Source organism: Lactuca virosa, chromosome 3 (assembly GCF_052849685.1).
Source record: "Lactuca virosa cultivar CGN04683 chromosome 3, Lactuca_virosa_CGN04683_v6, whole genome shotgun sequence".
Classification (NCBI taxonomy): Eukaryota; Viridiplantae; Streptophyta; class Magnoliopsida; order Asterales; family Asteraceae; genus Lactuca; species Lactuca virosa.
In genome coordinates this window covers 429269037-429341125 of record NC_136428.1, presented here as the reverse complement: position 1 = coordinate 429341125, position 72089 = coordinate 429269037, and the positions used below count along the sequence as shown (strand labels likewise).

The following is a 72089-nucleotide window of genomic DNA, read 5'->3' as shown; positions in this document are numbered from 1 at the left end:
ATGTTTTTCTGGGAACAAATTCCGCAAAATTTTTATTAAAAGAAGTACTCTGATTTTTATAAAGCATAAACAAAATCGGTCTTTTCTGGCCGTGAAAATTGGGGATGTCACATCTTAAGAAATGTTTATAACACTTATCAAATGTAGAGTAAAATGTTTTCTACTCTTGTACATTTGAAATTGGTAAGTTGTGATGTTTTGGATAAAACAAAGACCAACTAAGACCAATTGTGTAAAGTGTTTGTCTTGATAAGAATCCGCACTGACTCTTGAATATTTGTTTGTCAAGGAATGGTTCTTGACAAGAGAGTATTATATGTCAAGAGGTCAATGGGAGTCTTAAAGATCTTGAAAGTTTCAAGAACTAATAAAGAATAAAACCTATCGTTTATCACTAGCACACGACCTGAGGTTTGTAACATATCGTGTTGACATATTCCTTTTCTGTGCCCATTCCAGTTAAATTTGACTATGCATGTGAGTTCTATGAGTGCTCAATTGTTTGAATAACAACATGGAAGTTGTTTGATAAGGTGTCTATGTCCATAACTATATTTGGTATGTACTTGACCCGAGAGTGGCATGGTCCATTTGGGTTGCATCGCACCAGAACAATCTGAAGGATGGACATTTGAGAAGAGGTTATTTATGATTTATTAATATATTATAAGTTCTAATGTATTAATATGAAATCACATTATTTAATTAGTATTGGTCAAGAATTAATTTGGAATTAATTTAGTGCTCAAAAGAGACTAATTAAATATATGGGGATTGATTGTGTAAATCATTGATTCTTATAATGTGAACCAATGATCCATAATTCTTTAGGTTGGGCTAAACCAATGTGACAACCCATGGATGCTCCATGGAGGTTTAAACCCATCGATCCTAAGGAATATGGAAGGTCATGCACATTAGGGTTTGCATGGTGTAACCCTAATTTTGCCACACTATATACGAAGACCCTGGGCTACTAAAATCGGCACCCTAGTGATCTTTGGAAGAGCATAGCCGATTTTTGTGTGCAAGATATTCTCTCTCAAGTCCTCCATAGTAGGTGGTGTTGTGTGAAGCATTTGAGGCATCACATATGGGGTGCTATGCTCTTAAAGGTCCAAGGAATCAAGCTACAAGAAAGGTATGTTATCTAACTAGTTTTTTTGTTATACAAGTACCCATGTTTTGTATGCTAGTTAGGATAATGCTTTGGAAAAAAAATTGCATGTATAATTAGAGAAAACATAGATCCAAAGCATTTAGGGTTGTATGTGCACCTTAAGGTTGTTAGGATGCTCAAAATCCATCAGTGGTATCAGAGCCTAGGATTGTTTTCTAATATACTTGATGTATTATTGGTTTTCAAAGTTGAAAAATCGAATTTCTGCATTCTGTTCAGTGAACTCACTGAGTCCACTGGGTGACTCGCCGAGTTCACTCATAAAATGGCCAACTCGACGAGTCCAGTTCATGTACTCGCCGAGTTGGTGCTCCAATGGGCAGATTTTCAACTTTTAGCCACAAATTGGATTAGGATCACTACCCCAAATTGTTTTTTAAACCATGAAATCTGTTTTTCATAAGGTAATGATCATGCTTGTCCAATTAAAAGATAATTGTCATAATTTCAAGATTTGTATTAGTTTATATGATTAGGCTAATTCTTGAAGATTGATGATATGAATTATCTTATGCTTATGAGTTTAACTAGATCATGTATGAATTTTTGATTATTGTGTTAATTAAATTAATGATCTTAATGGTTTGAATGGACTCCATAACTTGTCCTCAAGTTATGGAAAACCAAAAGTATTTTCTTTAAAAAGTCATTAAACTCATAAGTTAAGAAAATGAAAAGTTTTGAATAGTGTCAAAAGTTGTCCTCAAGTTTTGGAATTTGTAAAGTCACACTTAAGAATACTTTAATTCCAAAACCTAGAATTTTAAAAGTTTAAAATTCAACCATTATACTATTATTATATTATAAGTTTAATAATTATGTATATGTATAAGACAAGTCAGTCTTACCGTTAGTAGGCCTCATTCACGAAGCCGGTCTATAAGGGGGGTATAAGGTTACTGCCTATAAAATGACAGTTTAATGGGTGTCCACTCTCACCCACCGCCTCCTTGACTGGTGGAGGGTCATTAGCCGAACGGGTAGGATAGGAAACTAATCCTCATTAAAACTATAATGACAATTATAAAGTAACTAAAATTTTATTAAATTCTCAATCTTAGTTACTTTAGGAAAATGTGAATTTGATGCTAATCCATGAAATTGCACTTTGCACCTTACCAAGTCGTTAGTGGAGCGTGTGTGGTTAACCGGCACACTAACATGGACTAGTAAGGGTGGAAAAGGGTAGCTTGGTGTTTGTTATAGATCGGTGGAGCGTGTGTGGGTAACCGGCACATCGATTAGGTGATAAATGGCATCGAGTGTACCAAGTTAATTTGCATGGTTATTCACACCTTGTTTGTGATCCTCGGTATCCCAGTCACAAACTTGAAGGGCATAATCGAGATTTAAACATGCCATTGAAAAGTTCAATTAATCTCAAAAGAATTTGGGAATTTCAATTCAATTAAAACTTAATAATCAATTTCGTTTTTCATGGTGAAAATTGGTAAATCATCATTTACCTACCTTCAAATATTTTGCAACTTGGATTACGACATCCCTCTTCTAATTTGTAAAATATTGTGTTGGGTCCTAGCCTTAATATTTCCCTTGGGTGTTATATTAATGACTCTTATCTAATCTAAAATTTGTTCTCATCTTTTTCAGATGTCTTCCAACACTGCTTCTGGCTCAAACCCTACTGGATCCTTCTCTCTCATGAACCTTTGTGGGAGAGTCATATTTGATGGCACTAATTTCAATGATTGGATTAAGAACATCAGGATGGTCACTCGCTATGAGGACAAGGAATATGTCCTCGATAAGGAGCTAAAGGAAATCGATGTGTCTTATACTACTCTTCAGGAGATTGCTGAATTTAGGGCACATGAGAAGGATGCCACTAAGGTAGCTTGTATCATGTTTGCCACTATGTCAGCTGAACTCCAAAAGTCCTATGAGGACTTCTACCCTTTTGAGATGCACCAGGACCTAATGGAAATATACCATCAGAGTGCTCGTCAAGAGAGGTATGAAATCATCTGCTCCATGATTACAACAAAGATGAAGGATGGTGAACCCATTACGGCCCACTTGCAGAAAATACAAAGGTTTATGGACCGTTTGCTCAAATTGAATGTTAACTTTGATGAAGAGTTGGCCATAAATATCATTCTACACTCACTACCTCCCTGTTATGATCAGTTTCGTATGACTTATCATATGAACAAGGAGGATGTCACTCTGAGCAAACTTCAAGGCCTTTTGAGGACTGCTGAAAGTTGTATCAAAGGAAAATCTGTTGTAACCACTCCTACAGCTACTGCCCCTGTTCTGGCAATTGGACAAGGGAAAGGGAAGAAGAGGAAGGCTCCCTCCAAGAGCCACAAGGGAAAGTCTCTTGATGGATCCTCTTCAAGTGGGACCAAGGCTGGTTATGCTGCTCCGTCTTCCATTCCTAAGGAAGCAGAGTGTTTCTACTATCATGATAAAGGGCACTGGAAGCGAAGCTACCCCAAATACTTGCAAGATGTCAAAGATGGGAAGGTTAAACCCACCCATGCAGGTATTTATACTATTCTATCTAATAACTCATCACATTCTTGTTCTTGGGTCCTTGATACAGGTTGTGGAATTCACATTTGTTCTGATTTGCAGGGACTAAAAAGAAGTAAGGATGTGGAGCACGGGAAGATGAACTTGATCATGGGGAATAGGAAGGTTTCACTTGTCACAATATTGGAGTTTATTCTTTATTGCTGAGTAGTGGGTTAGAATTAGATTTGAATAATTGTTGCTGCTCGTCTGAAATGGCGAGAAATGTTATTTCCTTTCATGGTTTGTATAAACAAGGTTTTAGTTTTTCATTTGATAATGAATGTGGTGCTATTAATGCTTTTTATAATGGTGTCTTTTATTTTAAAGCATTACCTTGTAATGGTGTATATGAAACTGTGATGGTTGTAGACAACTTAGGAAATAATGTGTTGCATATTTATTCTTCCAATGAATTGGATAAGGCATGCTTGTGGCGTTGTTGTCTTGGACATGTCAGCAAGAAGCGCATAGGCCAACTCCAAAAGGCTGGGGTTTTCGAGTCATTCGATTTAAGGTTTGATGACACTTGCGAATCTTGCTTACTTGGAAAGATGACCAAGTCACCCTTCATTGGTACTTGTGAAAGGGGTGAAGGTTTGTTGAATCTCATACACAACGATGTGTGTGGGCCCTTCAGAACCACCACAAGGGATGCTAACCGCTTCAATGTGAATTTTACTGATGATTACAGTAGATATGGCTATGTCTACTTAATCAATCATAAGTCAGAAACCTTTGAGAAATTCAAATAGTTTAATCAAGAAGTGGACAATCAGCTGGGCAGGAAGATAAAGATGCTCCGATCCGATCGGGGTGGTGAGTATCTTAGTATCGAGTTCCTAGACTATCTTAAGGAATGTGGGATTATTTCACAATTGACGCCACCTAGGACACTACAGCTTAATGGTGTGGCTGAGAGGCGCAATCGAACCTTGTTGGACATGGTTCGTTCCATGATGAGTCGAGCTTCGTTACCTATCTCATTATGGGGGTATGCCTTAGAGACTGCCGTCCATATCCTTAATCTAGTCCCAATTAAGAGGTTGCCAAAACACCTCACGAGATGTGGACATGGAAGGTTCCCTCGTTAGCACACATCAAGGTTTGGGGTTGCGAGGCTTTCGTAAGGCGTGAGACTCACGATAAGCTCGAACCTTATAGTGAGAGGTGTATTTTCATCGGCTACCCACATAAATCCTTTGGTTATCTCTTCTACAGACCGAGGGACAATGTTGTCTTCGTTGCGAGGAGATGAGTCTTTCGCGAGAGAGAGCTCATAGGCCAAGGAGACAGTGGGAGGCAAATTGACCTAGAAGAACTTCAAGAGTCAAGTGGTGATGGGACCTCAAACACTAGCAATCAACCTGAGGAAGAAACTCCAGTTGATCCAATTGACGAGTCCTTACCTCTGAGGCGTTCCAGTAGAGTTAGAAATACACCTGAGTTTTATGGTTTCCATATTACTACTGAAGGTGATACATTTATCAGTGATAGCACACTGGTAAATTTGGATGAACCTAACAACTACAAGGAAGCCATGGCAGGCCCCGAGTCTGCTAAATGGAAAGAGGTGATGGACAGCGAGATTCAATCCATGTATGACAATCAAGTTTGGAACTTGGTTGACAATGTACCGGTTCGTAAGACAGTCGGGTGCAAATGGATTTTCAAGAAGAAGACCGACATGGATGGAAAGGTACACACTTATAAGGCGCGACTGGTTGCGAAGGGATTTACTCAAACTCCGGGAGTTGACTATGATGAGACCTTCTCACCAGTAGCGAAAATGAAGTCTATTAGGGTTATGCTAGCCATAGCTGCATTTCATGACCATGAAATATGGCAAATGGATGTCAAAATCGCTTTCCTTAATGGAAAGTTGGCTGAGGAAGTTTACATGAGTCAACCAGAGGGTTTTGCCGATGCAAAGTACCCTAATAGAGTGTGTAAGCTTGAGAAATCCATTTATGGATTTAAACAAGCATCTCGCAGATGGAATCTTTGTTTCGATGATAAAGTCAAAGAGTTTGGCTTTTCGAGAAGTGAGGATGAGTCCTGTGTATATGTCAAGGCTAGTGGGAAGTGTTTCGCAATGACATCCCAACCTTACAGGAGGTTAAGTCCTGGGTTGGGAAGTGTTTCGCAATGAAGGACCTTGGAGAAGCTGCCTATATTCTGGGGATAAGGATATTGAGAGACAGGAGTAAGAGACTAATTGGACTTAGTCAAAGTACCTACTTAGAAAAGTTGTCGAAAAGATTTAGCATGATGGATTCCAAGAAAGGTGACCTACCGATCCAGAGCAATGCCAAACTGAGTAAAACTCAGAGTCCGAGTACAGAGGCTGAGATAGCTGAGATGAGTCGAATACCGTATGCTTCCGCGGTTGGATTGATCATGTATACTATGACTTGTACTCGCCCTGATGTGGCCTTTGCTTTGAGCATGGTCAGCAGATATCAAGGGAATCCTGGAATGGCTCATTGGACTGAGGTTAAGAACATTCTCAAGTACCTATGGAGGACTAAGGACTGGGTCCTTACCCTCGGTGGGAGTGATGACTTGAGAGTGGTGGGGTATAGTGACGCCAACTTTCAGACCGACATAGATAATTTCCGATCTCATTCGGGTTGGGTCTTTACCTTGAATGGAGGAGCAATGACTTGGAAAAGTTCCAAGTAGGAGACTGTAGCTGATTCAACGTGCGAATCAGAGTACATAGCAGCAAGCGAGATGGCGAAGGAGGCAATATGGCTGAAGAACTCCATCGGAGACCTTGGAGTTGTACCAGCTATAAAGGAGCCTATGGAGATTTTCTGTGATAACGAGAGTGTAGTTGCCTTAGCCAAGGAGCCAAGGGATCATGGCAGATCCAGGCACATTGACAAAAAATATCACTTCATAAGACATCGAATAGAAGAAGGACTCCTCGTAGCAAAGAGGGTATTGTCAGAGGAGAACCCAGCAGATCCCCTCGCGAAGGGACTGAGTAGGGTTAAGCACTTACAACATGTGAGGCGCATCGGGTTGAAGGACGATATTAGCTTTAATGATTAGATAGTTTTGAAACTGGTAATAGTTGAAATGTAATTGACATTGGATGATTAAATAAAAGGTGTTTTTTTATTTATAAGTAATGTTGCTATCTTGTGTCAGTCATTTACTATTGTTTCACTTTGCATGTTTTGACTTCCAGAATAATTATATTATTCAAACTGTCCACAGTCGATCATACTTTGGAAGTAGGTATTGTGGCAAGACTGTCATGAATTTGGCTTGTAGATTGTCTGAAGTGTATTAGACATAGCAAAGTTTGCTACAACATTCATGAGTGCTCATAAGGTCTGAGTATTGGATTAAACCCACGCTCACCAGTATTACTTCATGGAATTTATCTCGAGTGATCGTATAAGTCTTCAAACCAAGATATATGAGTTTTTGACTATGAGTTGGTTGTACATTGATAGTGCGAAAACGTATTAGTAACCTGATGTTATAAAACGCAATGTTGTGTATGATTTAACAAGTAGTTAGTACAAGCATATACTGTCGAAGTTTATCTGTTCCTTTTATTCCTTGGAGGATTAAAAGCGATATCTTGGGCCCCTCGATGATTTTGTTTTGACTTATGTGTCGGGCCCGGTCAGAACTAAATTGATGTGTTCGATTAAGTTCTATGTCAAACAAATCGGAAATCGAGAAACAAACTGTTGGACAATAAGTATGACATTGTTCCATGTATTTGTCCGGCTGATATCTTGAGAATAGAGGATTATATGATCACTTATATAAAATGGCGCATCACGGTTCGACAGAGGCTTTTAAGAGATAGGATTGCTAGTCGGTGTTTGAGGTCATACTTGCAACTATAGTTATTAGACTTATCCAAGTGGGAGACTTTTGGATAAGGTGTCTAAGTCCATAACTATATTTGGTATGTACTTGACCCGAGAGTAGCATGGTCCATTTGGGTTGCATGACACTAGAACAATCTGAAGGATGGACATTTGAGAAGAGGTTATTTATGATTTATTAATATATTATAAGTTCTAATATATTAATATGAAATCATATTATTTAATTAGTATTGGTCAAGAATTAATTTGGAATCAATTTAGTTCTCAAAAGAGACTAATTAAATATATGGGGATTGATTGTGTAAATCATTGATTCTTATAATGTGGGCCAATGATCGATAATTCTTTAGGTTGGGCTAAACCAATATGACAACCCATGGATGCTCCATGGAGGTTTAAACCCATCGATCCTAAGGAATATGGAAGATCATGCACATTAGGGTTTGCATGGTGTAACCCTAATTTTGCCACACTATATAAGAAGACCCTAGGCTACTGAAATCGGAACCCTAGTGATCTTTGGAAGAGCATAGCCGATTTTTGTGTGCAATATATTCTCTCTCAAGTTCTCCATTGTTGGTGGTTTTGTGTGAAGCATTTGAGGCATCACATTTGGGGTGCTAGGCTCTTAAAGGTCGAAGGAATCAAGCTACAAGAAAGGTATGTTATCTAACTAGTTTTTTTGTTATACAAGTACCCATGTTTTGTATGCTAGTTAGGATAATGATTTGGAAAAACAATTGTATGTATAATTAGAGAAAACATAGATCCAAAGCATTTAGGGTTGTATGTGCACCTTAAGGTTGTTAGGATGCTCAAAACCCATCTGAAGCAATGGTAGGCCCTTGTGCTGCCAGGTGGCAAGAAATTAAGATTGAACAAGTTCAGTCCATATGAGTTTGGATTTGTCACTAACCTTGTCTTGTGATTATGGTTATGACAAATTCACATGGATAGGAACACATACACCATAAAAATCTAAGTGTCATAAGGTTTCTCTCCAATTCATGAAAATGATTGTGAGGAAACTCTTTCACTAAGTAGATTTTAAGGAGATAGCAATTGTGTTATTTGCATTCTCAAATTCGATTATGATTACGGCATCACTCTTCATAGTTTGAATTGTGAGAAATGGCAAAAGGTCTAAACATTTGAGACTTATTGCTGTAAGTTCTAAAATTGTTTAGACACACATGTGAGCTATCTAAGGAAAGGTGTATGAGTTTGAGAAGCTGTGACACCCCCCTCTGGCACGTATCACAATATTGTCCGTTTTGGGCCACTCGGCACGAGGACTTCCCAAGGGGTCACCCATCCCGGTACTACTCCCACCCAAGCACGCTTAACTGCAGAGTTCTTATGGGATATGTTGCCTTCACGGCTTTAAAACGCGTTGTGACAAGGAAGGTATCAACATCCCTTATAAGGAGTATTTAGTTCTCCTTCCAAGCCGATGTGGGATCAGGTGCAACCCACCTTCACCCCCCATTATAGGGTTTGACGTCCCTATCGAACACATCGAACTGTGCCCTAGCTCTGATACCATTTCGGCTTGGAAGGAGAACTAAATACTCCTTATAAGGGGTGTGGATACCTTCCTTGTCACAACGCGTTTTAAAGCCGTGAGGGCAACAGATCCCATAAGAACTCTGCAGTTAAGCGTGCTCGGGTGGGAGTAGTACCGAGATGGTTGACCCCCTGGGAAGTCCTCGTGCCGAGTGGCCCAAAGCGGAAAATATTGTGATACGTGCCAGAGGGGGGGTGTCAGAAGCCTAGATAAAATTTTATCAAAGCCATCTTGTATCAGAAATCTAAACTTTGGTAAGAAAGTCAACAAGTATTGATTTCTAGAAGTCCAGCTGATTTCTGGGTACATGTCAAAACTAGTGGGAGCATAAGTGTTATGCTAATAAGAATGTAATTATTATGCTAGTGGGAGCACAATTATTACGCTAAGTGTTGCAAGATAACAATGTTAATTATAGAAAACAAAAGTTTCAATTCGCAAAGTTGTAGGGTTTGAAAAGTTGTTTTGTTATAATTAAGGTAGAGGAATTTATACTTCATTTCAAATCTAAAAGCTTAGATTGAGATTTTTTTAATCAAATTTAGTCAAGGATATACATGAATGCTATGTTGGAATGGTTCAACATAAGGAAATTCTCTCTCTCTCTCTCTCTCTCTCGCTATATATATATATATATATATATATATATATATATATATATATATATATATATGGAAATGTTAATTGCGTTCTCAAATTCGATTATGATTACAACATCACTCTTCATAGTTCGAATTGTGAGAACATGGAAAATAGAAATATTATTGCAAAAGACTGATCAAGTCTCATGTCTATATGTAGGACATTATGAATCGTGTCCCATATGCTTCGAGTATAGGATCGATTGCATATGCTATAATTGTCACACCCCCAAACCGAAACGGCAGAAACGTTCGGGGGCGGAGGACGTCATGTACAGTATCACAACAATGCATAATAGTAAAACAAGCAACAACTTCAGCCATTGCATTAATAATATAATTTAATACAAGTGTGTTCAGTATAGTTTATAAGACATCAAAAATATGAATCAAAATAAGAGATGAGTCTTGAATGTGCTCCATCTTCTCAAAACCTGGTCATCAGTACCTGTCTACTGGTGACCTGAGAATACAAGTTATTTTGAACGCGTAGATCAGCATTAAAGCTGGTGAGTTAATAAGTATTTTAGTGTCATTGTTTGTATAAGTTTGAAGAAAGTGTTTGTAAATGTTTGATGTAAATAGTCGTAAACTTCCTAGAAAATCCTATATTTTCTACTAAAGTAGCCTTGTACCAAGACCCAACTATTCTTTATGTTTGTTCTTTTGTAATACTGTGTGTTTTCCCAAAGTATTACTATCATTACCGAAATATAGTTTTCATTACCGTTTGTGTGAGAAGATCACAATGTGAATGATATGGGAAAAATAAAGATGTACTGTAGTTTTATTTAGGTAACTACCAATGTACTAACTACCATAAACATGTTTGTTAATTAAGGTAAAATGTGATATGATTGTAACCATACTTGATTGACTAGTAAAACACGACGATCAAATACATCGAAATGGTATGACATTCGTCACCCGTAGACCTGCAGGTCCCACTGTAGCTAGCAGCAAGGTGTAGGACAGTCAGTCCCGTATAGATCTATACACAAATTCACGCTCTCCCTCCAGGAGACTCTGGTTACAAAATATGACACAACAATAGATTGTCATTCCATGAAGTAGTGGCTCACATTACCGTTATAGTATTTTAGTGTTTGTATAGTATGTTCTAGTGTATTGTATGTTCTCTCTGTTCTAGTGTATAGTATGTTCTCTTTGTATAGTGTAGTGTATGTTCTCTTAGTTTCTCATCATAGTATGTTCTTTATGTTTCTCATAATAGTAATTTTGTATTGACTCATGAATGAACTGACTCTTGTATGTTTCATTGTACTATAAATAGTGAGTACTAAACCTCTAAACTATACCTATTATAGTTTACTAGTAATATTGTTTGAATGATTGAGTATGTTTGTACACCTTTGCTACCCAAAGGTGTTGAACTGATGTAAGAACTTTTATATCTATACAGATATACATAATATATAACTAAGATTCAAACGACACTCGGACAAATAACCGGATACCCTAAGTCCACAACCAAACAAGGAACAGGAAATAAAGTGAGTTATCAGTCCTAAGTCCTTTCAACCTTACTTATATAACTATATCTATATAGACATGATTTTTGTCAATATATAAGTTTAAAAGAGTTTAATAAAGAGTTTAGCATATAAAAAAGGTTTTAACCATTTGAATGGTTATTGATGATTTCATGTCAGTCTATAAAGTGTTTTGAAATAGTTTACTTGATAAAACAGTTTGAAGTATAAGAAAATCCACTTGTTTGATAGTTATTAATCACATGTGATTGATATAATAACTATAATAGTTCTACTTGTATTCCCCCCCCCCATAAAAGCATTTAAAATCATTTAAAAGATAAGTTAAGGGGTATGAACTCACCTGTAGTGAGTGATACGAATGAAAGACCGATTTAGGATGTTAAGTGTCAAGTGAAGCCTCGAGCACAAACGGATCCTAATAAGCATATAATGATACATATATGGATATAATTAGTGTATAAGCAACTAATCATGATAGAGATTCACCTTAGGAACTACGAAACACTTATATTGAAGTGTTACAATCACAAAGGATTGCATCTAAGGGGTTCACGGCCACACAATGGAGTTTACGGCCATTGTGTTTACGGCCTAAGGGAGTATACGGCCCTAGAGTGTACGGTCAAGGAGTTTACGGCCGTACACTCATGGGAGGACTTGCAAACGAGGTGTTTTATGGTCCTATCAAGCATTCAAGAAGTGCTTTCGATTCTAGGCTCGAATATAAGGGAGTTTAAGGGCCAAAACATCCATCAACACAAGATTTTACAGCCATGCAAGGGTTTACGGTCGTAAACCCTTGATGTTCATGTATTTTATGATGATCTAAGGCTAGCATCAAGAGTTTAACAAGCCTAACTAGGAGATAGAAGATATACTCACGTTTTTGAAGCTTGGGAGGGGGTTCACGGTCCAAGAACTAGTGAGTGTTCTTGGTGAAAGTGTGAATACTTGAAGATCTAACCAAAAAGAATGATTCCATGGATGAAAACATGAATCTTCACTAGATATAGAAGAATATCAACTTGAAAATGGAAAGATTACTTACAAGATTGAAGATCAAGATGAAATTTCTTGATGATACTTGAGCGAAAATCGAGTTCTTGAGATGGAAGTGTGAGAAAAAGGTGAAAAATGAAGGAATATCTCATGTGAAGGGAAGAGTTCACGGCCAAGGAGGTGTTTACGACCGTAAACTCTAGTTTACGACCGTAAACTCCTTATGGTGGAGTTTCCGGCTTGTATGCTGCACACTGAACTCTATACGATACTTCCTAACACTTTATCCTTTAAGGTACTAGGCTTAAAACACCCAAACAGACCTTTAACAGGGCTAAAAGATAGCCAAAAACAAGTCTGACTTTATTTGAATTGAATAGTTGTACAAGATAGAAATTTCGGGTTGTCACAATAATATTCTCGTGTTCTAATTTTTCCAAATGCATAGGGAATTAAGAGGGAAAAAGGAATAGGATCGGATATGACTAAAGTGCTTAAACAACTCTAAGGACAATCTAAGGTTCACCAAAGATTGATTGCTTATGGACAGTTGGAAGTATATTCTGAATTTTGGAAGGACCATATTGACATATTCTGAAAAGAGATGACTCTTGTTCAGAAGTGATAGTCAAAATGGGAATATGGAAATGTTTCCATAGGTGGAAGTTATCTTTAAATCTGTGTAAGATTAGAAAACTTAATGCAAGAAGGATTTTCAAAGGAATGTACTTTGAATGTGAGACTTCGTTTCCATGGAATTGCTCTCCATTGGAATACTTTGTAATGTCTGTTGCCAAGTCTCTGTGACTTTTGTGCATAATAATTACAAGAGGATCATTGCATATAAGTTTAAAATCTAACAGATTTCAATAATGGAAAGAATTTGGTATTCTTACATTTATCATAAAGATTTGGAATTATGAAATGAGCATCATTGAAATGTTGTCAATTGATCTATTTCACAAAGAAAGGACCATAGGCAAACATAGTGTACATGCTGTTGGATTAGGTGTCTAAGTTCATAACTATTCCTGGAATGTACTTGACCCGGTTGGCATGGTCCATTTGGGTTGCATGACATTGCAACACTTGGATAGACTAAATGAGAGAAAGAACACTTAAGGATTATTAATATATTATAAGTTCTAATATATTAATAATATTATTTAATTAGTATTGATCAAAGAATTAATTTGGAATTAATTAAGTGATCAAAAGCATACTAATTAAATATATGGGGTTGATTGTGTAAATCATCTATTCTTGTATAGTGGGCTAATGATCCATGGTTTGTATGGATTAAGTTAAAATCCATAAGGTGCTCCATGGATAATCCATGGAGGTTACAAACCCATTGATCATGGAATATGGAAAGCCATGACAATTAGGGTTTACATGGTGTAACCCTACTTGTGACACAATATATAAAGAACCCTATGCAAGCAAAATCGGCACTATGACTACTACTTGTACAAGAAAGATGGCTAGCCGATATTGAGGTGTAAGTGAACTTCTCTAAAGGTCATTCCAAGTGTTGTGGTGTTGTGTGAGACATTTTAGGCATCACACTTGAGGTGCTAGGCTCACAAGGTTCTCAAGGAATCCAAACCACAAAAGCTATGTTCTTCTTCTAGCATTTATGTTTAATAGTTCCCCATGCTATGCTAGATAGGATAAGGACCTTGGAAAATCAATTTTGCATGTATCATAGTAAAACATAGATCCAAGGTTTCTAGGGTTGCATGTACACCATAGGAGTGTTAGAATGCTCAAAACCCTTCAGTGGTATCAGAGCCTAGGCTTGTTTATTTGATACTTGATGCAAACTTGTTGAAAAAACTCATTTTTCTGCATTCTGCAGCATGAACTCGCCGATTCCATGAGGGGACTCGACGAGTCCATGAGTTAATTCATCTTACTCGTCGAGTAGGTTCTTGCACTCGACGAGTAGGAGCCCCTGAATGCAGATTTTCGAGTTTTGCTGTTGGAAATGCACTAGAAACATTACCCTAAACTGTTTTGATGTTATAAAACTTGTTTTAGATGGTGTAATGGTTATGCTAATCCATTTTCAATGGCTATTATCAAAAATTTCAAGTTTTATATGGTTTATTTATGATTCTTGATATTGTTGATATGAACATTCATGAACTTATGAGTTTAGAAGATCATAGGAATTATTTGTAACATGCTTGTTAGTTTAATTCTTGATCATTATGTGTTTTAGTGGAATCCATAATTTGTCCTCAAGTTATGGATTACCAAAAGTCATTCTTTTAAAGTCCATTATTAAATACATAGGTTACATAAAATGAAAAGTCTCTCATTTTATTAATCCATTAACTCATAAGTTATGAAAGATGAAAAGTTTTGAAAGTTACAAAACTTGCCCTCAAGTTTTGGAACATGTAAAGTCCCTTTAAAACTTTAGTTCCAACCCCTAGAATTTTAAAAGTTAAAATTCAACTCTTATACTTTATAATATTATAAGTTTGATAATAGTTATATATGTATAAGAACAAGTCGTTTTACCGTTAGTAGGCCTCATTCACGAAGTCGGTCTATAAGGGGGGGGGGGGTATAAGGTTGTTGCCTATAAAATGGCAGCTTAATGGGTGTCCACTCTCACCCACCGCTTCCTTGACTGGTGGAAGGTCGTTAGCCGAACGGGTAGGACAAGGAATTTAAATTATCATTAAAAGTATGATGAATATAAAGTAACTAAATGTTTTATAAAAATTCTCAATCTTAGTTACTTTAGGAAAATGTGAATAAGGTGCTAACCCATGAAATTACACTTTCCACTTTGATTAAGTTGTTAGTGGAGCATGTGTGGTTAACCGATACACTAACCTGGACCTAACAAGGTAGGAAAAGGGTAACTTAATGTTTATCATAGTATCGATGGAGCGCGTGTGGTTAACCGGCACATTGATTGAGGGGTAAATATTAAGGGTACCAAGTATATTTGCATGGTTATTCACACCTTGTTTTGTGATCCTCGGCATCCCAGTCACAAAACCTGAAGGGCACACTTGAGATTGAAACATGCCATTGAAAAGTTCAATGAATCTCAAAGAATCTAGGAGTTTCAAAACCAATTAAAACCTAATAATTTATTTCGTTTTTCATGGTGGAAATTGGTGAATCGTCATTCACCTACCTTTAAATATTTTATAGCTTGGATTACGACATCCCTCTTCTAAGTTATAAAATATTGTGTTGGGTCCTAGCCTTAATATTTCATATTGGGTGTTATATTAAGGACTTTAAATCAACTATCTTGAATATCTCCCAAAATATGTCTGGTTCAGACAATTATGATCTTCCCAAAAACTCTTGAAGATGATGTCCCGAAAATCATTCTTCACTCCCTCCACCTCCTCCAATTATTCTCCCTAACCCACAAGTTTTTGAATAGTTCAAGGTCACTCAAGCCCTATTGGCAAGCAAGGTCTATATGTGCTCACATCTTGGAGATAAAGTCACATATTGACAAGCCGGGAGAGTTGGGTGTCAAAGCCTTGAGAAAGTTGGTTGTTCAATCACTTTCTAAGCCACACAATGAGTTCCTTTGGGACTACTATGTAACAGACTATGACATGACCCTAATGAACTTATCTATTTGCTTGGTGCTGCTGAATCAACAATGATTTGGAGCTCTGGTAAAGCAAATTTGATTAGTAGATCAACTTCCCAAACTACCATGGACGTTGACAATTGGTAACATTGGATATCTAGAAAAGCTTTTCTTCCCAATAGAAAGGGATCAGCCATAGTCAACTCGGTTGACCAAATGGTAAAGAGAAAGGCTAAGTCTGAGATAGTCCTGAGTGCCATTCCCAAAGGGTCCATATGTTTCTGTTTCCAAAGGAAGGGGCATTGGTTACGAAGCTGCCTTAACTACCTGAAAGATCTGAGAGAAGGTTAAGTCAAAAGTTTGACTCTGCTTCAGGTAAGTCCACTATCTAACTCTATTAAGTTCCTATTTGGAGATTCTTATTACATGATGTGACTGGGTCACATGTTGAAGTTTTAAGAATTAAAGAAAAGAAAGGAAGCTTAAAGAAGAGTAAGCTGATTCTGATTGCGAAGATGGATTTCGATCGCATGGTTCGATGATCAGAATTTTTGAGCTGCTGCTTAAGAGTTGTGATAGATTGCTTAGGAATAGATAACAACATAGTTTTCATATGCATTTGCATTGTAAGGATAAGTTTTTCCGCAAGTTTTAAAATAAAAGAAAATGTTTGATTTTATTTATTTTAAGTATCCTTACAATGGCATTTGTGAAAAAATTGTTGTTTATATGGTTCCATTGATAGCAACATTGGAAAATGGATTTGATTCTGTCATTTGTGGTAGTATCATAATTTACCAAATAAGGAAAGATTCTCATCGACCAAGTTTCAGTTGGAAAGAAACTTGGAATCATGCAAGTTGTATTGTATGATGAATGTGAATTTTCATCTTTGGAAAATTAAGACTAATCCCTTGTTCACATGTATATGTGAGTCGAGTGAAGGGCTAAGGGATCAAGTACACATTCTTGTGCACTGGTTAAGTCCACCACAAAAAGATTGATAAGACTATTCGTCATGATTTACTAAAGTTTAGTAAATATGGTTATACTTACCAGTTTAAGTATAATTCTGAAACATTGAAAAAGTTTCGATGTATGGCAGGATGAATGAGAAGAATCAAATTAGGCAGAAAGATAAAAGTTTCTCAAATACGAAAAGATGGGAGAGTACTTTAGTATCATGTTTTTTGATCATCTTAATGGTTTAGAAATCATATCACAATTAGTCCTCTAAGGACACATTAGTGCATTCCTATGGCTAAGAAGAGGAATCGTGAATTGTTGAAATAGTTAAATCAAGAAGATGAGTCATACTTCGTTCCAAAACAATTCTTAGAGTCATACTCCAAGATTGTAACTTGAGTGACATATCTTAAAGAAAGGTTTATAACACTTGTCAAATGTAAGAGTAAAATGAGTCATACTCTTGTACATTTGAAGTTGGTAAGTTGTGATGTTTTGGATAAAACAAAGACCAACTAAGGCCAATTGTGTGAAGTGTTTGTCTTGATAAAGAATCCGCACTATCTCTGGAATATTTGGCAAGTGAGTCTTATATGTCAAGAGGACAGTGGGAGTCTTAAAGATCTTGGAAAAGCTTCAAAGATCTATTCAAGAATAAAAAACATGTAGTTTATCACTAGCACACGACGTGAGGTTTATAACCTATCGTGTTGACATATTCCTGGTTCTATGACCATTCCAGTTAAAGTTGGCTTTGCATATGAGTTATGAGAGTTCTCAATTGGTTGCATAACAACTTGGAAGCAATGGCAGGCCCTTGTGCTGCCAGGTGGCAAGAAGTTGAGACTGCACAAGGTCAATCCATATGAGTTTGGATTTGTCACTAACCTTGTCTGGTGATTATGGTTTTGACAAATTCACATGGATAGGAACACATACACCATAAAATCTAAGTGTCATAAGGTTTCTCTCCGATTCATGAAAATGATGGTGAGGAAACACTTTCACTAAGTAGATGTTAAGTAGATAGCAATTGTGATATTTGCATTCTCAAAGTCGTTAGTGGAGCGTGTGTGGTTAACCGGCACACTAACATGGACTTGTGAGAAATGGCAAAAGTCTAAACAATTGAGACTATGATTATGACATCCCTTTTCATAGTTCTGAAATTGTTTAGACACACATGTGTGCTATCTAAGGAAAGGTGTATGATTTTGATAAAGTTTTATCAAAGCATCTCGTATCAGAAATATGAACTTTGGTAAGAAGGTCAATATAATATTGATTTCTTGAAGTCCAGCTGATTTCTGAGTACATGTCAAAGCTAGTGGGAGCATAAGTGTTATGCTAATAATCATCATGCAAGTGGGAGCATGATAATTATAATAAGTGTTGCAAGTTAGCAATGTTAATTATAGAAAACAAAAGGTTTCAATTGGGAAAAAGTTGTTTTGCTATAATTAAGGGAGAGGAAATTATACTTCATTTCAATCCTAAAAGCTTAGATTGAGGTTTTAATCATCTTTAGTCAAGGATATATATATGAATTTTATGTTGGAATGGCTCAAGACAAGGAAATTCTATATACGGGTCCATTATTTGCGTTCTAAAATTCGATTATGATTACGACATCCCTTTTCATAATCTGAATTATGAGAACTTGGCAAATAGAAATAAAAATATTATAGCAAAAGACTGGTCCAGTATCATGTCTTTATGTGAGACATCATGAATCATGTCCCATATGCTTCGTATATAGGATCGATTGCATGTGCTATAATATTCATATGTTCTAAAAATTTCCAAATGCCCAGGGCATTAAGAGGGAAAAGTACTAGAACTAGATATGACTAATTTGATTAAGCAATTGTCGAGGACAATCTAAAGGTTTACCAAAGATTGGTTGCTCAGGGACAGTTGGAAGTATAGTGTTAATTTTGGAAGGACCATATTGATATATTCTGAAAAGAGGCAACTCTTGTTCATTAAATCTATGTAAGATTAGGAAACTGAATGCATGAAGGATGTTCAAAGGAATATACTTCGAATTTGAGACTTCGTTTCCATGGAGTGATCTCCGTTGGAATACTCTGTAATGTCTGTGACAAGTCTTTGTGACTAGTGTGCATAATCATTACAAGAGTATCAATGCATATAAGTTTAGAATCTAAAAGATTTCAGTAAATGGTAGGAATTTGGAATTCTTACATTTACGATAAGGATTTGGGATTGTGAAATGAGAATCATTGGAATTATGTTCAATCAAGACTGTCATGAAGCTGGATTGTAGATGTCTAAGGTATGAGACATAGCAAGAGTTGTTGCAACATTCATGAGTGCTCATAAGTTCTGAGTATTGGATTCAACCCACGCTCACTGGTATCACTTCATGGAATTTATCTCGAGTGATCGTGAGACGATAATATCATATAAGTCTTCAAACCTAGAGATATTACTTGTTGCATATGAGTTGGTTATACATTGATTGTACGAAAACGCATTGGTAACTCGATGTTATAAAACGTGCCTTTGTGTATGATTCAACAAGTAGTAGAACAAGTATATGAGTCGAAGTTTATCTGTTCCTTCTTGGATTAGAAGCGATTATGGGCCCCTCGATGATTTTGTGTTGACCCATGTACCGGACCCGGTCAGAACTAAGTTGATGTGTTCAATTAAGTTCTATGTCAAACAAATCGGAAATCGGGAAACAAACTGCTGGACAATAAGTAAGACATTGTTCCATGTATATGTCCGGCTGATATCTAGAACAGAGGATTATATGATCACTTATCTTAAATGGCGTATCATCATCATCTCAGTTCCGTGAGACCTTGAAAGAGCTATGATTGCTGATCGGTTCATGAAGTCATTCTTGCAGTTATAGTTATTAGACTTATCCAAGTGGGAGACTGTTGGATTAGGTGTTTAAGTTCATAACTGTTCTTGGAATGTACTTGACCCGGTTGGCATGGTCCATTTGGGTTGCATGGCATTGCAACACTTGGATAGACTAATGAGAGAAAGGACACTTAAGGATTATTAATATATTATAAGTTCTAATATATTAATAATATTATTTAATTAGTATTGATCAAAGAATTAATTTGGAATTAATTAAGTGATCAAAAGGAGACTAATTAAATATATGGGGTTGATTGTGTAAATCATCTATTCTTGTATAGTGGGTTAATGATCCATGGTTTGTATGGATTGGGTTAAAACCCATAAGGTGCTCCATGGATAATCCATGGAGGTTACAAACCCATGGATCATGGAATATGGAAATCCATGACAATTAGGGTTTACATGGTGTAACCCTACTTGTGCCACAACTATATAAAGAACCCTATGCAAGCAAAATCAGCACTATGACTACTACTTGTACAAGAAAGAGGGCTAGCCGATATTGAGGTGTAAGTGAACTTCTCTCAAGGTCATTCTAAGTGTTGTGGTGTTGTGTGAGACATTTTAGGCATCACACTTGAGGTGCTAGGCTCACAAGGTTCTCAAGGAATCCAAACCACAAAAGCTATGTTCTTCTTCTAGCATTTATGTTTAATAGTTCCCCATGCTATGCTAGATAGGATAAGAACCTTGGAAAATCAATTTTGCATGTATCATAGTAAAACATAGATCTAAGGTTTCTAGGGTTACATGTACACCATAGGAGTTTTAGAATGCTCAAAACCCTTCACATGCTTGGATCATGAGATAACTATTGTCTTAATTCAATTATTAAGTTGATTATTCGAAACATTATACAATGAATAATGAGTAATCAATATGGCGATTAGATAAAAGGTGTTTTATTTACACTCAAAATTTTTGGGGCCATATAGGATTAGTATTATTCTTGTGTTTCACTTTGCATGTTTGACTTCCTGAATAACTAGGTTATTCAAACCGTCCACAGTCGATCATACTTTGGAAGTAGGTATTGAGGCAAGACTGTCATGAATGGGCCTGTAGGATTATCTAAGGTGTTAGACATGACACAAGTTTGCTACAGTATTCATGAGTACTCCTGTAATAAGATTTGAGTATTGGATTCAACCCACGCTCATTTGTATCACTTCAAGGATTTTATCACGTGTGATCATGAGACGATAATATCTTATATTCTTGAAACCAAGACATGTGAGTTGTAATTTGCAAGTCGGTTGCACATTAACATATGTAAACGCACCAGTAACTTGGTGTCATAAACATATCGTTGTGTGTGATTTGATGAGTAAGTACAAGCAAGCATTTGTGTAACACCCAGAATCTAGAAGGTCAAGAAAAGAAAGAAAAACTCCAAGTCAAGAGGTCTACTCGCCGAGTCTAGGTAGGAACTCGACGAGTAGGAGCGGATTTTTAAGTCGCATAATAAGTGACTGACTCGACGAGTCGGGGGACCAACTCGACGAGTTGGTCAGGGTTTGGGAAACCCTAAATTCGGGCCTTGTACCCTATTTAAAGAACATGAGGCCTGTCACTCATCCCCCTTACTACCCTCTCAAGTCCAGAAACGGAACCCTAGCCACCCAATTTCATTTCTTGAGCTTTGTGAAGATAAAGGTTCATTTGGAGTGCACATATTGGAGGATTGGGAGGAAGGTTCAAGGAGAATTTTGTAGATCCAACAACACCATCTCATTTCCATCATTCTCTGGTAAGCAAGTCTTCATCTTGGATTATAGTTTCTTAGCTCTATTTATGTCCCTTTCATGAGAGTTTTGGTCCATGGAGCTTGATCTATGGGACAAGGACGTCCCAAGCAAGATCCTTTCAGATCTAGAATCCCTAAGGGTGGTTAAGGCATAAAGGTGCAAGCTTTATGCCATTAGAAAACCCCCATGCAAGCTTTAAGGAGTTGTTATGGCCTTTTGAGCCAAATACCCCATGAATGAACGTCAAGTTTGTAACTTTATGTGTATTATGGACCCTAGGAGGCCAGATCTACGTTTTGGATGTGTTAAACTGTCACACCCCCGAACCAGACGGCGGAAACGTCCGAGGGCTCGTGTGACTTAAATTGAAATATCATCACAATGAATATACATGAAACATAACATAAACATCACCATGCATTAATACATTACAACCGTCATTGTTCACATCAAGTACATTGTTTACATTACATAATCCAAAACATAAATTGTTTATCGATTGACATCACACAAAAGACGTTCATAAACACACTTGATAATTCTTCATTCTAACGGTTACCTGAGAACACAAGTTATTTTGAAAAGTTCAACATATATAATGTTGGTGAGTTCATAAGCAGGTTTGATGTGAAGATGTTTTGTAATGTTTGTAAAACCCAGAAAATCCAATATTTTCTGTAACAAAAATTGTTTACAAAAAAGTGTGATGATCCATAAGTATACGTGTATATGAGTTCAAAACATGTAAAAGTGAAATGCCTTTCATAATAGTTCCTTGTATTATAGTTGTTGTAAGTAGAAGTGAATAATGTTGTTCCCCGGAAAACCCGATGTTTTCCGATATAAAAGGTATGATAGTTTTGGATTATTGTATAATCTCTTTGCATCGTCACAGCGTATGCATATGATTTCCCATGATTACTTAGATGATAATGGATCTCTATGTGAGTCGTTATAACCATGCATAATAATGACTAATTCGCCTGTCTTGGCATTTTATCGAATGCCGGTCTTGAATTAAGATTTTGTCATCCTAGACTGGCCGAGTCTAACTGTAGCGAACAGCTCAGGTGTGGGGGAGTCACCCCCGTATAGATCTATACACAAACTCTCGCTCTCCCACCAGGAGACTCTAATTATAACTACAGACTACGACTGACACTTATTGGTGCCACCCGTTATTTCTCACTAAATCCAAATGAAATTGAATAACATTGTTTTACAATCCCGATTTATGTTTACGTGAATATAAGGTAAGCCTAACAGACAAAGAAAAGAGGACAACGGAGGCCCACTAACTTTGTATGTTAATACAGGCTGTCGAGTATGCTATGGGCACGTTATAGCCCATTAAGCATATGATGAATGTTTAGGACCATATTAGCAATGCAAATGGGCCACTAAGCCCCAATAGCATGTTAAAGCTGATAAAGGCCCATTGGGTATGTAATTGGGTCACCGGAAGCACAATAAACATGTGTGAATATATTGGGCCCAATTATCATGATATTGGGCCATAAAGACCCAATAACACGAACAGAAGATTTTTTAGCCCAATCATTGAATCATTTTTAGTTTATCGATTTTAAGTTCGTAGTGTAGGTATTTGTTGTAAGCTAAATGTTTATTCGAAGTGTTAAAATACTTTGACGTTTGATTTATAACGAAGCTTGGTTATATATATATATATATATATATATATATATATATATATATATATATATATATATATATATATATATATATATATATATATGAACATTTTTTTAAAACCATGCGTTATAAACTTGATATTTTTAACCCAATAATTTAATATTTGTCTATTCGGCCCAAAAACATTTAGTTTGACCATTTCAGCCCCTTTATATATAAAAATGGCACTTTTAGTCCCTTTTTATGAAAATTGACAGTTTTGATCCTTAGACCATTTTTCTTGACATTTTCGACCCAAACTTTATTTAAATAATAATTTCAGCCCAAAACTATTGTATTTGCTATTTCCAGCCCTTATTTGTAAAAAGTTTACATTTTTGGCTCAAATTCCGTAAGTTTTACAATTTTGATCCCAAAATCAAAAACTTTGCATTTTTAGTCAAATTTTTGCATCAAAGTCATTTTCAGCCACTAAAATAGTTTATTCATGTTTTAGACTCATATTTTGATAAGTTTACCACTTCAGCCCCCAAAACTCTTCATTTTTCGCAACTTTGGGCCCAAAAAACCCGTGAGGCCCAAATGTAAGTCCAATAAGCTATAACTTATGTTTTTGACCCCTAGAAAAGTGTTATTTTCATAGAAGTCAGATTTTTATGTAAATAACACTATTTTATCCTTGTAAAACCGAAAATATCATATTTTACCCAAATCTTTGTTATTTTTGCAAAAATGACACTTATAAGGATTTTTGACTTTGTTTTCACTTCTTAAGCCTAAAGACTCTTAGATCTTTGAAGTATGTTGTTTATTATGTTATTTGTTTATGTAGCCTTCACACTTTAGCCATAGATTTAAGATTTAGCAAATAATATCATATTTTCACAACATAAACCAAAGAAATCACATATAACAAGCATACACACATAGATCAACACATAGTACTTGTATTCTCCCCCAAAAACAAGTAAAAACCGAAAACAAGGGGGTATGAACTCACCTTGCTTAGTTGCTCACAGTTTTGAAGAAGAAATGGAAGAAGTTGATGAGATTCTTGGCCCTATTAAACTTCTTGAGAGGACTTTGGCTTAGATGGATTCTAAGGAGTAGATTATGAATTTTTGCATGAGTTAGGAAGGGATTTTTGATGAATTCAAGAAGCTAAGTCATGTATCTAAACAACAACTTACCAAAGATTTGTGATATGAGTGAAGAACCTTCTTGGAATGCTTGTAATTCTCGAAATTTTGAGGGATGAATGAAGGTGTTCTTGAGAGAATTTGGAAGTGTTTGAAAATGAATTATGTGTGTGGGTGTGTTGATGCTCTCGGCCGAAGACAATAAGAAGAGAGGGAAGAAGAGAGATGTGTGAGTTGATAGGTGCATGGGGAAGTGTAAGTCTTGCATGGATACATGATGGACAATATGGAGGTGGCACCTCCTAAGTCCACCCTTATCACCATTCTCTTTTTCCTTTTTTTTTTTATGTTGGGCCGAGTTGGGCTTAATAAAAGAAACATGGATTAATTTGGCCCACCTCTAGCCTTGGTTCGAAATCATGAGGTTCATAGAGGAGGTTTTCGGCCCATTGGGCTTCTTTGGATGGTTCACGGCCCATTTAGCATAATAAAATAGGTTTGTGGCCCATTAGGGCTAATTAGATTAGTCATGGCCCAATAAGGCTTATTGGAGTAGTTTATTCCATTTTAGGCCCAATATGGCCCAAAATGTTAAATCTCATGAAGGTGGGTTGAACTAGAGCCCAATTAAGAGTTCTAAGCCCAAACTAGTCAAATTGGAGACTTATTGGTCCATTAGGCCCGATAAGAAAATCCTAGTCCATATTGGACTTAAACCGGGATTTTTAGGGTTTCCAATCCTTTGTTGACTATTTGAAGTGTTTGTATAGAGTGTTTTATGGAATTTTGTTGTCATTGAATAAACATCATGCATGCTTTCAAGTTTTTGTTACAAATGTTATTATCATTATTGTTACAAAAGCATAGAATTCCTAGTTGTGACATAAACCCAACTGAAATCAACTGTATGGATATGGACCTTGGGGGACTCGCCAAGTTGTTCTTAGGACTCGAAGAGTCGGCGTATGGTTCCCCAACCCTTTTCTGCTTGGATCGAACTGGTTGAGTTTAGAAGAAGACTTAACAAGATAAATGTGAAATTGGACCTGGAAATCATTGAACGCGACGAGTTCAAGATCAGAACTCGACGAGTTCAAGGCAAGTCCCAACTGCATGAAGACGTACTCGATGAGTTCATAAGGAACTCGGCGAGTCCAGGGCTAAGTGTGTCTTCTTGCATGAAGAAGGACTCGACGAGTTCAAGGATGAACTCGGCGAGTCAGATGAAGAAGGTATCGACCTTGCATAAAGGAGAACTCGGCGAGTAAGATCGAGGTTCTAGTGTTTTGAGGATTTGGGGACTCAACGAGTTGTTGGGTCAACTCGACGAGTTGAGTCAACCAGACGTTAACTTTGACCCAGGTTGACCTAGTTGACTTATGAAGGCATTTGGATAAGAGTATGTGAGGGGTGGAATGGTCTTCTACCCCAGTGAGGATTTACGATTAGGTTAAAAGAATCTCAGACTTAATTAAGTTGTATGATGATCGGTAGCTCGGGGAGTCGAGAGATCAGCAGTTCAGGGATCTGCCAGCTAGCAGCGAGGGGTTTATTCGCGATATTCAACAGTTAGCTTGTAAGGTGAGTCTCCTCACTGTTTGTATGGGTCTACGGCCACAATGCCGGCCCATTTAGTTTATGTTTGATAGGAAGACCCGGGGGTTAGCCCTAGACAATATGTATGAAAGACCAGGAGGTAGCTCCTGGCACCCAATATGATATTATGTATGACAGGAAGACCCGGGGGTTAGCCCTAGGCAATATGTATGAAAGACCAGGAGGTGGCTCCTGGCACACCTTATGCTCATTAGCTAAGTAGAGTAGTATGTATGCTAGTTTTCTTTGTGATACTTGCATGGAAGACCAGGAGGCGGCTCTTGGCACTTGTCTGTAAGACCCAGGGGGTGGCCCCCAGTTTGGCAAGAAAGACCATGTGGAGGCCCGTGGCATAACGGCAAGACTATGTGCGGCACATAGCACCTTATTTGATTGATATGTATGACTCACAATATGTATGACATGTATGGCCCAGTTGATATGTATGATATGTGGTATTTGGGGAACTCACTAAGCTTCGTACTTAGGGTTTATAATTTTGGTTTTAGGTACCTTCAGTTTTCAGAAAAGGAGCTCGGGACGATCGCATCGCATTCACCCATATTATTCCGCATTATGTGATCTTTGAGATTAGACTTTGATATTTATATTAAATGAAACGTTTTCAATGTTCGGAACAAAGTTGTTAAGTGTTTATCTATCATATAAAAATGAAATTTTTGGTCTTGAATTTTGGGATGTTACAATTTGAGTGGAAGTTTATCCATTCCTTTTACCCTTAAAGGGATAAAAGCAATATCTGTGGGCCCCTCGATGATTTAGTGATGACAACCCTAAGTGCTTGGCCAAGCCTGGATTGATTTGATTTGTCTAATTAGTCAGTCGTCATAAATCAGAAATCGGGAAACAATACATGAACAAAGAGAATGATTATAATCCATGTCTCAGTTCATACGATGTCTGGAGTGGAGGAATATATGATCCCTTATCTAATGGACGCGTCATTTGATTTGTTCAGAGTTCGACAACGGCTTTTAAGAGCTACGATTGCTAGTCGGGTTTTGGAGTCGTACTTGCAATAATAGTTATTAGACTTATCCAAGTGGGAGACTGTTGGATTAGGTGTCTAAGCCCATAACTATAATTAGTATGTACTTGACCCGAGAGTAGCATGGTCCATTTCGGGTTGCATATCACCAGGATAAATTGATAGGATGGACTTTTGAGAAGAGGTTATTTATGATTTATTAATATATTATAAGTTCTAATATATTAATATGAAATCATATTATTTAATTAGTATTGATCAAGAATTAATTTGGAATTAATTTAGTGATCAAAAGAGACTAATTAAATATATGGGGATTGATTTGGTAAATCAATGATTCTTATAGTGTGAGCCAATTGTTATTTAGGATGGGCTAAACCAATATGATGGTCCATGGATTGTCCATGGAGGTTTAACCCATGAAGCCTAACTAATATGAAAGGTCATGGAGCATAGGGTTTGCATGGTTGTAACCCTAGTTATGCCACACTATAAAAGGAGTCCCTAAATCACCAAATTGGCACCCTAGTGTTCTAAGAGTTCATTGAGCCGATTTTGTGCAATACATTAGCTCTCAAAAGTCATCCTTTGTCCTAGGTGTGTTGTGAACCGTTTGAGGCATCACACTTGGGGTGCTAAGTTCTTAAAGGCCAAATACAACAAGTTCTACAAGCTACATAAAGAGGTAAACTCCTAACTAGTATTTTATGTTGTTTATGTCAATTATATGCTAGTTGTAGGCTTAATGCTTTGGAAACAATATTGCATGTATAATTAGAGAAAACATAGATCCAAAGCATGTAGGGTTGTATGTGCACCATAGGATGTTGTAGTATACAAAACCCAACAAAATGATGGATTGGGAGAACCAGAAACCGGACCGAATATCACTAATCAATTCGGTTTGGTTCTGGTTTTAGTATGATTTTTCGGTTAAAAAGTTCATCCCTAATGTCACACATAGACATTTTTTACCCACATTTAACCACGCGGGGTTGACATGGCATCCACATGGTTTTTAGATTTTTTTTGAAAACAATATTATTACTCTCTCTCTACTGTCCAGTGTTATATTTGTAATTTCAAAATTTTGTATAATTTAATTAATTTTTATCAAACCTCATCTAAATTTCTCAACAAACAACATTATCGATTCCCATCTTAAAGTTCTAAACACTTCAAGGAAACTCTTTTGATCTTATCAAATTTCATGGTCATGAAACAATTAAATGACTGAAATTAGGGGTTTCTTATGTTGACATTAAATAGAATAAAAAATGTGCAATTAAATGTTACAAGTAATTATTTTAAATAATAGAATTCCTTAAATATAAAGTTTTAATATTTAAGGGTTTATTTAGTATTTAAATTAATTAAAAGAGTTTAGGTGAGGTTTAAATAACTAATAGGGCTTTATTTGAAAATTAAAATAATAATAGGGTATTAGTTGTCAAAATGGGAAAAACTTAAACAAATTAAATAAAATTATTTAACACTAAAATAAGATAAGTAGAGGGGGTATTTTGCCACTCCCAAAAGTATCAACAAGTTCATAGAAAACAAGAATGAGGTAGGAACCATCAAACTCTCGACAGTTTAGGGCCAAAATGAAAAATTCTAGAATTAGGTTTAAATACTCAGTGGTGTACGTATTCAGTCGTATCCTCCAAGTTTATTCCGTATTCTCGCCTCTGATCTAATCCCACTGCAAACTTGATTACGACCCTATATCGATTATACGCATTCAATCGAGAGAAGCAAACTTGAAATCAGAGAGGCAGAAAGATACGTGTGAGAGAATTGGAAGAGAGATACGGTCATACTATACGGAGATTGCGTGGCCTTGGATCGAAGCAGGGGACAACGATCGACATTAATCTGGTAAGCTTTCTCTTCTTACGTACATGATTCAATCTATTCCTCGATCATGTATCCTGTTGATATTGTTTGCTGTCCATTTCTTTCCTTCCCTGATCGATAGATCATGCATCCTTTTCTCTCATGTTGCAAGCACGTTCTGGAGTTGGTAAAACAGAAAGATTAGCCTCTTGTACTTGTGTCTTAATTCCTTCCCCTGAAACGGTTTCCTGTTGGCTTCTACCTTTCTTGTTCATTGCTAGTTGGTTGCTCCAACATAACCATTAATGTCCAGTCATGAAATAATTAACATGCATCCAATTTCACGATTTAATTATTTTCTCCTAGCTTCTGTTTCTTTATTTTCTTTCTTTCTGAGTGAACAATTAATTTTATGCAAGTTTTTGTGCGATTTATCTATTGTGAAGACCTTTGCTGCCCTTGAATTCTTGCTATATACAGTTCTCGTGCATGTTAGGGTCGCTATCCCAAAACTTGTCTCTTTCTTTTGTTAACGCATCTACTCCTGTCCATATATATAACTTTCCCCGACATTGGTTATTGGTATCTAGTATTCCAGCCATGTAAACCCGTTAATTGTTTACGCATGAATGTTCTTTTCTGTCCAGCCCTATGTATCATAATGTGCTTTCATGTCCAGCAATATACACGCACACTTTTCTTTTCTTACTCTCCAGTCATGAAAAACACCAAGAATGGTTTGTTAGTTCATGCATTAATTAGATGTTTTTATTGCTATACCCTGTTGTCATGTGACTTTACTTCAAATTCTTGCCATGTTTTACGAATTCTGTACTTGTGTTTTGCTGCCAAACCTAATCTGCTCCTTATTAGCATTGATAAACCAAGCCAATGAGTATTGTTAAGTGCTGGAAATTAGTGGACATAATGCCCCTAAAAGGCTACACATGCGAATTTTGAACCAATATGAGCCTTATTAATTTCACTATCTAATTCATACTTTCAATGCCAAGTAGCTAACTGACTTCTGTTGAATGTTAAATTAATATGATATGGTTCTAAGTATGTGGAATCTTTTCCATTTGTTTTTAATACCCGGAACGAGATAAGAATTTTTATGCTCATATATAAGTACTATACGATAGACAAAACTTATATATAAAAAATTTATAAATACAAAAATACAATAACTTTTATAATCAAACAAATAATACAAACAAAAACCTATAAAAATCACCTAAAAGTTAAAACAATGCCTTCGTGCATTTTTTAAGCAAAAGCATCTTTTATACTACAATAATCAATATTTTGTATATAGATGCTTATTTGCAACCAACATATTAGGGAACATATTCGTTCGATTTGCATACTCAATTATTTGAATAGATATCCAAAGGACTTGCACCTTTGTATGCTTCATCCGAGAACATTTTCTGCAAAATTTGTAATTCATTAAATAAACTTAATCCATCGATATCAGATTCTTCACCATTTGCTAAATTGGACTCAAGATTAACAATATTTTTTAATTCATCATCAACTAATGAAACTAATCTAGACCACTCAAACAAAAAACCAAATATTGATTTAAAATTTTGCATTTGTTCAAATTTACTTTTCAATTGAACAAGAGTCGGAATGTCGGATCATTAGAATTTCTAACATTTTGATTTCTAACAATAGATTTATTCATACACCCTTGTAATGGATACCAAACTATGACTCCTAAATCATAGAAACATAACATAATATTTTAGAAAATATCTTTAGAAATCATATCTAAAGCAAACAGCCAGAAGTTTTACCTGAAACAAATCTCAAAATTCAGACATAAACCAATGAATTTCAAACTCAGATGAGAAATCAGACCTTTGGACTTGATCGAACTCCAACAGGTCCTTTTTACTGTAATCAAATTCCAACAGGTAGAAACCTAACTCCTGAAACAAACCACAAAAGTAAGAAATTGAACCTTTAGCAATTGGTATAGAGAGAAATTAAAATCACATTAATAAAAATCAAACTCACCCAATGACCCAAATCAGTTGAAGAGAAATTAGAAATCGAGATATCTACTATAATTGAACTCAGACAGGTAAAAATCAAACCACAACCACTGTCCACAAAAACCAAATTAAGAGGTGAAGATTGATGGCAGCAGGTTTAGAAAGAAACTAGAAAAAAATTAAGAAAAATCAAACTCACCGAAATCATTTCAAGAGAAATCAGATTGAAAAATCCAATAAGATCTTGACTTTCTACTTTCGTTGTTGTTTGCTCTCCGAGGTTTGCTTTTGGTTAACAGTTAACTGGTTAAGAAAATCGAAAAATTAGAAATCGAACTCTAACTGCAAATCTGAAATCACAATACTTTGAGATTATTAAGGGGGTGTTTGGGAGTGCTTTTTGAACTCTAAAACTGCTTTTATATAAAAGTGCTTATTGACTTATACTAGTGGTAAAAGGGAGTTTTTTTTTTCTAAAAAAATGTTTGGATTAGCTTTTATGGTGAAAAAGCCAATAAGCCAATACGTTAAAAAAATGTTGGCTTTAAAACTCATTTCTGAAGTTATTTTGATAAAAAAAAAGCCAAAAGCAGTTTCAAAAATCCAAGTTTTACATGTTTTTTAAAAAGTGTTTTTTAAAGGTAATGGAAAAGCTATTCTGAAAAGTATTTTGAGTTTGCCAAGCACTTTTTTTTTGACTTATTAGCTTTTTAAAAAAACCAATAAGTCAATAAGCTATTTTGAAAAGCAATCCCAAACGCCCCTAAGAATTTGAGATGGTCGATTAAGTGCAGGAGTAGGTTTAGAGAGAATATAATGAGAATAATGAGTAGAAATAGGATGTAGAAGGATGGTAAACAGATTCCCAATCTCTCCAAATCGATTTAGACTTTAGTGCCTTAAAGGGCTCCTCGATCCCTGCATCTCGAACGTTTTTCTTCGGTCGATTCTTAAGTTTCAATTATTTGGCGCTCAAGAAGTACCGCTCTCGCCTCCAGAGCCAGACGTCGACTGCCTTCTTGGCTTCTTGGGCTAAATTTGTAGGCCAAAGTTGTTATGAAAAAAGTAATCAAATATTAAATTGGACAAACAGAAACATAAATAAATCAAATTAATATACAAAGACTCTCAAATCAGAAGAACATACTTGTATTTGGATGTTTACAAACGTTTCACTAATCATGAAAATAAGTAGAGATTGAGGCCTGCTTTGTAGTGTCCAAAGACAAAAATTTCTCTGGTAGGGATCTGTCTAGAGGATACAACAATCTGATCAAGATTGAATCTTGATCCTGATGAAATTCTTCATGCTTCCTTGATTTCCCAGAAAAACGAGAGTGAAAGAAGTGATGTTATTATGTATGTGATCAACCCTTTAATCTGTCAATTGATCATCTATTTATAGCCTATCAAATAGCAGTTAAAAACTGCCAACCATCATACCTGTCCCAAAACCGAAATTAACTGTCTAATTAACTTTCAATCATTTAATTAACAATTAACATATTTTGTAATTAAAAAATCAATTTCAGAACTTGTGTATATAAGAGTTAATTAATTAGTCAAGAAGAGCTCAAGAGCCCCAAGGTCCAAGGTCATCTTTTGACCATTAATTATATTTAATGAAAAGCTTAATCGAAGACTAATTTGATAGCCCAATACCACAATTCTAGCCTAAATTCCCTTTTGTCTTGCGTTATCTATTTAAGAATATGTGGAGACAAAGGCTTATAAAGCTAGTCAAGGTTATTTATTTCTCTAATGTGGGAAAATGCTTTTAGGCTATAAGCAAAGTTCCAACAATACCCCACATTTTCTATTCAAACTCCAACAATACCCCACATTTGAATAGAAAATAAGAGAACTTTGATATTCAAATCAGGAAAGTAGAATATGATATGCATCTGAAAAGGTGTTTTAAAAACTTGAACCTTTCATAGTGTATACTATTTGCATGTACTTTGTGGGTAGTGAACTAGTCTTAAACTAACCACTTTGTATAGTAGAGTCAAAATAAAAGGTACCACACATATCATATCTAAACATGGATCATTTCTTACCGTTGTGTTCATTTCGGTCGTGAACAATCCTTTCTTCATGAGACTTTTAGAGAGCTTAGCCATATCAGCTCCCAAAGATGCGACCTCACATCCATCTCATATAGGTAATACTAATCTGGAATAATCTGTATTATTCCACTATAAGAGCTATCAACATTATTAAGAATAAAATTCATCCCTATATCATCAACGAATAACATAAATAAATATTATAGGAGTGAGCATGCCTTTGTATTAGTGCTACTTTGAGTCTTCCCTAACTTGTTGGCCTATTGAACCTAGACCATGGGATCTCCAATGTTGCTAGGTTAGGTTTTTGCCAGGTGGTGACTCATTGTGTTGGCTTTAAGCCGATTCCCCTCAATGTGAAGAGAACTTGCTCTCTTCTGAGGCCTTTTGTCAAAGGATCAACTATATTTTCCTTCGACTTTACGTAACTAAATGAAATTATTCCATTCTTCAGCAAGTCTCTTATTGTAATGTGTTTGCGCCTAATGTGTATTGACTTGCCATTGTATATCTTACTTTGTGCTCTAGTGAGAGCAGCCATGCTATCACAATGTATGCCAATGGCAGTAACAGGTTTAGGCCACACATGAATACCTTCTAGGAAGCTTTTAAGCCGTTTAGCTTCTTCAGCAGCTTTATCTAAAGCAACAAACTCTTCTTCCATTGTAGAACGAGTATTCACAATTTGCTTAGATGATTTCCAAGAGATTGCGGCTCCACCAAGTGTGAACACATATCCACTTGTGGATTTTGCCTCAGAAGTATTGGAAATCTAATTTGCATCACAATATCCTTCGAGGACATGAGGATATCTCGTGTAATGCAATCCATAATCCATTGTATGCTTTAAATATCTAAGCACTCTCACTAATGCATACCAGTGATCTTTCCTAGGATTGTGGGAGTAATGACTCAATTTGCTTACATTGTATGCCAAGTCTGGTCTAGTATAATTCATAATATACATTCAGCTACCAAGAACTTGGGTATATTCTAATTGAACTACACTATCACCTTTATTCTTCTTAAGATGACTTGAAGGATTAAAAAGGGTGACTACTGACTTGTCATCATAGTGTCCGAACTTCTTGAGTACACTTTCAATATAATGGGACTGAGTAAGAATATAACCATCTGGTCTTCTTTGAACTCTTACACCAAGGATCACATCTACTACTCCTAAGTCCTTCATGGAAAAGGAAGAGTGTAGCATTTTCTTGGTTTGATTGATCACGTCCAAACTAGTACCCATTATAAGCATATCATCCACATACAAGCATATGACGACACAAGCATTCTTGTATTGTTTGGCATAAGCACATTTATCACATTCATTAATTCTAAATCCATTAGAGAGTAATGTGTTGTCAAACTTCTCATGTCATTGCTTTGGAGCCTGTTTTAGTCCATAAAGTGATCTAACTAACTTACAGACTTTGTTTTCTTGACCTTTAATCACAAACCCTTCAAAATGATTCATATAAATCTCTTCATCTAGTTCACCATACAAGAAAGCAGTTTTCACATCCATTTGGTGTATTTCCAAATTGTGAATGGCCGCAATTGCCACCGATGTACGAATTGATGTAATTCTTGTAACAAGTGAATAAGTGTCTATTAGGAAGTAAAGCGGATAAATAGCAAAACCAAAAGCACACAAGACACAGTATTTACGTGGTTCGGTCAACGTGACCTACGTCTACGGTCAGGAAGGGAGTATTCTTTATTTCAGAGCTCTCAACACAGATGTTACAAGCACAGTTACACAGAGATTCGCCTATCACTCTAGAATTCCAGATACTAAATGACCTAGCATGCATCCGTATTTATGCTTGAGGGATCAGACCTAAAACCCTAATGGGCCAAGCCCATAGGCCCATAGGCCCATGAAGGGTGTCAACCAATCATAATCTGCCATGCAGCATGTTCTGGAACATTCTTGAGCATTATCATCTTCTAGGCATACTTGGATCAACATGGCACAACAAAGGAATCAATATGGCGCATCATGTACCAAGATGGTCCATGATGGAGCAATAGCTTCTTCATGATGCAACAGCAAACCCTATTTGGTGCAACAGGGATCTAAATGGCACAAGAGCATCAAGTATGGCTCACAACATCAATCTTGGAGCAACAACATCACCATGAGCAATAGGCACATGCATGGATCAACAAGAAAACAAGATGGCGCAAGAGGAGAACAAGATGGCGTTAGAGGAGAACAAGATTGCGCAAGAGTATCCCTCTTGACCTATCTCTTCATTATGTGGCGCAACAAGGACCCCTTGTTGCTCCATATCCCTTCCAAGTGCTCCAAACCTCTTCCAAGTGCTCCAAACTCCTTCCAGGTGCTCCAAACCCCCTTGTACACGATCCGTTCCTTTGGCACTTGATCAATTCCTTTGTCTGACGATCCATTCCTCTCTTAGAAGATCTGTTCCTTTGTCACATGCTCCATGAACCCCAAGTGCTCCATTAAGGTCCAAGATATCCAAATGCTTCATGAACATTATCCAAATGATCCAAATGCTCGAGTCACATTTAACAATCTCCACCTTGAATTGAGCATCCTCTTAACTCCAACTCGAACAAGAACTTCCTCTCCCTTCCTGCCATTTGTCCCCCAAGGGACCTGCCTTCTACAAACATCAACAAAGTCCAAGAAAAGCTTGAACTTCTCCGTGGGCAACGACTTTTTCAACATATCTGTTGGGTTGACCTTGGTATCAATCTTCAGTATTGAAAATCTGTCTCCTTCCAGAATATCCCGAATAAAATTCAGCCTGACATCAATGTGATTCGTCTTCTCATGATACACAAGATTCTTTGCAAGACTCAAAGCACTTTGACTATCACAATACAAGACAGGTTTCTCCACCTTCAGACCAAGACTCTGAATAAGCCCTTGCAACCATATCTTCTCCTTTATTCCTTCCGTCATGGACATGTACTCGGATTCAGTTGTAGACAAAGCAACAGTATCTTGTAACGTTGACTTCCAATTGATGGCACATCCGAATAAAGTGAATACGTAGCACGTCTGCGACCTACGCTGCAACAAGTCACCACCATAATCAGAGTCAGCATATCCAATAAAGTCACTCTTCGTATTTGCTCCATACACAAGGAAAACATCCGTCGTCCCTTCAAGTATCGCAAGATCCACTTTACAGCTTCCCAATTAGTCTTCCCTGGATTACTCATAAACCTGCTAACCACACTAACTGCATGAGCCAAATCAGGTCTGGTACAAACCATAACATACATGAGACTTCCAACAACACTAGAGTATGGAACCCTGCTCATGTACTTCCTTTCTTCATTAGTAGTGGGTATAGTGCTTGGACCAAGTTTAAAGTGAGCCGCCAAAGGAGTTCCAACTGGCTTGGACTGATCACAGTTGAAAGATTGCAGAACTTTCTCAATGTACTTCTGTTGAGAAATACACAACCTCCCTGTTTTTCTATCCCTTTGTATCTCCATCCCCAATATCTTCTTTGCTGCTCCCAAATCCTTCATCTCAAACTCATTCTTCAGGGTTGCCTTCAAGTCATTTATTCCAGCCATGTCTTTGGCTGCGAGGAGCATATCATCAATATACAACAAAAGATATATGTAGGAATCTGGTGACAATTCCTTTGAGTAAACACAATTGTCAAACTGGTTCCGAGTGTAGCCATTCGATATCATGAATGAATTAAATCTCTTGTACAATTGTCATGGAGACTGCTTCAAACATACAATGATTTCTTCAACAAACATACATGGTCCTTCTTAGCATAAAGTAACCCTTTTGGCTGGGACATATAAATCTTCTCTTCTAAATTTCCATGAAGAAATGAAGTTTTTACATCAAGCTGTTTAAGATCCAAATCAACTGCACTCACCATGGCCAAAAGAACTCGAATTGTCTTGTGCTTCAAGGCCGGTGAGAACACCTCGTGATAATTAATTCCTTCTTTATGAGAGAACCCTTTTGCCACCAACCTTGCCTTGAACCTAGCATGTTCAACTCCTGGTATCCCTTCCTTCTTCTTAAAGATCCACTTCATCCCACTGGCTTTGCTCCCTTTGGTAATGGAACAAGATCCCATGTTTCATTCTTTTCTAAAGATCGCATTTCTTCATTTATGGCCATCAACCAGTCATTTTCTTCTTTACTCGCCACAACCTCTTTATACGATTGAGGCTCCTCGGTATCAATGTCTTCTCGAGTTGCTAAAGCAAAAGCAATGGAGTCAAGTTCACCTGAATTTACACATCCCATATATCTGTCAGGTTCTCAAATAACCCTCTTCGATCTTCTCCTTGCTATAGATTCAGACCCATCATCTTTCCCGACATCAGCACCACTAGACGAAGATCCCATGTGTTGCTCTTGGGTTTCATCTTGTCCAGGCTGTTCACTGCCGCCTTGCTCTTTGTCACTTATCACAACTCGGTCTGGAGTTTGAGATGCAAACTCCACCTTCTGGCTAGCACCCTGATCTTTGTTCCCTTCTTGACTTGTTTCACCTCCTCCCTGGTTACCCATGGCAGATTCATCAAAGGTCACATCTCTGCTCATGATAAATTTAGGAGTTCTTCCTTCTTCTGTACACCACAGTCGATAACCTTTTACTCCTGTTGCATATCCTAGAAATATGCACTTCATTGCCCTTGGCTCAAGTTTACCATCATTCACATGAGCATATGCGGGGCTTCCAAATATACGTAAACCAGAATAGTCAGAGGGTTTCCCGGACCATACCTCTTGAGGAGTCTTCAAGTCTATTGCAGTTGATGGTGATCTGTTCACCAGATAGCATGCAGTGTTAACTGCTTCTGCCAAGAATTACTTGGACAAGTTAGAAAATATCTACATTCACCTTGCACGCTACATGAGTGTTTGGTTCATACGTTCTACCACTCCATTTTGCTGTGGTGTATTCCATACAGTGCGGTGCCTCACTATACCTTCTTCCTTGCATAAATTATCAAATGGAGCATTGCAAAACTCTAACCCATTGTCAGAGTCTTGACCTGATTTCCAGTCCTTTTCTCAACCATGGTCTTCCACTCATTGAACTTCCCAAACACCTCATCCTTCGTCTTCAGAACAACCAAACCTTCCTTGAATAGTCATCAATGAACGTCATGAAGTATGAGCATCCTCCTTGAGACTTCACTGGTGCATGACCCTACATATCTGAGTGAACATACTCCAGGATTCCTTGCTTGTGTGTTGATCGGTACCAAACTTCACTTTGCGATGCTTTCCCTTGACGCAAGCTTCACAAAACTTTATCTTTCCAGTAACCTCTCCACCAAGCAGTCCTTGTTTACTTAGAAATGACATGCCCTTCTCACTTATGTGCCCCAACCTACGATGCCACAACTCTGTCTTGTCATCACCTTCATTCAAGGATTGGGAGATAGCCACCATTCCCATAACCGTACTGCCTTCTAGGATATAGATCCCTCCACGATTCATTTTCCTTTTCATTATAACCAGAGAGCCTTTGGTCACTTTGACCCAGTCACCTTCTCCAGCGTACCTCATCCCATTCTTAGCCAATGTGCCAAGAGAAATTAGATTCTTCAAAAGTTCTGGAACGTACTAGCAATCTAACTTCCTGACCATGCCATCATGCATCTTGATCTGCACCGTGCCACTACCTTTGATATTGCTCACCCAATCATCGCTCATCTTGACTGTGCCATCCTACTCTTTGAAGGAGTTGAACCAGTCACGATTATACGTCATGTGATAGGATGCTCCAGAATCCAAGACCCAAGCATCAACAGAACTTGATGTACACACAGTCAGTACATCACCATCGTCCCCTTCATCATGACTTTCCTAAACCACAACAACAATGTTATTGCTGCTTGATTCACTATTAGACTTCCCATTCCTCAACTGTGGACAATTCCACTTGAAGTTCCCCTTCTCCTTACGGTTATAACATTTCATGTTTGATGATCCTTTAGACTTTGATTTTGAACGTGATCCCCCTTTGTTTCCCCCTTTCCTCTATTCTGTCCTCCCTTTCCCTGCAAACAAACCGGAACTGGACACCTCCTCTCCACCTGAAACTTTTCTTTTAAGTTCCTTGGACATCAGAGAACCTTCACATCATTCACAGTGATCGTTGTCCTACCATAAAGCATGGTATCAACGAAATTCTCATATGAATTAGGAAGCGAACATAAGAGAATGAGCGCCTGATCTTCATCTTCAATCTTCACATCAACACCTTGTAGTTCCAAGATGATACGATTGAAGTTATCCAGATGATCTTTCACTTGGGTACTTTCAGACATTGTGAGAGTGTACAACCTTTGCTTCTGATACAACTTGTTCGTTAGTGAGTTGTTCTTGTACTTGTCATAAAGTTTATCCTAGAGCCCAAAAGCATTTGTTTGATCCACAACCTCCCTCAGTACTTCATCTATCAAGCTTAATAGAATGGCACTATGTGCCTTCGTCAGAATATCCACCTTCTTATCAGCTGCCATGTCCTTTGGAAGTTTTGTCTCTCCTTCTAGTGTCACCGCACATCCTTGTTGAAGCAGAAGATCCCTCATCTTCACCTTCCATAAAGTGAAGTCATTTGAGCCATTGAACTTCTCCAAATCAAACTTGTGAGTAGACATCTTCAATCACAGGAATACAAACCGCAGCTCTGATACCACTTGTTAGGAAGTAAAGCGGATAACTAGCAAAACCAAAGCACACAAGACACATTATTTATGTGGTTCGGTCAAGGTGACCTACGTCCATGGGCAGGAGGGGAGTATTCTTTATTTCAGATCTCTCAACACAGAGGTTACAAGTACAATTACACAGAGATTCGCCTATCACAATAGAATTCCAAATACTAAATGACCTAGCATGCATCCCTATTTATACTTGAGGGATCAGACCTAAAACCCTAATGGGCCAAGCCCATTGGCCCATATGCCCATGAAGGGTGTCAACCAATCACAATCCTCCATGCAGCATCTTCTGGAACATTCTTGAGCATTATCATCTTCTAGGCATACTTGGATCAAAATGGCACAACAAATGAATCAATATGGCGCATCATGTACCAAGATGGTCCATGATGGAGCAATAACTTCTTCATGGCGCAACAGCAACCCTATTTGGCACAAAAAGGATCTAAATGGCACAAGAGCATCAAGTATGGCATACAACATTAATCTTGGAGCAACATCACCGTGAGCAATAGGCACATGCATGGCTTAACAAGAAAACAAGATGGCGCAATAGGAGAACAAGATGGCGCAAGAGCATCCCTCTTGACCTATCTCTTCATCATGTGGCGCGAAAAGGACCCCTTGTTGCTCCATATCCCTTCCAAGTGCTCCAAACCTCTTCCAAGTGCTCCAAACTCCTTCCAGGTGCTCCAAACCCCTTTGTACACGATCCGTTCCTTTGGCACTTGATCAATTCCTTTGTCTGATGATCCATTCCTCTCTTAGAAGATCCGTTCCTTTGTCACATGCTCCATGAACCCCAAGTGCTCCATTGAGATCCAAGTGCTCCAAATACTTCATGAACATGATCCAAATGCTCCAAATGCTCGAGTCACATTTAACAGTGTCAAAGAAGTCTTGACCCTCCTTTTGACGTTACCCTTTAGCTACTAAACAAGCTTTGTACTTCTCAATGGTACCATTAAGTCTAAACTTCTTCTTGAATATCTATTTGTGCCAAATTGGTTTTTGCCCAAGTGGCAAATCTACCAATTTCCAAGTGTTATTCTGCACAATGGAGTCAATCTCACTTTTGATTGCCTCTTTCCAAAAAGGAGATTCAGAAGAATCCATAGCATCCTTGTAAGTTTGTGATTCTTTATTCATTACATAGGTGATGTAATCAGGTCCAAAATATTTGGCTTTTTTGCCCCGTTTGCTTCTTCTAGGTTCTAAGTTCTCTTCTTGAACCCTTGAAGAACTCTCTTCATCTGAATGTAAACTTTTGTCAATAATGGTTTCATTCAGTCCATCGTCTAGAGGTCTTTTCCTAGAGTAGGTAATCTCTTTCCCTTTATCCTTAAAAGGAAAAATATTTTCAAATAATTCAGCCTCTGCTGATTCCATGATGGTTTGGTTATGGATATCATCAACATGTGATTTATACACAAGAAACCTATAAGCTGCACTATTCATGACAGGGCCAAGATAAATGCAATCTATGGTTTTTTGGTCAAAGTTTAGTCCTCTTAGGAAGAGGTACTTGTACCTTAGCAAGGTAACCCCCACACTTTCATCCTTTTGTAAGAGTGTAACCTCCTTTTCCACAGATGATAGGGTGATTTATCACTCTTTTTATGAGGAATTCTATTAATTATTGAATTTGCTGCAAGACATGCTTCTCCCCTAAGATTATGTGGTGCTCTAAAAGTAATTAACATTGAATTAATCATATTTTTCAATGTTCTATTCTTTCTTTCTGCCACTCTATTTTGTTGAGGAGTATATGGAGCAGTTGTTTGATGTATAATACCATTTAAAGAACAAAATTCAGCAAAGTCTTTGGATTCATATTCTCCTCCTCGATCAGACCTTAGAATTTTGATCTTTTTGTCAAGTTGATTTTCAACTTCAGCCTTGTAATTCTTAAAAAGAATTCAAGGCTTCATCCTTGGTATTTAACAAATAAATATAACAATACTTGCTGCAATCATCAATAAAGAAAATATATAATTCTTTCCTCCTCTTGTAGGTGTTACTCTAAAATCACATAAATCAAAGTGGATTAAGCCAATTATTTCATTAGATTTTTCAACTGATTTATGAGGATGTTGTGAAAATTTTGACTCTACACAAACCTCACATTTTATGTTTTTATCTAATGAACATTTTGGTAACATGCCAAGTTTTTCCATTTTTTGAATAGAATGAAAATTAACATGTCCCAATCGAGAATGCCACAAAAATGAAGGATCATGCATATACATAGAAGATGGGCTAGTAGTGCCCATTATTCCATTAGCATTAACATTGATTACATCATTGTTTGGTGTTTCAACACCATAGTACAAAGGTAAGACACTAACTTTGAAGAGACCCTCACTAAGGTATCCCTTTCCAACATACATCCCACCCTTGGTGAAAACAAACTTATTAGAGTCAGATACAAGTTTGAATCCCTTGTTACTAAGAATAGGACCAGAAATCAGATTCTTAGTAATTTTCGGAAGATGCAAGACATCAATTAAAACAAGTTCTTTTTCAGAAGTCAGTTGTAGCTTCATTTTTTCCCTTCCTTCAATTGTTGCAGTAGAGCCATTCCCTATACACATTGGTTCAAATCAGAGACTATCTGGTATGTAGAGAAATGGTTCGAGAGTTGCAAATGTGCCTTGTGGCTCTAGTATCAATCCACCAATCCACACAATTGTTAACCATGTTGGTTTGAATCACAACAACAAACTGATTTGGTGATTCAACCATGTTGATTTGACCATGAGTTCCTCCACCAAAATTACCACCATTGTTTCCATTGTTCCCTCCATTTTTTCCTCCTTGACCCCTCATGAATCTACAATCTTTGGCCTTGTGTCCAGTTTTGCCACAAACATAGCATAGACCAGAATTCTTATTTAAATTCTTCTTGTTTGGGCCATGATTTTTGCCATCTTTGGAAGAGTTTTTGGACCCTTGGTTCCCTTTCTTGTTGTTATGCTTTGCCCTTGAAGTACTTGCTTCTCCAACAAAGTTTTTGCACTTGGTTCCAAGGAATCTGCATCTGCCTTCTCATTTAATCTGTTACCTTCTTCCACACAAATTCTCAACACAAGTTGCTCAAAACTCATGTCATCAGTTAAGTGCTTAAGATATAGTTTGAAATTCTTCCAATAAGGAGGAAGTTTTTCAACTATTGAACCAACAAGAAAGTTAGAGTTTATACCCATACCTTCAAGTTCAAGATCATGTGCAATGACTTGAATTTCCTCCACTTGTTTGAGGACAAATTTGGTATCCACCATCTTGAAATTCATGAACTTTCCAATCACGAATTTCTGGGAACTTGCCACTTCTGTTTTGTATTTCTTTTCCAATGATTCCCATATCTCTCTTGCAGTATTCATGGTAGAGTAGATATCATAGAATGAATCATCCAAGACATTCAAAATATAATTTCTGCAATTATATTCATTTGTGTTCCAATTTTCCACAGCCCTTTGATGTTCTGCCAATTGGGCTGCAGTAGGTGGGGTTATTCCTTCTGCAGTGATTACACCAATAGGAGGAGCGGGAGAATCATCAGTGAGAACATTGGAAACATGAATAATTGTTAGATAAAACAACATCTTCTGTTGTCATCTCCGAAAATCTGAGCCTTTGAATTTCTCAGGCTTTTCCACATGTGTTTTGATGATGGATTTTTTTTTATCCATTCTTCACTTTTTGAGTTCTGTCTTAGATTGTTATGAGAAAAGTAATCAAATATTAAATTGGACAAACATAAACATAAATAAATCAAATTAATATACAAAGACTCTTAACTCAAAAGAACATACTTGTATTTGGATGTTTACAACAATTTCACTAATCACGAAAATAAGTAGAGATTGAGGTCTGCTTTGTAGTGTCCTAAGCCATAAATTTCCATGGTCGGGATCTATCTAGAGGATACAACAATCGATCAAGATTGAATATTGATCCTAACGAAGTTCTTCATGCTTCCTTGATTTCCCAAAAAAACGAGAGTGAAAGAAGTGATGTTATTGTGTATGTGATCAACCTTTTAATCTGTCAGTTGATCATCTATTTATAGTCTATCAAATAGCAGTTAAAAACTGCCAACCATCATACCTGTTCCAAAACCAAAATTAACTGCTTAATTAACTTTCAATCAATTAATTAACAATTAACATATTTTGTAATTAAAAAATCAATTTTGGAATTTGTTTGTATAAAAATTAATTAATTAGTCAAGAAGAGCCCAATTGCCCCAGGGCCCAAGGCTAGCTTTTGACCATTAATTATATTTAATGACAAGCTTAATCGAAGACTAATTTGAAAGCCCAATACCATAATCCTAGCCCAAATTCCCTTTTGTCTTGCTTTATCCGTTTAAGAATATGTGGAGACAAAGGCTTTTGACCATTAATTATATTTAATGACAAGCTTAATCGAAGACTAATTTGAAAGCCCAATACCATAATCCTAGCCCAAATTCCCTTTTGTCTTGCTTTATCCGTTTAAGAATATGTGGAGACAAAGGCTTATAAAGCTAGTCAAGGTTCTTTCTTTTTCCAATGTGGGATAATGTTTTTAGGCTATAAGCAAAGTTCCAGCAAAAATAATATACATGCAATAACTTAGTGGACTTAATTTATTCCCCTTTAGTTTGATGCCTTGGGCCTTAGCCTAACTTCCTCATGTATTGGATCATGCCTATCGACGTAATCCATAAAGCTTATTAAGAAGTTTATAAATTTGAAATCATGATTACTATTACAAAATTTTGATCAATAAAAAGAAAAATATAATAATCTAAGCATTATCATCACAATAAGAATTAGGTTATCAAAATGATAATCTAAGTCTCAACCTGATTATAATTATGATTATAATTATGCCTAGGACATTTAATACTTTTAAGTTTGTAAGACCGCAATGAAGCTTTGATTATTAGAATATAATCTAAGGTGGTAAACCCTAAACCCCATATAATTATAATTGCGTTTAAGTTTATTCGACAAGTAGAAGAGATCATATGGTCCGTTATGATCATAAACACGGACAAATAAGCAAACATTAACTTAATTAGTTGACTTAAACTAAACAAGATGTTATAGGGTGTTGAACTTGAAATTAATAAAGTTGTAATCGGATATAGGGATTCATTGACGAGCTAGCTAGAGAGGGACTATAAGACTTTGTGTAGGTGAAACGACGTTGCAGAGGCTAAGGTGAGTACATAGATTTTCCTAAACACGCACCATCTATAAAAACAATGTGTTATTCATGTATTATGTTACTATACTTTGCTTCTATGTGATTTTATGTTCATGCAATGTGTTAAGCTGTTTTACTATATCTTATGTGGCATATAAAGTTGTTAATGGGTTGACGTGTTAAATGATTTTAAGTGTTTTATATAACATGTTAAGGGGTTATAAAGGGTTGACGTGTTAAATGGTCATATGTGGAATACAAAGTTGTTAAAGGGTTGACGTGTTAAATGGTTTGTGCTTTGTGAAAAGGTTTTTGCTTTATGAATAGGGTTTTTGCATGAAAATAGTTGTACTTTGTGAAAAAGGTTTTGCTCTGTGAAAAAGGTTTGTAATTTTTTTAAAAAAGGAGTGCTTTGTGAAAATGATCTATGATTTGCAAAAACTGATGTCGAGCAATGAAAAAACCTGATCTTTTTTTCACCACCTTTACAAAACCATGCACATCCATTTTTTTTTTTAAGGAAACATACAAGTTGAGTTCAAGAAGGAAAAATGAGAAATCAATATCAGGTGGTTTCTTAAGTTACATATGTGTGTGTGTGTGTGTGAGAGAGAGAGAGAGAGAGAGAGAGAGAGAGAGAGAGAGAGAGAGAGAGAGAGAGAGAGAGAGAGAGAGAGAGAGAGAGAATCAAAAAAATTTCTTCTAAACATACCACGTAGGCTAAAACAGACAAACCTACTATAAAAAGTCCGAAGGGGAAAATGAAAAAAAAAAACCCTAGAGTTTAATGACTTAATTATCATGATTTAAACATAAATGACTAAAATGATGATGTTTTTGTAACTTCATGGTTAATTAAGTCAAAAGACATTTAAAAATATGAATTTAGGGTCAAAATAACAATGATAACACTCTATAATTTATTTATTTGAAAAGTTGAGAGAGCGCAACGCAACGGCACAACCTATTTATGTTTTATGTTTATGTTTTACATAACATTACATAAATTACTGAAAATAATATGTTTATTATACTAAATGGTTAAAAAATATATGTTATACCAATTGCTAAAATAAAACAATATATCTTATATTGTTTTAGAGTTAACTCTTTAAGTAGAAAAATTAATTGATTTAAAAATATAACGATTTTCAAATTATAAATATTAAAATAATAAATTCTTCTGTATTAGAACAAGCAATGTTTTTTTGTATATCTTATTTTCGGAGGTGCAGCGTTACACACACCCATCACATTCTTCATGCTAAAAGTCATGACGCCACCAAGAACAGGACATTCTGCTTCCATTTCGCTTACCCGCCCTTGATCTAAATTCTCAACATCAAAGAACCCGAAGAAGAATTCTTAAGGAAAAATATCAAAATCACCATCTCCCGTCATGCAGGAGGTTAAACCATTCAACATAATTTCCATATGTAACTTGATTTTGGTTTCTTTCTACTCGTTCAATGAATATACATCATGACTATTACACATTTAATCATTATCTGATCAAATGATTTCGCCAGTGTTTTTCGTTTTCACCAGCTTATAGTAATTGATGTTATTAAGTTTTAATCTGAAATGGAGACGTTGATCCATGATCAGATAGGAACTCATTGGGTGAACAGTTCAGCTTAATTTGTGGAATTGAGGTGAAATCAATATCAATTTTACGTTGAATTTAGAGTTGGTGTTACCACTCTACAAAATTTCGAATGTATACTTTTCTATAAATTGTTACCATTTATGATAATTTGCGTTGATCTAGTTAAACTATCAGTTATTTGGAATCTAAATCTCTTCGGTAATGTGTTCTCCCATTTGTTCAGTTCATTCTTCAATCAATTAGTAAATGCATTTTACAGTATATATGACAACCCTAACGTATTAGCTGTAAGACAAGCTTGGCATGATTGAAAATTGAGGGAATTAACTTAATCTTGTAAAACAAAGGTTGAATTTCATGTTCGATGTTTAACTATCTAGAATCGTAATACTTGTTGCTTAATCCCTTCATAATGTAGATTATTCACATGTCTGCTTTCTTGTAATGAAGTTACAAAAGGCTGAATGTCAAATGTTTGTTTCTGGTTTTTAGATGAAAGAGGCTCGAGATGAATATGAGTCACTTGATTTAGACCTAGAAGACTTCAAGGTAAAGCTTCATGTTCTGTGTACGCGTGACTATGAGTGTATTTGACTAAATTATGTTGTTGTAATGTTCTATTTTTTTTTTTTTTTTTTATGAAGGGGGACTTCTCATTTGATGGATTATATGCAAAGTTAGTAAATGGGATGTTGGCAGCTTTCCGTGATGAAGAGATTCACTCAATGGAAGGATTGATAAGTGTAACTACAAATGATGCGGTGCCAAGTGGCAAGTCAGCTAAAGGGCATTCAAGTCCCTTATTTCCTAAAGTGGATGCTTTATTGTTAATCTTTAAGGATTCTTGTACGCAATTATACGAACTACAGAAACAGGTAATTGTTGACTTTATACTTTTCATACATGTATTTATGTACTACACAACACCAATTTATTTTCTTTCACCAATTCCCATGTTTATTATAGATTGATGGGAGACTACATAAGCTTAAGAAGGATGTTGTTTCCCAAGACTCTAAACATACCAAGACACTCAGTGAGGTAATAACTTATTCATCTAACCTTGTTTCTCTTTCTTAAATCTTAATCAACAGCTTGATTCAATAATATTTATATAGAAACCACCTTTTGGGATGTTTTTTATCTGATTATTTGATCTTTGAGTTTAATACTCCTTCTTAAGATGTTGATAATATCTCAACTTTCAGATAGAAAAAGGCGTAGATGCAATATTTAGTAGTTTTGCAAGATTGGATTCCCGTATTTCTAGCGTTGGACAGACAGCTGCTAAGATTGGGGATCATTTACAGGTGAAGTTCATTAGATGAAGTAATCAATCAACGCTTCTGATCATTTTCAATAAATGTAACTTTTTTCTCATGTTGTCAAAATATTTATTTCAACTTTCTTTTGTTATTACCAGAGTGCAGATTCACAACGTGAGACTGCTAGCCAAACAATGGAGCTCATAAAGGTATATGAACTTGATTAGGATATATATCACATTTAACCATTAAATATAGTATTTACCCATATATATATATATATATATATATATATATATATATATATATATATATATATATATATATATACCCTTTTCAACATTCAGGTTTTACCTTAAAAGTTAAATTTATTTTTGTCGTGCAGTATCTGATGGAATTCAACAGTAGCCAAGACGACCTCTTACAACTTTCCTCACTGTTTTCTGATGACAAGCGCGTTGGCGAGGCTGCTTCCATTGCACAAAAATTACGTACGTATGATGACATTCTTTTTACAACTGTCTAACAATATTTCCTTTTAAGTATAAGGGTTTATGTCATAATTTAGCATAAGTGACTAATTAGTATATATATAATAAATAGTGAAATTACTAAACGAGGACATACAAAATGGTTGGTTACCCTTCCGGAGATTAAAAAAATTACTAAAACGACTAATCTGTCACATGGACAAAGTATGCCAAATCAGCACCTGAAACAGCATTAGTAGTTGGTTACCCTCCAAAACATTAAAATGATTAAATGAGAACATACAAAATAGTTGGTTGCTAAAACATGACATAAACCCTATTAAAAGTTTCCTATATAGTAAATTTTTTTGGAAATTAAATGTTTTTGTTTTTGTCTTTTGTTTTAGGTTCATTTGCTGAGGAAGATATTGGAAGGCATGGTGTATCCCTTGAATCAGGGAATGCAACTGCTAGTAAAGGACTGGAGGTTGCAGTTACTAATCTGCAAGAATACTGCAATGGTACATTGTTTTTAATTTTAAAGTTCTTTTTTTTTTCCATAATAAAAAGTGAAAAACCATGATTTTTTTGTTGTTTTTGTTTGTATCAATAACAAGTGAAGTGTATTTTTGGTGAATGTAGAATTGGAGAACAAGCTGTTGACTCGATTTGATGCGGCATCTCAGAGAAGAGAATTGACTAATATGGGAGAGTGTGCAAAAATCCTTTCACAGGTACTCTATTCTGGATTCTATTTGTTTTTTTTTTCTAACTTATTAGCTTTTTACAAATTTGACTCATATTTTTTTTATTAGAATAACAAAATATATTACATTATTAGAGACATTTATAACTAAAAAAAATTATTCGTCTATAGTTAACGTACAATTGATTATCATATTACTAAAACAAACTTCTTATTAAATTAAAAACATGAGATTTACAATAACTTAAGATTGCTAGTTGAAACATAAAGGTTAAATTTATATATATCACAAATTATCATCAATTTAGTATATAACACAATATTATAAGTCACAAATATTACATTTAACACATCATTTTACAATTAAACAAACTAAAAATGCACATCATTGAAAAGCAAAGGAGCAAATTGTACAGTTGAACACCAAATATGGTACACATGAATAGTAAAAAACCAAATTTGGTGTTGGATTACCGATGTCATGTATGTAAAATTTAAAATCCACATGATCCATCATCATCATCAACTCCAGGTAGTAATTATCATTTAATTTAATTATAATTAGTTTTTTAAAGGAATTTTGAGTAATAATATTAATATGTGTGTGCAGTTTAACAGAGGCACAAGTGCGATGCAACATTATGTGGGTTTAAGGCCAATGTTTGATGTTGAAGTCATGAATGAAGACTCGCGGTTAGTTCTTGGTGATCAAGATTACACGCGTGATTCCACTGAATTTGACAATGCACTTTCAACACGCTACAGACAGATAATAGGTGTGGAAATTTATAAAATTTGTTAAAAATGATCATTTTTTAAAGTAAAAATTGGGTGTTTTATGTATGGATGTTATAATTGTTATGGATGGTTTTTTACAGATACTGTCAGAAAAGAATCGGCTACCATTAGGGCTGTATTTCCTTCTCCTAATGATGTCATGTCGATATTGGTTCAGGTAATTGCAAAGAAAATATTTATGGGGCATTTGGTTTGTAGAATGATTTTAAAGAGATGAATGGAATCTTTTAAATGAATTGTAATGTTTGTTTGGCAAGAAATGGAATAAAGTTCGATAATAAAGATTGAATAGTTTTAAAATTTTCACTTATTAGTAAGCAAATTACATATATTTTGGTCAATTTTGCAGTTTAACCACTCATACTTTGTTTTTTCCCAATATGAAACCATAAAAGTTTTATGGTTTTAGACATTTTTTCAGTTTAACCATTTTGACATGATAGATGGTTAATTTGGAAAATTACCAATGAAATTTGATATGACAATCACCAGCATGTCAAAATGGTTAATTTGGAAAAATGTGGTCAAACTGTAAATATACCAAAATATAATGGATTTCTTTAAATTTTCCCTTTTCAATTTCAATACATATAATGGGAGTATTTTGGCCTTTTAATAAAAAAATTGAAAGCATGAAATTGATTTCCTTCCACTCACCCTTAAGCATCGTAAAATCCATCAATGTGAGATTTCAAGGAATTAAATTTCATTCATTTGGCAACCAACCATGTCATGGAATGGAATCTCGAATTCCAATCCTGTCGGATTCAGCCGGAATCTACAAACCAAATGCCCTTATTCTCCTCATAGGTGTCTATGAAGGGCATATTAGGGATTTTAGGTTCGTTATATACTTGCAACTTGTTGGTGTTTGCCCTTTGTAACTAACTCACTTCATGTTGTTAATGTGATAGAGAGTAATGGAGGACCGAATTCCAAACCTTCTAGAGAAGCTATTAGTAAAACCATCTCTATTAAATCCACCTCCTATGAAACAAGGTGGCTTATTGCTAGTAAGTATACTAACTTACTTGTCACATTTGTTGCCTTTGTTACACTGGACAAACTTTCTAGGGCTAGTTTTTGTGATGAGGATGAGGAGGGCAATCCCGTCTTTTGCACATTACACATAACATAGTAAACAGTTCTATACTTTATTTTATTTTTTGGTTTCAGTATCTTAGAATTCTAGCAGTGGGATATGAGAGGACACAGGAACTTGCCAGAGATCTCCGCAATGTGGGATGTGGTGACTTGGATGTTGAAGGTAATCAATTATAGCTTTAATAGACAATGTGAAAAAGTATGCTATGCCATTTACTTACCTTAATAAATTTGAATTTATGGGATCTTTGATATTTCTGATGAATACATTATTTAAAAAAAAAAAAATTGAATTTATGGATACAGGACTAACAGAAGCTCTATTCCTTGAGCACAAAGATATCTACCTTGAATGTGAAAAGGCCTCCATGAAACAACACTACAAAGCAAAGGTATTTTTAAAATACCTCTCTCTCTCTCTCTCTCTCTCTCTCTCTCAGGCATGAATGACATCATCAATTACATGTGGCAGATTGAGGAACTGATTGCTGAGGGACAGATTCCATCAAGAGGGACTCCAGTATCATCTTCCACCCAACATATATCTGTTACAGTGGTAAATGAGTTTGTGAGTTGGAACGAAGAAGCAATTTCAAGATGCAATTTGTTTTCATCTCAGGTAAATTATGTCTATGTCACAATGCACATAGTTGGAGGGGGTGTTTGCCCCTTTTTTATGTTACCTAATATTAATACTTCTAATTGTTTTGGTTGTTTGTGTTTATATAGCCTGCGATTCTTGCAGCCAATGCGAAAGCTGTGTTTAGTTGCCTTCTACAACAAGTAAGTTGTGAATATAAATATAATCATGGGGGTTGAATGTCACATAATGGCGACCAACTATTGTTATGTCGTTTATTTGATTGGTTGCTAAACACTTAAATGTGTTTCTACACACTATGTACGAGTATGACATAGGGCAAGATTGCTTAAATTGCGTCATCCATGTGGCGCTGACATGTCAGTACAGATGTCATTGCCGGCTCAGGAAGAAAGATTGTACGGAGTGATGGCCACTCTACTCTCAAAAATGTTATTTTTTTTAATAATAATAATAATAATAATAATATTATTATTATTATTATTATTATAAGAGATGATCACCACCATATGATGTGACATTTAACAAGTCACAACTTTTTTGACCAATAGCATAAAATAACCACAAATTGTGTAATTGCGCCATGGCAATAGTTGGTTGCCTTTATGTGACATTAAACCCTATAATCAAATATGTTTAATTATGAATAATCTCCTTTTGTTCCTGTTTTTTCATGTTTTAGGTTAGACAATATACAACAGAAGGACTCGATAGAGCTAGAGAAGGCCTCAGGGAAGCTGCTTCTATGAATCAGAGGTTCCATTTGGGTCGAAAAGTCGCTGCTGCACCTTCCGCTGTAATTGTCCCCTATCATCCCTTAATTACACACAATCATACATACATCATAGATACATACATGCATACAAACACACACACACATACATACATACATACATACACACACACATACACACACATACGCACAGACGGATGTATGTATGTAGGTTTGTTTGTTTGTATGTGTGCATGTATGATGTATGTATGTATGTATGTATGTATGTATGTATGTTTACATATACGCATACATAAATATATACATACATATACATGTATACATAAATACATACATGATACATACCTACACGCATGCATGGATACATACACAAACAAAATTTGACATGTAGGCAGAAGGTGCAGCTTCTGCTGGTGAAACAAGTTTTAAATCTTTCATGGTTGCTTTACAAGCTTGTGGAAGCAGTGTGGCTATAATTCAACAAGTAAAGTCTGATTTCATCTTTATTTCCCTGTTTATTACATTCCAATTTTACAAAACTAAACTGGATTTTGTTTTCAGTATTTTGCTAATACCATTTCAAGGCTTTTGTTACCTGTGGATGGTGCACATGCTTCTTCATGTGAGGAAATGGCATCAGCTATGTCCAGTGCAGAAAGTTCTGCTTGTAAAGGCCTCCAACAATGCATCGATATAGTAATTGTTGAGGTCTGGATTTTAACTTTGTTTATATTAATAGTGAGGGCAAAGTGGTCATTTTCACAACTCTAGCAGCTGAAATAAGGACCAAAAATAGAATAAGATTCCTTTGTGGACCTAAATATTTAAAAAAAAAAGACCAACCACAGGAATCATAATTTTTCACATAGAAATTTCAGAGGCCTGGATCTAAAACTTTAAGTTACATAATTATGGGAAAATTGCAGGGAATAGCAATTTTCATAATAGCAACATATTGACAACGCACTTTACTTTTTATTCATAATAGCAACATAATTATACCTTTTTACCAATAATATCAATGTGAATAGCAAATATATAACTTGAAACTTATAAAATGCTTACAAGTTTCATGTTGCATATTGCTATTATTTATAAAGAAATGTAAGTGCATTGCCATTATGGGTATAAATTTGTATGTACATTGCTATTATTTTTTTTTGAAAGAGACTACATTGCTATTATTTGTAAAAAAATAAAGTTCATTTTACAAGTTTCAGGTTACATAGTGCTATGTCAGTAGAGAATGCAAGTATTTTGCTATTACAATGTCTATATTGGTAAAAAAAAAAAAAAAGAAAGTAAAGTACGTTGCTATTTCCTTAATAATGATAATAATATAATAAAAAAAAGTGAGGGCAAAATGGTCATTTTCATAAATTTAACAAAATTGGGAATCAAACATAGAAAAAGATTCCATCTTGGATCTAAACTGCAAAAATGACCATTTTTGCAGTTTACTTTTGTATCTAATATAAATGTGTATGTCTTTTAGAATTAAATCTTTATTCAAATAAGTGTATTATGGTGTGTAGGTGGATCGGGTGCTTTCAACTGAGCAAAAGCCTACTGATTACAGGTCAGCAGATGATAATCTCATGGCAGATCATCGGCCTACAGTTGCATGTACAAGGTTGTTATTCCTTCCATCAAATAAGGAAATAATCTCTATACAACATTTTATATAAAACAATTTTCACTGCTATTATAAGAAAAAACAAAGTACAATGCTATAATTGGGTAGACTTTCAAAGTACAATGCCTTAATAAATAAAATAGAAAATGTTATGAAAAAACCTTAGATTTTGCCCCTTTTTTTCTGAAAATTTTGAAAAGTTTGTTAACAATGATAATATCACGATAATAATGCCCTTTTGGGTATCATTTCCCTTATATATATATATATATATATATATATATATATATATATATATATATATATATATATATATATATATATTCTGATAAACATTAAAATTAGAATTATTATTAATCAACAGAGTTGTAGCATATCTCTCGCGTATGCTTGAATCAGCATTCACAGCACTAGAAGGTCTTAACAAACAATCTTTCCTATCTGAATTGGTAAACACAAAATTTCTCCCTTGTTTCGTTGACTTTCTTCTCTTCAGATGTTTGACTTTTATAACCACAATTACTTTATTTATATAGGGAAACCGCGTGCACAAAGCAGTCACAACTCACTGGCTCAAGTTTTCTTTTAATGCCAGGTAAAATACAATAATAATGCTATAATTAACAAATCAATGAAACTACATTTGTTTAATTTGCCTTTTTCCTCTTTATTTAGTGGAGGACTAAAGCTTAAACGTGACATCACTGAATATGGGGATTTTCTACGAAACTTCAACACTCCAACTGTTGATGAAAAATTTGAATTATTAAGCATGTAAGCTAAATTAACATTTGTTTTATATCTCTCTCTTTATGTGTTAAATTACTAATATGACCTTTTTGATGATTTTCAGCTTGGCCAATATCTTCATTGTTGCACCTGAAAGTTTGGCAAGTCTTATTGAGGGGACACCAAGCATCAAAAAAGATGCCCAAAGGTAATGTCATAAAAAGGTATTTCATAACATTTATAATTATTTAATTTAATTGTGTTTGTTTTTTTGGATACAAATTTTAGATTTGTTCAGCTTAGAGATGATTATAGAAGCGCGAGACTTGCATCCAAGCTGAGTTCTGTTTGGCATTAACTCAATAGTTAAAAATTAGCCGCTATAAAGTTATGATAATTAAGTGCTTTTTTATTTTTATTTCATTTGTAATTTCTTAGCGGCTTGTTTTGGGTTTTAATTTTATTAAGTTTTTTGGGTGTATGATTGGGACATTATGTTGTATGAAAGTAATTGCTTGCACACATTTTGATTTAATTATTTTGCGATATGTTTCTTCTGCATCATCTCAAGATCAAGCTATATAAATAACCAAACCGTAGGTGAAAGTTTCATTGGAAACTATTCATAACATTCGTATCTGAAGGTTTACTTGGAAATCATTTACAACTTTCGCATTTGGATATCTTGGTCATTCTCAAGTTTTCGGATCACAAAAGTCTCAATTTTCATCCTAATATGGATGCACGTGATCATGATTAAAAGACATTGAAAAAACAAGGAAGTTTTTACACATTTTAAAATCTTTTCACAAAACTCATGTGACAACCCGAAAATCTTTGCCTTGTAAGTTCAACCATTCAATCCAACAGTGTATCAGACTCATTTCTGCTATCAGTTAGCCTTGTTTAGAGTCTGTTTAAAGGTTCAAAGCTCAGTACATTCAAGCAATGAGTATAGGATTGGGTCGCGTAAGTTCTTAGCCTTGAAATCAAGCCATACACTCCATGTGAGGGAGTGTATGGCCGTACACACATGTGTGTGCGGCCGTACACCCATGTTGGCCGTACACCCCTTCCATAAGAGGGATATCCTTCCATTTCTAAGCCATTTCCTCAGTTTCCAAGTCAAGAACATCGATTTCTCTCTCAACTATCATCGAGTTCTTCATCCTAGATCTTCAAAAACGTAAGTGTTTTTCCATCTTTGAGTTGTTATCCTTCTTAATCATGTAATCACCCTTTGATTCATCCATGAAAACAACTCTTTATGATAGATCTTCAAATCTTCATCCATTTCACCAAGAACACACACTTGTTCTTGGTGATTGTGAACCTTCTTGAGCCTCCAGATCGTAAGTACTCCTTCCTTATGCTTAGTACTTGTTAGGAACACTAGTTTAACACCCTAAAAACGACCAAAACTCAAGATCATAAGGAGTGTACGGCCGTACACCCATGTGTGGCCGTACACCCCTCAAAACACCCCTAAAGGGCCTCCAAAATGCAAATCTAGCTTCAACACTTGATGAGCAATAGTCCCACAAGCTTCCCTATCATCCAAGCAAAGTTTTGTGCACTTGTTACCATGAGTGTACCGCCGTACACTCCATGGCGTACACCCATGGCCGCACACTCCATTTAGTGGCCGTACACTCCCCTTAGATGAATCACATGTGATTCTAACACTTGGTCCAAGTGTTTCCTAGTCCTTAAAGGTGTTTCCTTGCATGTGGTTGCTTCTAAACACTATATTCATGCAAATATATGCCATTATATGTCATTTAGGACTCGTTTGTGTCTCGGGACTTCATTCGTGGAACTTCTCATCCTTACGTGCATATCCGTTTGAATCACCCACATAAGGTGAGTTCATACCCCTATAATCAATCTTTTAAACTGTTTTAAATGCTTTTAAGGGGGGGGGGGGAATACAAGTTGAACACGATGATAATTGTGTAAATGTTTGTTATAAACATCTTTCAAAAGATTACTTATGTCTTTTATAAGTGATCAAAACATTTCAAAAACTCTTTTTAAGTTATGTTACTCTATAGTTTATAAAACTCCGTTTTTAAAGTACAATCATAACTTAGTAGATAAAAGAGTCTTTTCAATAACAGTTCAAGTAAACATGCTAGTAAACTATAGTAGGTATAGTTTAGGGGTTCAGTTCATACTAGATGCTAGAACATACTATAAAGAGAAACAAGGAGGTAGATACAATACACGATAACATAGAGAACATATTATAAAGAGAAACAGGGAGGTAGATACAATACATGATAACAGAAAGAACATACTAAGATACTATAACAGAACGAACATACTAAATGCTATAGTAGAAGAACAATACAGGATCTAACTATACCAATAATCACTAACTCATTGTTCTAAACAAAAGGTGATAGTAAATTGGGTATACATGATCATATAACTTTAATGTGAATTTACACGGCCTAGCAATTTGTTTGCGGAAGTCGTGTTTGGTCCCCATAATCTCTTGCAGGGAGAGCATATAGTATGGGTACTACTCATCACATTATGACATTAATAAAACAAACTTGTTTTAAGGTAATCAGTACGTCAGGATGTCAATTCAAAAGACAACTGAGTACTTACATTTTCCCATTACTTTCATATTGTGACAGTTCCACTTGAAAGTTAATGCAAACTATTTTCGAGTTAAGATAGTTATAAACTAGGGAAAACTTACATCTTTTCAAACTACAAACAAAACAGTCGAGTCTAGTACATTCAGTAGAGAGGGGCCTATAATGCTAACTTTATGATTCCTTAGTTTATACATCAGGAATATATATTAATCGGATCCGACAGGTAGTAGGATGCGTGCTTTCCGCTTCATTTCATGTTCCTTGTTTGGTTGTGGGCTTAGAGCAGATTCACCCAGCCTACTATCTATCCGATCTTAGCTATATATATGTTCCGTATACACCAAGTAATCATAAGGGGTACCAGGTATGGACCAGGTCATAGGACACTAATTCAATGCACCGTTTTCTAGTACAAAACATACTTTTCAAATAGAACATTTGATATACAAAACTAGAAACTTACCAGTAAAGGGTTTAATCCATTTTTATTAAACCAGTATAACTTAAAGGACCTTAGGTGGTTAATTCTATAATACCTTAGTTTATACATCAGGGTTATATATAAGGGTTTTCTTAAATAATCTTTTCATCAAATATAAAGGAACTATTACAGTTAACTCCGTGAGTACCAAGTGAATATGCCAGGGTTATATAAAACGATGATCTAACAAACAATGGGATGTGTGCCTTCCGCCTCATTTCCTGTTCTTTGTTTGGTTGTGGGCTTAGGGCAGATACACACAACCGATTGTTTGTTTACTCTGGGTTTTATATAGCTTGTATCCATTTAGCACTCATAGAAAGGATTGTAGAGTCATTTTTACTTATCTTTCATCAAAGCAGGAAATATAGGATTTTCTGGAGGAACAGACGAACTTTTCTAAACAGAACTTGCAGCTTACTACAACTTTCTTACAACTTACATTACATCACTGAAATCTTATGAACTCACCAGCTTAAATGCTGATCTATGCTTTAAAATAACTTGTATTCTCAGGAGACCAGTAGACAGGTACGCGCACTGGGATTCAGAAGATGGAGCAGTATAGCTTCATGTCTTATTTTGTTATTTGCTTTGTAGTCTATGTTATGTGAACACATACTTTGTAAACACTTTCTTTCTAATGAAATGGTTATTTATTGCTTTGATTACTATGATGCATGTCTTATGATACTAAACATGACGTCCTCCACCCCCGAACGTTTCCGCCGTTCCGGTTTTAGGGTGTGACAACTCATTCTGTGAATGCAATAGATTTTGACATATAGTATTTCGACTAGGTACTCACATCGTAAAATAAATCACAAAAATGAGAACATATACATATTATATTATGAGACATGTGTTCTTGGCAATGAGGTCACCTTAATTAATGTAAACAATCTATTCAAATTCTATTGAAGTTTAGATGATTAGTTGATACCAAAAACTCAACATTTATTAAGTGATTATACTAACTACCTTTTGATTTCCTTAATTAAAGTATTAAAAAAAATAAAAAAACTCATTCTACATGATTCCGAAGTTTGTGAAGGTTAACTCTCTTTAAAAAAAGTTTGTGAAGGTTAATGGAAGCAACCAAAGTCTACACATATAAAAACAAGGGAAATTGAGTAAACTAACCATTATAAACGAGGTTTTCAAAGAAAATAACCATATTTTTTCAATTTTGAAAAATCACCACTTTCTCCGGAATGCCTAATTTCGGAATACTGCTCATATTTCGGAGTACTGTTCATCTTTTTTTCACTTTTTATTTTATTTTATTTTCAAAGAAATTATTTTGTTTTTTTTGGGATTCCGAATGCTACATTTCGTAATGTTTAATGTCATCGTTTTTCAATAAAATGTCTAATTTTATGCGCTCATATTGGATATAGTTCATACTATTATGTTTGTTTAATATTTTGTTAAATTAAGAAAAAATGATTTTTTTTTTGAAATTCTGGAATTTTTCTTCGGATTTCGGATTTGTTCTTAAAATTCCGGAGTTATTACTATTATTTTTTTTTTCCGAAATCCAAAATTTTAGTCCGGAATATGAACAGTACTTTAGAATTAGGCATTCCAGAGTACTGTTCATCTTCCGAAATTTTAGTCTGGAATCCAGAATACCATTCCGAAATGTCTCATTTCGGACAAAGTGGTTATTTTTTCAGAAAAAAGAGGTTATTTTTTTCAAATACACATTAAAAAGTGGTTAAATTACTTAATTTCCTTAAAAACAAATGTGTGTGGAGAGATTTCTACTTAGTTGAGTAAAATATTCAACACAACACAAATTCGATATTATGCCACAAACACGCTTCCATGATTTATACAATGTGATTCTTACACCTCCAAATCAACTTTTAATGACTTATTATGATGAACTACATTTTAAATCTTGGGTAGTTGAATAATCTAAATAATCTAAATGTTAGGTTTGACAAAAAACAAATCATTTTTTCATTTTTGAAAAATGACCATAATGTCCGAAACAACGCATTCAGAGTTAAGTATGAAATCTTGGAAAAACATTCCAGAGTGGCCACAGTTATATGGTATTTGAAAAAACATATAAAATAGAATTGTATGAAAACAACCATTAAATCTATTTGAAAAAATAATAATTATATAAACTTAAATATGTTTAACTAATAATAGTGTCCAAATGAACTCGTACTTTTTTTGTATCCCATACAATCTTCGATATGAATTGGCTCAGGTCTTGGTGCAACCCTCTATCCTCACATATTTGTCAGGGAACCTCTCTAGGAACCAATATAAGAACATTCCACAATTCTTTTTATCGCTAGACTGTTGTGGTACGTGTGCACCCTTCACAATGGTGAGTTTGAAACTCTCAAGGTGGATTACATTAGTGGGTTTGGTGCCTTAATAGTTGATACCCACTTGGGGTTTGTGGATACGAGATCATATAACTATGAACCAATATGAAGATTTTGGAAATAGCCGTCCTCACAGTAACTATTGTATATAGTCAATGTGAATGTATGGAAATCCAAAACTCTCAAAAACCAGTGGGCATGCAATATAATTGAAACACAAGTATAATTTGCACAAAATGTTGGAATTAAGTAATCATCAGATAACATTTTCTTATAAGTGACTATTACTCAAGTAATGTAATTGAAACACAAGTATACTGTATCACACTCAGACCAAGTTGGGTAAATGGATCCATAAGCCACGTCATGTCAAACCTCTACATCTCTGCTGAAAGTTGTCGGTATAAATGTCCACGGAGCACCATCTGGCCTTCGCTCTATCAACAAGGAAATTCAGATCATGACGTGTTGTTAAAATACACAAATGTATAGAATAAAGCTAGTAAACTAACCAGGTGTTTAGTGTGTAATGATCACATACATATATAACTTACATCACATTCCAACCAGCCCAAGTCAATGTCCCCATATATGCGCATCCAAAACTCCATCGTCGGTATATACGTGAGAAACCGGTGAACAAATAATGGCGAAACATCCTTGTTTTTATGTAGAATGTGAATGTTACCGTCTATACAATTGTCCAACGATGGTTGGTGTAGCGGTGTAACATCTTTTTTTTTCATTTGTATCCATGTAGACTTCAACCATATGGAAATGTGTGTTGCTTGCTATATATGCCTATGAACTAGCAGTGACGTTTTGTAATTAGTCTAGGGAATGTCTTTTATCTCTGACAGGTCTACAGATGGAGGCGTAGGTACATTGTCTACCTGTATAGTAGACATCTGCCCCGGTCCGTCACACTACGAAAAGAAATATTAAATACTATTAACAAAACAAAAGCGTGTATATATATATATATATATATATATATATATATATATATATATATTTATTTATGTACCTCAAATTTATGTCTCCAAAATTCATCATCATGGAAAGCACCATGGTCCTCTATGATAAATGGTTGTACAGGGGTAACCTTGTCACCCTAGAAGCATTTAACGGTTTCATACTATTAGATTATCAATGATGCAATAATGGGTATACCAAATAGTTAAATAACAATGCATAGGAGTTAATAAGAATGTACATCCAACCCCTATGAGGTACCATCATCATTCATGACACCTTATTATTAGGATGTACAATTATGCCTATTGCAGCTTCGAGTTTTAAAATATGCATCTTATGTACCACCAACTTCCTCTGACATTCTTGAAGCTTCTTTTGCAATTTCATTATCATTTGTTGACATGACCAAACCCGCCACACTTGTAGCAAACCAAACCCCAAGATCGACATACCCCATCATGTTGTTTCCTACACTTGTCGTAATGGCCCCGACCCTGCTGGCCTCTAGCTCGTAAATCGAAAGTCTTGGGCTTCTTCGTTGAAGCCTCAACTATTTGCACCTGCTCTCCCTCCTTTTCGAGAGGTGCTCCAAGTCAACTTCCCGCTCTCAGGCTCTAGCTATCATGTCCTCCAATGTCCGACAAGCTTAAAAGCTAACAAACTCCCTGATATATGCCCTCAGCATGTCGTGGTACCGAGTCTTCTTCATCTCCTCGTCCGCGACATACTGTGGAACCAGTAGATCTCTCTCCCTAAACTTGGTGGTGATCTCCGCTATAGTATCATTCGTCTGGTACAGGTCCTGAAATTTGTTGTACCTCGACATCCGGTGCAAACTCCGCTCGAAATCTGGTCACAAAATCAGGCCAGGTCATGGCCTCAATAGCTGGTGCTCCCTGAGCATATTCAACCTCCTCCCACCAATCCCGTGCTCGCTCCCTTAAACAACCTACAACGAACCTCACCTTTGAACCCTCGGGGCAAAAGCTCGTCATCTGGGCACACACTATATCTGCTATCCACCGCCTGGCGATAATGGGGTCTTTCACCCCGAAGGACTTTGGTGCCCCACATCCCCGGAAATCCTTGAACGTAAGGGTACGGGCTCCGTGCTGCCATGCAGACATCTCGGCCTGATAGGCCCGAAGGTGCTCCTCCATCATCTCATAAATCCCTTCCTTGATCGTCCTGAACAACACCGGGGTCGTATCAAGGATACCTTGGTTCATTTCCGACGCGATGAACTCCCGTAATCCCTCATCAATTGGTTCGACACCAAAGCCCGCAGCAGAACCCGATCCTGAACTTCCTGCTCCACCATGTGTCATCACCATTCTAAAAAGCAACCATATAATGATCAAAACATAACCAAATAATCCTCATTCTACAGGCTTCCTGAACCTCCATGACTTTCCTTTATTCGAGTACAGATCTTGTGCTTTCAGTAGTACGAGCCTAATACTGTATTCTACACCTATCCATACTTTCCTCAAGAATCATCCGAATCCTCTAAGTTACCTTCTAAAAGTGGCATTCTCAAAATCCGCTAATCAGTGCACCAATCACACTATAGTACTTCCTAGGTTCTCCTAGGATTCCCTCCTCACCCTGCCATTTGTTGTTGAATGCTAGGGGTGCAAATGAGCCGAGGCGAGCCCGAGTCTGGTCATGCTCGACTCAGGCTCGTTTAAGTTATTAGAGGCTCGAGCTCGAGCTCGGCTCGATTCGAGCTTTCTTGTACTGAGCTCGGCTCGAGCTCGTAAAGAATTACACAAGCTCGGCTCGGGCTCGTTCTTGGCTCCTTTTATTCTGACGTGCCTAAATAAGCTTATGGTCAGTTCGAGCTCGTTAAGAAGTCCGTTTACTAATACACTAAATCCTAATTCGGAAAATATGTTTTTATTTTTATATATAAAATAATAATAAATTATATTATATAAAGGCTCGTTTAGGCTCGCGAGCCTAATTGAGTTTAGTGACATAGGCTTGAGCTTGAGCACGTTTAATAAAAGGGCATAATATTAAGCTCGAGCTCGACTCGGGCTCGTTTAAAATCGGTTTCAAGTCGAGCTTTTAACAACCCGGTCCCGAGTAGCTCACGAGTAGCTTGACTCATTTGCACCCCTACTGAAGGACTTCTACTAATGTCTGCTAACTACTCCACGAATACAATTACATTCAACAAATCTTAGATAAACCTTCGACTAAAAGACTCAACCTTACAATGGTTAAGAGCTACCAATAGGGACAAATCAATCACTCTAAGATTATTTAACCTTTGCATCATGTAACTTAACATATTAATGAAATAATTAATTCACATCAATACGAGTCTTACAAAGAACAAAGTAAGCAACATTCGTGCATCGAGTAGTCCAAACCAATACATCACGTAACCAGGCCATTCTATCCAACATCTGAAATCCATACTAGCATACAGTTGTAAAAGCTCAACCAATAACATATAAAGGCATCTCTCCCAACATTCTATAATGCAATCCTGAGCAGATCCTTAGGCCTAATCTAGCATGCAATTCTCATAACATATAGCATAACATCATGTATGGGTATTCTGGGAATCACTTACTTGAGCTTGGCTGATTGCATGCATCGCACCCCATTTTCTTTATAAAAATATTTTACAAAATTTATTTTCTTTAATAAAGATTACCAATTCCTCATTTTGAGTTCAGGCACACCCGAGAGTGTGCCTGAATCCCTCAAACCAAGGCTCTAATACTAACTTGTAACGTCCCAAAAATTCATAGTAAACTTTCCAATTTTAAAACAATAAACCATACAAACAAGTTGTTTCCAAAACCAATCAAAGTGAATATATCATTTAAACATTAGAGTAAAAATCACAAATAGCCGATGCTGAAAACTCTAGCACCCCGCTCCCGAGTTGTATCAAAGAAAAGAAGAGAAGAGAAAGGAAAGTAAGGAGAGAAAAGAAGAGAAAAGAAAGGAAAAGAAATTTGTCTTTTGTGCTCCCGAGTTGGAGAGAAATGGAAGGAAAATTAAACATTTTGGTCTTTATTTCCAAATCCTCCCAAATCAGAAGGAAAGTTAGGATGGAAAGTGATCCTTTCACTTCCTTCCTTTAATGAAACTCGAGAGCACCAATTTCTCTTACTTTCCTCTCATTTCCATCCATTTCATTTCTTTTCTCTCCTTAAGTTGAACTCGGGAGCGGGGTGTAGGGGATGTTGTGCAGTCACGCCGAGCCCTTCCCTTTGGAATCGGAAGTACCTGAAACCATAAACATGAAACCGTAAGCACAAAGCTTAGTGAGTTCTTCAAAATACCACATACCATACATATAATAAAGGATTCTATGTTCCAAAATAGTCTTACAATTACTATCATACCATGAGCCATATCATGGTCTTTCCTTGCCAAGTCGGGGGCCAAAACCTAGGTCTTACAAACAAGTGTCAAGAGCCACCTCATGGTCTTCCATGAAAGTATCACAAACACAACTAACATTCCTACATGTAACACCCCGAATTCAGAAGACCTAGAAAGGAAAAACCCCAAGTCAAGAGGTCTACTTGTCGAGTTCAGGGAGGAACTCGACGAGTAGGAGCGAGTTTCGTGTCGCGGATTAAGTGGCCGACTCGGCGTGTCGGGGGACTGACTCGGCGAGTCTGGCCTGGGTTGGGAAACCCTAATCTCGGGACTTGGTACCCTATTTAAGCATATCATTCTCATTCTATCAGCCTCATTTGTAGCCTCCATTGTCCAGAGCCTAACCCACGAAACCCTAGTGTTCTCTTTGAGTGTGTGAGTCATTATTGAAGGATTTAGAGTGTTCTTGGAGACTATAGGAAGGAGAAGGATGTTAGAGGTTCAAGGAGAAGGTGGCAGATCCAGGAAGTTTGTTTCATCTTCATCATTTTCTGGTAATTAAGTTTCTACCTTGCCTTGTGGTTTCATAGATCTCTTCTTTGTCACTTTTGGGGGTTTTTGGTCCAAAAACCCTAGCATGAGAGGAATGGACATCCCAAGGGCTTGTGTTTTCAGATCTAGCACCATTAAAGGCTGTTATGGCATAAAGGTGCAAGCCTTATGCCATTAGAACTCCCCATGCAAGGTTTAAGAGGTTGTTATGGCCTTTTGAGCAAAAAGGGCCATGCATGGATGTAAAGGCAGAGGCTTTGCGTGTTATTTCGAACCTTGAAGGTTAGATCTAGGTCTTGGATGCCTTGTGCTCCACTGAGATCGTCTGAATAGAATTGGACGTAGAGTGACTCGGCGAGTCACTTATGGGACTCGGCGAGTCAGACCGTGTTTTTGCCCTAAAACCCTTCTGTTGAAGGGTATGAGTTGAGTTGGAAAGGGGCTCGGCCAGTCTGGGTTCTTAGGGGACCTGGAGATCATAGTACTCGACGAGTTTAAAGAGGAACTCGGCGAGTCCAAGGAAATCTCCCAACCTATGAAGACGGACTCGACGAGTTGCTCATACAACTCGGTGAGTCACAGACTAGTCACACTCATATGATGAAGATGGCTTCGACGAGTTAAAGGATGAACTCGGCGAGCCAGATGAAGATAGTCCCGATGTTATGTTGAAGGGGAACTCGTCGAGTTCTTGCTAGACTCGACTAGTAGAGTCGGGGTTGGGAACCGATGAAAGAATAGGAACTCGACGAGTTGGTTGACCAACTCGACGAGTCAGGTCAACCTGGAAGTGTTGACTTTGGCCATGGACCGTTGACTTTGACTTTGACCAGAGGTTACTTAGTTTGACTTCTGTAGGGCATTTTTGGGACTAAGTGTTATGTTGGTATTGGTAGCTCGGGAAGCTAGGGGAGCAGCGGTTCGGGGAATTGTCGGATAGCAGCCAGAGGTTTCAGCCAGTCTTCAGCAGTGCGAGGTGAGTCTCCTCACTGTGTGAATGGGTCTACGACCATAATGCCGGCCCATGTAGTTTATGAATGGGTCTACGACAAAGGTTCGATGCCGGGTGGGAGCCCGAGGAATGTTTGCATAATAGTTCATACTTGTTGTCTTTGCGATACTTGTATGTGCCTGGTAGGGAGGTGAGTGTGGGTGAGGTACCGTATCTCATCATTAGCAGAGTATGGACAGGGTTCTGTATCTCATTAGTAGTAGAGCAGGGGCGAGGCCCGAGGTAGGAGAGTGGTGAGTGTGGGCGGGGGCGGTATCTCACTATCAGCAGGAGTATGGACGGGGTTCCATGACTCACCAGTAGCAGGACAGGGGCGGGGCCCAAGATAGGCGAGGCCTTAGTACCGGACTTCAGTAGATTAGGTTTAGCTTAAGTGTTATGTGCTATGATTATGTGTTGTATATGTTTAGCGGGCGGGACCCGGAGACAGGCGGGGCCTAAGAAAGACAGATCTGTATACCGAGCGGGGCTCGATGCCAGGCGGGGCCCGATGCCGGAGCTAGTCCGATGCCGGGCAAGTCCCGATGCAGCGGGCGGGGGCCCAGTATGTGGTTATGTATGTGGTATGTGGTAGGTTGGGGAACTCACTAAGCTTCGTGCTTACGGTTTTCAGTTTTGGTTTCAGGTACTTCCGGTAGCGGAGGAAGGAGCTCGGGGTGATCGCATGGCACACACCATTGTTGTTTAGCCTGGGATGTTTTACTCTGATAAAAAGGAATATGTTTTGGAGATTATACTTTGATTTGATATAACGGTCTTGTTTATATATGAAATGGTTGATTGTGATGGCTTTCACTAATGATTTAAAAATGAATTTTTCGGACCGTATTCTTGGGATGTTACAAGTTGGTATTAGAGCCTTGGTTTGAGGGATTCAAACATGCTCTCGGGTGTGTTTGAACTCAAATTGAGGAATTGGTATGAGAAAAATTTCAAAGGAAAATCATTTTTATAAAAACAAGCTTTGAGAAAAACAAAATAGTTTTGAAAAGAGAAAAGGACTTTGAAAAGAGAAAAGGGTGTGGTGCATGCAATCAGCCGAGCTCAAGTAAGTTCTCCCAAATTACCCATACATGTTTGTTATGTTATTATATGCTTATGAGAACGGCATGCTAGATTAGGACTAAGGATCTAGGAGGATGCCTTATGTGCCCGTTATATGTGTATGAGCTTTATGTGTTGCATGCTAGTACAGATTCCTGATTAGAGGATAGAACAGCTTGATTGGATTATGTGGTTAGTTTTCCCAATGCCCGAATGCTACTTGCTTTGTGCTATTAGGAGTTCTTGTTATCTCTAACTAACTAGTGAACGAATATGTTAAGTTACATATTGCAATGACTAAATAATTTCAGAAGGTTAGGTCTAGCCCTATTCCACAGCTCTTGTCTGAGTCCAACCGTTGTAGGGTAGGATATCTCATTCGAAGAATTATCTAGTATGAGTGATATGTAATGATATTCGCGAGTTAGTTAGGGAGAGGTAACAGGAACTTCTTATGCAGCTGAAGGCAGATAGCGAGTTAGAGGATACTCTAGGGCAAGCCTAGGATGAGAATAGTGCTGGGAGCAGTGTTAGTAGCAGTGAAAGGGACTTGGTGTAGTCGAGGAAATTATTGAGGAAAGTACGGATAGATGTGGAAGGTAGTAGGGGCCCATACTACTGAAAGTAGAGGATCTGTACTCGATTCAAGAAGGTCTGGGCTAAAACCAGGGAACTAGTAGTGCGTGTGTGATCCCTCGTTAGTGATGTGTATTCTGATGGCTGTTATGGCATGTTTGCAGCATGGTGACTTTGCGTGAGAGACCAGTGGGCGGATCAGGCGCCGCAGAGGGATCAGGCTCAGGTTCATGAGCCGAGCAGCTCGAGGAGCGGATGCGAGAGTTTATTTCAGCTGAGGTTACATGCAATATTCTAGACCAAACTCCTGTGATCTTTGGTTCGGTCAAGGAGGGTGTTTTAGAGCTTCTGAATGAGAAGCTGGGAGCTTTTCGTACTGAGATAATGGCCATGATGGGGGCGCGTTAGCTGACTTTCCGAGAGTTTAGAGCTTGTGGAGCTCCGGATTACCATGGGGCCAAGGACCCCATCGCTAGCGGCAGGAGGTTGGCCGATGTTGCCAACGCTTTCCGTACGAGCCGATGTCCCGAAGGGGACAAGGTCCGACTTGCCTCCTGTCTTCTGAAGGACAAATCACAGGATTGGTGGGAGGAGGTTGGGCATGCCATTGGGAATGATGCCGCGTTGGACGCGATGACATGGAGTGACTTCTCGACCAGGTTCAGGGCCGAGTTTGCACCAGTGATTGAGGTGCAACAGTTAGCACGAGAGTTTTAGGATTTGCGTCAGACTACAGAGTCAGTGGCGGAGATCACCGCTAAGTTCAGGGAGAGGGCTCTTCTTGTTCCGCAGTATGTCGCGGACGAGGAGATGAAGAAGGCCCGATATCATGAGATGCTAAGGAGTGACTGTGACATCCCCTAATTTCTCGGCCAGAAAAGACCGATTTAATTTATGCTTTTTAAAATAAAATCAGAGAAATCTTTTCAAAAGATATTGCGGAATAGGTCCCCAATATAAAACATGATAATGTTTATTAAAACCTTTCTTTAAGAAATATATAATTTCCTTTTATATTAAAACCTCGGGATGTCATGTTCCGATACAGATCAAAAGCATAAACAAGACATTATAAGCCTTATAACAGTTATTTATAACTACTGGCCTATAATCCATAAATCACTCATCATCATCATCATCCGACTATGCTCGGGGTCCACTACCTGTAATCATAAAAAGCTGAGTGGGTCAGGCTTGGAAGCCTGGTGAGCATATAGGGTTTTCAACCCACAATACATAATTTAATATGCTTAAACATCAATCAATCAATCAAATTACCCCAACCCCGTTAATTTATTTATTTCTTAAGGGTTTACCCTAAGAATCAACTATCACTCCTTCCTAAGGATTCATCCTAAGGAATAGACACAAAGTCACCTTGTCACCGGGGTTTATACCACGGGCACTAAGTCCATAGCTACCAAGGTTTATTCAACATATGCTAAGTTCATAGCTCTCATATATCGGCAGTATTATTTACAGGTATTCCCCCCTGCAATACATGTCAATGGGTTTTTAGAGTACATCAAATGAACATATAGTTCATTACACCTACAGGTTGCGGGCCTGCTAGTGTTCCACAGACTGTCTAGAATAGCCCATGGTTGTCATCCATACTCTGCTGAATGACGGGGGCCCACGTTTGGGTAAGGGCTTTTCTCATATTGCACCACTCACGCCAACGTTTGGGTAAGGGCTTCACCCCTCACTGATCATCTCCTTTGTCCAACTCACCTTTCATCACACCCACTATTTCATCTACCCATGTTTTACCCAACATTTTTCGTAGATAAAAATACATATACAGTTTAAATTATTTAAAAACCTATATAAATCATTCCTTCAACACCCATCTCAAATAAACAAACAATATATATTCACATAACACGTATTTTATGTAAAATACTTCATATCTATGTGTAAGGTGAAAGTAACTACACACTCACCTGATTTAATGAAAATCGGGCAGCAATTCGTTTCCTAAAATAATCGTTTCTAATAAAACCGGGAGTTTTATTGAGAAACCGGGCTCTGCGAAAGGTCGGGCTTCGAAACCGAAAAGATAAATTTTCCGGGCTTCACGGGCACTTCGTGGCGTATTCCGGGCTTTATAATTGATACCGGGGTTTCGGGGGGTGATAATATGAAAGAAATATGAGTTTAGGGGCTAAAATTGACAATTTTCAAAAGTACACCCGGGAGGTCTCGCACCCTTGTATTTATAGGGCCGAGCCTCCTGATCCAATGGCTGAGAAGTGGCCACGCTCCGCGGATCCGACGGCTCGCAGAGGAGGCTCGCACGAGGGCTGCACGTGGGTCGCACCTGCGAAGGCTCGCTGGCAGTCTCCTATTGGACCGAGGTCTACTGGTCTGAAGCCTAGACACCGTGGCAGTCAGCGAGGGTTCGGTGTCGTGCTAAGAGGGTACGTGTCGCATGGCTACTGGACCGCTTCGGATAAGGCCATGTGCTCGGATGACTCAGCAGCTTCGCCACGTGGCTTCGCATGAGTCACAGATTTCGGACACGTGTCACATTCTAAGCGAGGGTGACGTGGCAATTGTGACTATGCGAATTTTCTCGGTTTTTGTGCAAAAACTTCTAAAATCCATAACTTTCGCATACGAGCTCCGTTTTTGACGTTCTTTATATGCACGTGTAGGTAAAATTACGCTCTACAACTTCCGTTTAGACTTTGTCAGCTAATTTTGAATTTAATTTTTATATTATTATTTTTAACAGACCGGGACAGGAATTCCGTTAAAAATTCATAACTTCTTCATCCGACGTCCGTTTTCGTCAGACTTTTTACCGTTGTGCTACTAATGACGAGACCTACGATTATCGTTTAGGTTGTGTCGGCTAAAAATCAATCGATCTAAAATTCGAGTTTTTAGCTGTCTACTGCTATGCTGAAACTTCGAAAAATCATAACTTCCTCATACGAAGTCAGATTTTGGCGTTCTTTTTATCGAACTTCTCAGTTTAACGAATACTACGAGTTTCATTTAGATCGCTAAGGCTAAAAAGTAGTTTATCAAAAACTCACTTTTTACGACATTCGGCACCGTGTCGGTTTATCGCGAAACTTCGACATGTCATAACTTCTTCGTTATAACTCGGATTTCGGCATTCTTTATATATCCGTAATCCTTGTCACACCCACTACAAGTTTCTTAATAGATATCGGCTTTATCTAAAATTTAATTTTTGACGCTAATTTTTATTCTTAATTAATTAAACCCTAATAATTAAGCATAAAACACATAATATTCACATAATTCCTTTTCATTTCTTCTAAATGAGTTACAAAGGTTAACCTAGACCATTATGTCAATATTAATGCCTAGCCTAGAAACACGGGCGTTACAACTCTCTCCTCCTTAGGATGATTCCGTCCCCGGAATCACACAAAGACAAACAACTACGGGTAGCGACTCACCCTGTCACTCTCCGTTTCCCAGGTGGGGTTTGGCCCATTTATATGTTTCCAACGCACAAGCACTAAATCGACTATCTTACGTTACAACTTCTTAGTCTTACGGTCAACGATTGCCTCAGGTTCTCCAATTAACCTCTCGTTCTCCTCTAATCTTAATTCAGAAATGGGAACTATGTCGGGCACACCTCCCGTGAACTTCCTCATATAACACACATGAAATGTGTTATGAATACCCTCCAGTTCTTCCGGTAATTCTAGCTTGTAAGCTTGATTCCCGATCCTCTGAAGAACTTTAAATGGTCCAATAAACCTTGGACTCAACTTTCCCCTTCTACCAAACCTTATAAGTCCCTTCCACGACGAGACTTTAAGTAAAACCGAATCTCCAACTTCGAATGATATCGGTTGTCTTTTCTTGTCAGCATATCTCTTTTGAGCAGCTAACATCCTTTTCCTAATCACTTTCAACTTTCCAGCAGTCTGATGGACTATTTCAAGTCCCATAAGCTGCTTTTCCCCAGCTTCCAGTCACCATGACGGCATTCAACACTTTTCCCCATACAAAGCGTGATAAGGTGCCATCTTGAGGCTTGAGTGGAAACTATTACCCTAGAAAAATTCTACTAAAGGTAAATGTTCATCCTAGTTACCTTGGAATTCCAGGGTACATGTTCTCAGCATATCCTCCAATGTTTGAATCGTTTATTCGCTCTGACCATCGGTTTGCGGATGGTAAGCCGTATTCAAACACAACTTGGTACCCAATTCCTCTTACAGACTCCTCCAACACCTTGAGGTAAAACGGCTGTTACGATCGGATACAATCGTTAACGGAACACCGTGAAGCCTCACAATTTCTTTCACATAAGAATTCGCAAGTTTATCTGTAAGTCCCCTAAATGCTGGTGTATCAATCAGATCCGTTTGATGGTGCGGAATCCCAATCAAACGGATGATGTCAGATCAAATAGGAAGAGAAGGAGAAGAAGAATATGATGAATCTTGTATGTATTGATATGAATGAAGATCCAGATACAAGATTCACACAAACACTAACACACACTCTCTTCTCTCTCTCTAGAACACCTTCAAATACACACACTTAAGCTCCTCTAGTGTTCATTCATCATCACTCTACTCCTCACCCCTTACACTTATATTTATACATAAGAAACATGGGCTTGGTGAACATGGGCCGTAAAATGGGTTTACGGCCGTAAACGTGTTTACGGCCGTAAACTCTGTTTACGGTCGTAAACTCACAACACTTTACAGAAAAATACAATTTCTTAGAAAAGCAAAGTATAAACCATATTTTTGACC

The 72089-nt window shown here is 36.8% G+C and overlaps 2 protein-coding genes across 4 annotated transcripts; one reads left to right on the top strand and one right to left on the bottom strand.

The window, feature by feature from the left end:
- Positions 1-28583: 28583 nt before the first annotated feature.
- Positions 28584-54893, top strand: LOC145163226 (exocyst complex component SEC10a-like). 3 transcript variants are annotated; one of them, XM_079082081.1, is made up of 26 exons: positions 28584-28781; positions 44660-44732; positions 46820-46876; positions 46972-47202; positions 47294-47368; positions 47536-47637; positions 47751-47801; positions 47978-48083; positions 48470-48583; positions 48705-48796; positions 49379-49544; positions 49647-49723; positions 50481-50579; positions 50743-50833; positions 50977-51062; positions 51143-51289; positions 51400-51453; positions 51954-52067; positions 52396-52488; positions 52566-52712; positions 53540-53637; positions 54005-54089; positions 54177-54235; positions 54316-54414; positions 54494-54577; positions 54658-54893. In XM_079082081.1, the coding sequence occupies exons 3-26, from the start codon at positions 46820-46822 to the stop codon at positions 54725-54727; spliced, it is 2397 nt and encodes a 798-aa protein (XP_078938207.1). In that variant the 5' UTR covers positions 28584-28781; positions 44660-44732; the 3' UTR covers positions 54728-54893. The 3 variants fall into 3 exon arrangements, with proteins under 3 accessions (XP_078938207.1, XP_078938208.1, XP_078938206.1); XM_079082082.1 differs by lacking the exon at positions 44660-44732; XM_079082080.1 differs by lacking the exons at positions 28584-28781; positions 44660-44732 and adding an exon at positions 45955-46126.
- Positions 42414-43124, bottom strand: LOC145165075 (uncharacterized). The gene has a single exon (XM_079083705.1). The coding sequence runs from the start codon at positions 43122-43124 to the stop codon at positions 42414-42416; it is 711 nt and encodes a 236-aa protein (XP_078939831.1).
- Positions 54894-72089: the final 17196 nt, after the last annotated feature.

Bases quoted from the DNA above. Each gene is read 5' to 3' on its own strand.
- LOC145165075 (XM_079083705.1), bottom strand. From the start codon at position 43,124: ATGTTGTTTTATCTAACAATTATTCATGTTTCCAATGTTCTCACTGAT.
- LOC145163226 (XM_079082080.1), top strand. The intron at 51,290-51,399 runs GTAAATTATGTC...GTGTTTATATAG, and splicing joins GCAATTTGTTTTCATCTCAG to CCTGCGATTCTTGCAGCCAA. The intron at 54,578-54,657 runs GTAATGTCATAA...TACAAATTTTAG, and splicing joins ATCAAAAAAGATGCCCAAAG to ATTTGTTCAGCTTAGAGATG.